We start from the raw sequence: 72,089 nt of genomic DNA on the forward strand, positions 1-72,089 counted from the left end.
AGGCTTTGTTGATCAGTCCTCACCACAAAGGATTGCCCCAAAAGGAAAGGCCTCCATTTCTGGATGGCTATGACTAGGGCAAACAATTCCTTTTCGTAGGTGGACGCCTTTCCCTTAAGGGCCTTACTTAGGAAAGCTATCTGTCTTTTATCCTGCATAAGCACAGCTCCTATGCCACTCCCACTAGCATCAAATTCAATAGGGAAGGGCTGGTAGAAATTCGGTAATGCTAAAACCGGAGCCTAGGTGACTGCAGCCTTGAGGGCTTGGAAGGCCGCTTGGGCTGGCACATCCCAACTGTTAGTGTTTGTATTGGCTGCATTCTATTGTCAAAATCACTATCATGTAATGTTGTTGTTTTCACAGGGATGCCGTATATTTCAGAGTCTTCAGATATTTAGAGTTTTTTTCTTTAAAGATGGAAAGAGCCTTATTATGACAAGTTTAGTGTCACAAGCATGAAGAAGGCTTTTTCAGAAGTTCCAGGAAGATTCTGTACAGATTCCAACTCAGAGAAGTCGGATCCCAAGCATCCGTCCGAAAGTCCCTATAAATTGTCCAGACACTCATCAGTCAACAACATCCGTCCGGACGACGAGAACTTTCCATCCAGACCCCATTAGTGTCTAGAAGCTTCGTACTGTTCAAGGTTGCATCTGTCCAGACGTAATGGCAAATCGTCCGGCCGCTCTTTAGAGTTCGAGAAGAATCCAGCATTCAAGTAAGATTGTCCGGACGCCGTTCAGTGTTCGATTAGCTATAGGATTTCTTTCCAAAAACACAGATATGGGAAGACAGCTGCAACTGTCCAGCGCACTCATTCATAAGGCAAGTCGTGCATTCAAAATCCAGACGTCCGGACGTTAGTCTTCATGGTTCAGATGCTCAAGCTTTATATATGGAAATTGGGTGCAACAGATCAACCGTCTTGATGACAGATGTTATGGCTTAGACGGGCCAAGCCTTTATATGAAAATTGCATGCAGCTAAAGTGCGACCGTCCGGACGCTAGGGCAACACCATCCGGACGTGGCTCAATTCAGTAAAGAATTTCAGCGAAATTTGGAAAGTCGATCGCACAATTGTCCTTCCGGATGCCTTATGTCTACCATCTGGACGACGCCTAGGTATTTCTAGTCAAACGCTCATTTGAACCTGTAGCCTATAAATAGAGGTCCCTAGGCTTAAGAATTGTAAGAATTCGATAGTGAATTCCTTGTAGCTTAGAGATGGTGTTTAGGGAGATATTGAAGATCTGCTAGCTCTCTAACTGTTGCTGATGTGTGGTGATTTGTTCGTGTGAAGTCTATCTTAGGGGTTGGCCCTAAGGTAAAGGATTCCATTGAAGACGCCTTCAAGTAGGTGACTTGGTTAGGAGGTGTTCGGGTTGGGTTACATGTCAGAGTTCAAGGTACGACCACTGCATTAGGTTATGTGAGTGCTACTGCTTTGTAACTAGCTTTGTCTTCTGAATAGTGGATATCTTGGGTTTGGCTGCCCCGGAACGGTTTTTCTCTTAATTGAGTTTCCACTTCATCAACAAAATATTTGTCTCTATATTTTCCGCACTGTGATATTTTGTTGCACACTATTGCACACACTTGATAAATTAGAAGTCTCTTTATTTTTCACCAACATAAATAATTCTTCTTTAGGAGGGCTGTCAGAGGTGTGGCTATAGACCCAGACCCCCTGATAAATTTGAGGTCAATCCTGTCAAGCCCAAAAAACCTCTTAAGGCCTTAATGTTTTTAGGGGAAGGCCAATTTACCATGGCTTGAATTTTCCCAGGGTCAACACACACCCCATGGGCAGTCACAATGTGGCCTAAATACTCCACTTCGCCACACCTGAACTTACACTTAGACCATTTGGCAAACAGTTGATGTTGCCTTAAAACGTCAAGTGTCATTTTCAAGTGAGTTATATGGGTCTCCATGTCCCTATTGTACACCAAAATGTCATCAAAAAACACAAGAATAGACTTTCGTAAGTAGGGGTTGAAAATATGGTTTATAGACCCTTGGAAAGTTGAAGGAGCGTTAGTTAACCCGAAGAGCATAACTAAAATCACATAGTGGCCCTCGTGAGTACGAAAGGCCATTTTCAATATATCCGACTCCACTACGCTGATTTGGTGATAACCAAAACGTAAATCCAGTTTTGAAAATAACTTAGCCCCCCACAATTCATCAAGAAGCTCATCCACAACTGGGATATGAAATTTATCTTTAACCGTTACCTTGTTTAGGGCTCGATAATCCATGTGCATTTGCCATGTGCCATCAGCCTTGCGAACTAATAATACAGGGAAGGAAAATGGGCTGTGACTGGGCTTGATCACTCTGGTGTCCAGTAGCTCACGGACTATCTACTCAATCTCCTGTTTTTGATAAAAAAAGGGTAGTGGTAAGGCCTGACGGATACAGGCTGCACCCCAAGCAGGAGCTAGATTGAGTGGTCATGTGATCGAGTAGGAGGTAAGCCTTTAGTCTCCTGGAAGATGTCTTCACAACAATTCAGCAGGTTTGCCACTAAGTCTAGTAAATTTTGCAATCCCACTAAGGTAGTTTCTAGCCGTTGAATGGCTCGGCAATCCACTGAGTTGCTCCTCAAATGGAGTAGTACTCCCTTCTGTTCCTGCTTAGAGAGTTTAAAAGAATCACCCCCTTCTAAGCTTACACTAGGACCTGGCTGGAGTCCCTGTAAAGTACAGCTTCGATCACCATATTGAAATTCCATTTTAAGGGTAGTGAAATCTCACATAATAAACCCAAGGGTTTGGAGCCATTGTATCCCCAAGACCACATCGCAACCTGCCAAAGGTAAGATAAACAAGTCAGTGCGAAAAAGCATGACCTTGTATCTTGACCTCTACCTCCCGACTTCAGCCTGGACTGGCTATTTCTTGGCCATTCGCAATCTGCACCTTAATTCCATCTTGCCCCATAGGTTGAATTTCGAGAGTACCCGCCAATTTAATGTCAATAAAATTGTGCGTGCTACCAGAGTCAATTAGTATAATCACTTGACTAAATTGCAAGAACCCAACAATCCGCATAGTCTTAGGGCTCGGTGTCCCAGTGATAGCGTTCAAAGAGATCTCAGGAAATTCTTCTTCCTTCTCAGTCATCTCAATGAGGAAAAGCTTCGGCACTGGACAGACATGGCCTTTTTGCCATTTTGCATTGCAGGAATAACATAACCCCCTTCCTCCGTTGTTCCTCCATCTGGGCTTGGGTAATCTTTTGGACAGGCACCAAGGCCTGACTTGGATTGTAGGCCCCTTCCCAAGCTTGCCCCATTCTTGCTGAAGGCAAAGCATTCTGCCTAAAGTGTCCATATTGCACACTCTGGTTAGGAGAAAAACTATTGCCCTTAATAGCTCCAACCATATTTAGGAGGAATGTGTAATTAAACTATTGACCGAGAAAATTGGGTATCACCTGACCGGATGGATACTCTAAGTAGTATTAATTACACATTCCTCCTAAATATGTGCAAGGGAATAAGCTTCACCAAGCTCGTAGGATTGAGCATTCTGACTGGAAGTCAGATCTAGTCTTTCAACATGCCTAGGAAGCAGCTCAGCTTGTGAGCTTAAGGTAGCCCTTGCACCTTGAGAGCCAGTGTGTCAAACTAGTTCTTATAGTCTTCCAACGTCCCATCCTGCTTCAACTTCAACAGAGTCTCCATAGGATAGTCATATGGTCCCCTGCCAAATTGGATCTGAATAGCCTTCGTGAGCTCCTCCCAAGACTTTACACTTTTAAGGGCCTTCAGCTCCTATAACCATACTAACGCTTTACCATCCATGTGAAATGAGGAAATGGATAAGCTTTGAGCGTCCAGAGTGCCGTAGTAGTCAAAAAATTGCTCGGCATGGCAGCACCAAGTCCCCAGGTCTTCTCCATCAAAACGCAGGAATTCCCACCTCACTATTTTGGGTTTAAGTCTTTCACCAGAACTAGAGCCTTCGTGATAGGAAGTGCCTCCCTCACTCAAGCTATGTGTAGCATTTTCAACCTGAGCCCACTGTACCGGTCAACTTCCAGAGGGTCCAGACTGCCCAGCAAGTGCTACCTAAAGCATCTGCTGGAATTGCTCATGGTTCTTTTGCAAAGCATCGAGCAAATCTGTGCGGGTCACCATTTGTTGAAGCTTTTCCTAATTCTTCTGCAGTGCATCATGCAAATCAGCACAAGTCACCATTTGGGCTTGTAACTGTGTCACCTGTCCGTGTAAATGTGTCACTTGAGTCTGCTGCTGAGCTTCTTCTGCCATAGAGGTAGATTGGGTTTTCTTAAGCTAAGATTCGTGGCTCTGATACCAATTATAAGAGGTGAATTGCTGTTTTTTGGATTTTTAGAGAAATTAAGATGAAAATGGAAGGAAAATTCAATGGAAATTCAATGGGTAAATTGATAAGTCTAGAAATCGCAAGAGAAACAGCACATTCGAGGATGCCAACCTCCAAGAAACAATTCAACAATCCAAAGATTCCCTTTAACGACCTCCTAATGGCCTTGTTCAGGAGGCTTAGGACATTTTGCATTATGCTTAGCAACCCTTCATAGACATGGTTGCTGAGAGGCTCTTGCAGCTTTTTCTTGAAGTGCCTTGATTTGTTGTTTTTGAGCTTGCCACTATCACTCTATCTATAGGCAGGAACAAATCTTGACTGTTTTCGCTGATGCCGTGAAGCTTGATGCACCTTCGGAGGTGGAGTGCTTGATGTAACTTTCTTTGGCAGCTCCTTCTTGACCTTCGACTTCAGAGCTTGCAACTCTGGACACTTGGGTCGGATGTGACCGCTTACGCCACAATGATGGCATCTGGGGACAAACTTTTGAGTGGGTTGTCTCTTATGTGGAGGGACATATTTTGACTTGGAATCCCTTTCAACATTTTTATCCTTCTTAGGAGCATTCTTCTTATTCCAAGTCCTTGGGGAATTTAACTGACCACAATTTGGTCTGATGTGCCCCATCATCCCACAATAATGACATGTAGGTAAGTTTCTTGTTGTGGAATGCTTAGGTCTTGCAGGTGTAATGTTAGCATTCTCACAAGAAATCACAATCGCCTTACCCCTGTTAGCATTCTAAGACTCTGGAACTGAGGGTTTCACAAACACAGATTTTGAAGCAGAGGCAATGTTGGAGGCATCAGTAGCAGCTATATACCTGAGACCAGTCTTATCAGATGAGCACTTCTGTCTTGTCAGCATCTGGGCCATCTTATTGTCTGGGAACTTCTTTAACTGGAACTGTGCATCCATCAGTTTATCTTCCAAGTTCGTGATCTTCTGAAGTAACGTGCTTTATTCTGTCTTCATAGTGTTCAACTTCAGCACATTCTTCTGATTTGTCTCTCTCAACTCCTTGAACTTGATACATAAGATTCTATATGCCTCATTCAGTTCTTCTTCATCACCACTCTGGGATTCTTCAGAGTCAACATTTGGAGCAATAAGAGCCAAAATCCTTTGATACTTATTTGAATCATTACTGAGAGTAGCATGGAGAGCCTTTCCGTTTGCCTGCTTGAGGTTTCCACAATTAGCTTGAATGTGTCCAATACCTAAACATTCAACACACTTAGGATCATAATGATCCTTTTTGTTAGTTTCAACTTCTTCTTGTTTAGTACCTTCGGGATCCCCTTTGGAATTCAATAAATCTCCGAGATTCCTAGCAAACATAGCTATACCATCCTCATCATCAGATTCTTCTTCAGAAGAATTTTTACTTTTACCTTTTAAGGCCTTGAGAGCAATGGATTTAGCTTTCTTGACAGGGGGCAAAGACAACTATGAGGTTAGAAGATACCCAAGGAGTTCTTCAATCTTCATGTTGTTCAGATCCTTGCTTTCTTCAATTGTGGTAACCTTGATTCTAAATCTTTCAGGTAAAGATCTAAGAATCTTCTTAATGAGTTTTGTATCTGATACCTTCTTTCCAAGATTAATCATAGAATTACGAAGATCACTTATTCTATCATAAAACTCATTAAACGTCTCATCTTCTAACATTATAATCCTTTCAAATTCGGAAACTAACATTTGAAGTTTAGTAGATTTGACCAATTTGGTTCCTTCATATGTAGTTTCAAGGAGATACCATGCTTCTTTAGCAGTTTCACGTTTAGAAATTCTTGAGCATTTTGATGGTGAAAGTGTTGAGCATATGGCATTCATAGCTTTGTCATTCGTAACACGAGTTGTTTTTGAAGAGCAGTCCATCAGCTATTGTTGTATCTGGTGTAATCCATCCAGATTCAACAATATGCCAAACGTCTATTGCTTTTAGAAAAAAATCTCATGCATAATTTCCAATAGCCATAATTATATCCATTAAAATAAGGAATATAATTAAATAAGACAGACATAATAAAAGGAGTCTTGGATCACACTCAGGAATTTAATCCAAACATGAGCGTACCCGCTCCGATACCAATTGAAAAATAAAGACTCCTAATTTAACATGTGTGTGATCAATTGTGCAACAAAATATTTAAATGCAGAATTTAAAAGAGACAAATATTTTGTTGACGAAGTGGAAACTCTTATCAAGAAAAAAAATCACTTCGGGGCAGCCAAATCCAAGAAATCTACTATTCAGAAGACAAAACTAGTTACAAAGCACTCGTACTCACATACCTCTGATGCATAGTCATACCTCTAACTCTAACATGTACCTATACGTGAACGCCTCCCAACCAAGTCTCCTACCTAAAGGGGTCTTCAATGGATTCCTTTAACTTAGGGCTCCTCCCTAAACTAGACTTCAATCGAGTTGATCAAATCACACAATAAAAACCCTAACAGAGCTAGCAAATATCTTTGTTTCTGCCTAAACACCCTCTCTTAGTACACAGGAATTTAGTACTGAATTCACTTAAGAATACATGCCTAGAGACCTCTATATATAGGCTTTAGAAGACCTAATACAACTCTGATTCAGGGTTCTCTGGGCAGTGTCAAGACAAAGACAGTGGGTGTCCGGACAGCAAGCAGCAACCAGCTTCTTTTCACGCGGTCTCACGCGTTTCTTCATTAATCTTCAGTCATCGAGTCTGAACGGCTTCGCCCTAGCGTCTAGACGGTTGCATGCGGTCTTCACTCTTCACAACCTTTAGATTGCTGTTCGGACACCTGTGTGAACAGGTGCTCTTGGGAGTTAGTGTCTGCTGGGCTGTTTGGACATATATGCGAACATGAGTTCCTTGTGGTTGGTGTTTGCTGAGGTGTTCAGACACTTCTTCAAACACTGGTGGGCATCAGGATGCTTCCTCTGGGCTGTCCAGACGGTAACAAGGGAACCACCTTTGCCAAGCTGTAAGTGCGTAAGAATCTTCCTTGACTTCCGAAAATTGACTTTCTTGATATTTGTGACACTGAATTGTCATATTAAGGCTTTCTTGTTGAGGAAATAATCTCTGAATATTCTGAAGTCTCTAAATAATTACGACATCCCTATTATAGCAGGAAACTTACAATATATTGATTTTGTCAACATAATGCAGCCAATAAACTAACACAAGGAAAAGCGCTAGCTATATCTGTGCTATCACCCCAAAATGACTAGTTAATTTGAAGTTTTCTTAGAATTCCTTATAAAGCCCAATTTCACCTAATAATTAGGCAATGTGGGACTTAAAATTCATGACTATCTTTATAAACCACCCACTCTATGTGGGCTACTCATCTTCCCAATATGGGAGCTAGGTGTTACAAACTCCCCCTCTTAAACTCTTGATGTCCTCGTCAGGGCCACGTCATGCAGCGCTCCAGTACCACATGGCCTGGCGTTACTAGGTGGTTCTAATACCATTTGTAATGATCCAATGAAAAACGTTAGTCACATCTGAGCTATCACCCTAAAAAGACTAGTCAATTTGGAGTTTCCTTAGAATTCCTTATATAGCCCAATTTCACCTAATAACTAAGCAATGTAATACTTAACACTCATGACTACTTTATAAACCACCCACTCGATGTGAGCTACTTATCTCCCTAATATAGGACCGGGGTGTTATAGAGTGTTCAATCTACGATGAGTGAGGTTGACTAGAAGCCTCAGTTTTTTAGAAGACCGACTTACTTTAAGTCAGATGTAGAAATACTAGTAGTTTTTTACGTTTGTATTTTAGTATGCCACTTATGGCAACTTGTGATATACAATGTGATGCTAATAACCATGTAAGTTATGTAACATGCCACATGTGACAGTTTTAGCTGTTGATATATATATAATGTGAAGTTTAAATTAGATGCTCTGGTACATTTATAATTTGAGGAAAACTCTGATCATAGAAAATATATATATATATATATATTCCCACAGTGAAAGCTACTTTATGTGGTAGTGTCACGTGTGAATTTAGATAATTCCACTTACAGCTTGTTTTGAAAGCTGGGGCACTACAGAGAAAGAGAAACGCGGTGGTGGCTATTTTTGACGTCGTGGGTGGTAGACCCGCAACCTAGTTCCGATCTAGCTCCGGTGAGTGTTTTATCGGTTAAACCTCTGAGCTTCCCTTGTTCCTAAGCAAAGGGAGATACTTTTTGGGTTGGTAATCTTTCCCTTTGGTTTCAATTCTAGGGTTTTGTGGTTTATATAGGCTTGAAATTGTAAATTTAAGAGTTTTTTAGTTTTATTTTGTGGATAAAATCTATGGGTGGTCGATTGAGTTGTGGGTTTTGTTGTGCATTGATTCCTAAATTAAGAGCTCGTTTAATTTGCAGAATAGATCCCAGGAATGGAATGATCTAACCACCCTCGATTCTCATCGAGGGTGGCCTGGCCACCTCGATTCTCATCAGGGGTGACTGCGGCAACCCCGGGTGACCACTCCGGGGGTGGCCACGGCCACCCCCTGTATATTTCGTGGGTGGCCGACCACCAATTGTGGTGGTCGGCCACCATATAGTTTTCAATTTTTTTTTTTTAATTTTATAATTTAAGTTTTTATTTTTATAATTTATGTAATGTGGGGATTTTTTAGTAATTTTGATTGTATTCCAATTAATGTATATTAGTTGTTACCAAACTAAAGATTAAGAATAACTATTCCATTCCATCAGCTTCTATTCCTTTTCTTAATGGAATAGTCATTCCGCAAACCAAACGAGGCCTAAGAGTTTGATTTGGTGATTTTGGGTGTCGATTTTCTTGAGGGTTTGCCCACTTGGCCAAATAGGTTGAGAAAACTTAGAAAAGCTTGGGCTCCAAGTTTGATAAATTGGCCTTAATGGGCTTTTTTTTAAAGGCATTTAAAGCACATTTTTAGTCCAAAAAATACTCATGACTCTCAAAAAGGTCCAACTTTTTTGGTAGGCTTAAAATAGGTTTTAAGGATTCATTTGGTCAAAAAAATTCGTTCAAAACACTTCTGGCCTGGGAGAAAATCAATTGGGCCCAAAACTAGCTCATTAGGTCCATAAACTATGGGAAATTTTGTTTTTAAAAGTTTTCGGTTCCAAGGGTCTAAAAAATTTATATAGGCCCAAAAATACTCTCATACCTCAGGAAAAAATTTCATAATTTTCGGAGCTCGATCATTTTCTCTATTTTGTTCATTTAATTTGGCTTTATGTGAAAATCCCTTATTATTAGCCAAAAAATCCATTTTAATGAAATTTCATTATATTTTGAGCTTTATAGCATTATTTCATCCAAAATTAATATTATTAATTTTTTGGACTCAAAAGTATAATTTTTAATATTTTCTAAACAATTACTAGTCATTTTTCATAATTTCCATAAATAGCCGAAAATTCAACAATTTTTTTTTCAAAATTTTAAATTTAAAAAATAAAATCATTGCTTGAATAAATAGTCCAAGCTTAAAATTTTAAATTTATCTTTTATGGCTGAATATTAAAATATATCTAATAATTCCTGCATTTATTCTAAAATTCCTAAAATTTCTAATTTAAACTCCGGAGAGCTCCTAAAAATAATCTAAAGTTTCTTCGAGTTTAACGTGATTGACAAGAAAGAAATTTAATACAAACAATAAAGGAAGTGAAAGAAGAGTGTTTTAAAAGGAAAAGAAAGAAAGAAAAAAAAGGGACCAAAAGTATTAAAGAAAAATGAAAAGAAAGAAAGTAATGACGAGTTTTATGAGAAAATAAATTAGAGTAATACGCTCCATGAAACCTATAAATTAGAGTAAAATAAAAGAAAATGTATTGTAGTCTGTATTTTTAGCATGTTTTGATTTAATTGTCGTTTCTCATTACTATCTGATAGCAACTGAATTTAAAGGTAGTGTTATTCTTGAAAGATAACAAGAATGAAATAAAAATAAATTGCAAAAATAATAAAATAGAGGCAAGAGATTTTACGTGGTTCGGTCTATGCCTACGTTCACAGGATAAAGCCCAAATGAATACATTTTACTCTTATTTTTCTTGATATTTTCACAATACATAAAACTCCTATTTATAGGAAAATTTGGATAAATAAGAATGAAATAAAAATAAAGTGCGAAAATAATAAAATAGAGGCAAGAGATTTTACGTAGTTTGGCCTATGACTTACGTCCACAGGATAAAGCCCAAATATTTACGTTTTACCATCAAATCTGCTTACAATCAGATTTGATTACCATCAAATCAAATTTATAGGAGATAACAATAATTACAATAAATCTCTAAAATAAAATCCCCTAATACATTCTAAACAATATTTTATATAAATCTGGAAAGGAAAGTGCTAAGAAAAATTTTGATCCTTGAGATGATAAAAGAAAAAGGACTTCTCTCTCATTTTTAGACCTGAAGGAATAAATTTTTAGAAATGATCCCTACACTCATTTCTCACAACAGCCCCACAACAAGCTGACGTGGCTGGTAATATTTTATTATTTTTTTACAAAAAGAAAAGAAAACAAAACAAAAAAAATAATAAAATATTACCAGCCACGTCAGATTGTTGTGGGGCTGTTGTGAAAAATGAGTGTAGGGATCATTTCTCATAAATTTTTACATTGACATTTCCACCAAGGTCGTTTTGTCATGACACTTTTCTAAAATAATGCATTTACTTTAAAAGAAAAGTTAACCTTTGATTTTGAGAACTAGCATTTATTCTTAAATGACTTTGATAAACAAAAAAAGAGAAAAAAAAAAAAAAAAAAAAAATACGGGTTCATTTCACACACAATTTTGGTTGGGAGAAATAGCTTACTGGGAAATGGACTCGCAATTCCCACATGTTTACAGAGATTGAGATTGCAACACCACTAGCAAAGAAGATATTTTAGAATGCATGATTGGCATGAGATTAAAACTGATGTGATGTGTACTTAATGATATGGTGAATGATTATTTGTGCAAATTAATCTACTGTGGCGATTATAGAGAAGTTATACAGAAGTGTTCTATGCATATTTGTTCAAAACTTTATACAAATAAATTCATCATCTTCTTCCATATGTTATACATAGTTATAGAAACCACATGGATCTTTATACGCCTAAACCAATGTCAGTCCCTATAATTACCAAGTCTTGATATTATTTTGCCTCACAAAGACCAGTGTCGTCGTCACAGAAACCATCCCTATTGAGCAGTTTCTGTGGTGGAGCACTTAACAATGGAGAAGATGGAGTACCATAGGCATTGCGTCGACTGTTTCCACAACCTAAGCTTACTCTGGTGCTAACCCCTGTAACAGGATTGGTGCCACTTGCATACTTGCAAAGAGCCTACATGAAGAAAAAAAAAAAAAAACCCAAAGATTCATTACAAATGCTAAATGAAGTGAGTAATCATTGCATGTATTATAAAGTCAATCACATAAGGAAACAACTATATGTTAATCCACGGGAAATATTAACCGAAGGGGCCAGATGTACGATACTTTGGATATTTAGTAAATGCAAACAAAAATTTTGTGAGGTTAATCAAGTTCCTCAAATTCTGTACGAAAAGTCACATAGCAACAGAATCGTCCAGAAAAGAATGTCTCACTGTTTAACCTTGTATGAATAATCCAACACAGCATGCTGATATTTCTGAGATTATCTAGTCTTTTACTTTTCTTGGCCTTTTTACTAAGATGATCAAGTGCTTCCATATCCAGGTTTCAAAAGTCAAATCTTTTGCATTCTGTGAACCGCTGCTATATATAACTATAGCAGTCCAAAATCCATGAGCTGTTTAATGATTATTGCTTGTTTAATTGAAAGACTCCTACATAACATCCTTTGGGGTCATGCACCCACAGATACTTTGGATTCATTCTTTCAGCCATCATCATACAAAAACTCGAATCAGTTTCAGGGTCCTTTACAAAGATTCAATCCAGGATATATATTCACGATGGCTTCTTATAGGAATACTTTCATACCCGCCAAATCTCTGACTATATCTAATTATTGAAGTAACTTTCAGTATTGCAAATTCTTTTGGGGGCCTAATAAGAAGTGTTGTTACAACGAAAATGATGATCATATTTAGTTAGAGATGCTACAATTTGGTTATATGCTTTGCTAGCTTTTTCGGTAAAGAAGGTACCCTCAATGAGCTACTGAAACTGCTAATCATGCAAGTGAATCAAAACGGAAGGCGCAGCTACCAAAAATCAAGCCGAAGCTCTTGTTTGGAAGCATATGTGGGTAGCCAAACATTAGTTATATACCAGGTTAGATTGTGCTATCTATATAAGTAACGCTAGGGAGTTCAAATTATAATTTCGACTAATCCTTTGAGGTATAGCATAAATGTGGCTAGCGTTTTCATAAGTCGTAACAAATGTTAGAGCACTCCCAGCAGCTTCTCTTAGATTCTCATTAAATTTAGGAAACTAAGCTACTTTTTGCTTCTTTATTCAAATACACTCTAAAATAGCTTCCCTTATCCTTTTTCTACACCATTTAAATATTCTTTCAAATCAATGCTAGGGGAAGAAAAAGGAAAGAGAGAAAAGAGAAAGCATTTTTGAATAAAATAAGGATAAGGGAAGTTAAAGTGCTCCCCTAAATCTTGGGCAGCATTGTCGCTTTCCCTTGTTTAGGGAAGGGAAAGGGAATCTGCTCCAGGTGAGTTTTTGGAGATTTTTCCTACATTTATGGAAAGAGATTTAGGGCGTTTGCTGATAATGTTCTTATCAAATAGTGGAAGTCCCATATTGGTTATATATTTTAGGTCTTAGAAATTTGTCTTATTCGATGATCAAAACTTGGGTTGTAAAATGTTTTCAGCACCCAAGTCTTTTGGTATAAAAAGTTAAGTCGTTAAGTTTTTTTTTTTTTTTTTTTTGTCATTCTGTCACCTGCCCGTCACTAGACCGTGCTTACGGATGTTGTGATAAAAACCTTGAAGATCAACTAGAAGTTTTGTCGCCTAGACATGCTAACTTTTGGACTGCCAGATAATTTAGTTACCAGCACCGTCACCTTGACATGCTGACGTTTGCTAGCACAGAGAGTTCTGTCACTTGGGACCGTCACCTTGTCGTGCTGACAATTGCTAGAATAGAAAGTTTTCTCACCTGGCCCGTCACTTGGTCGTGCTGACGCAGTTGGGTTTGTCAGAAAAATTAGCAATGAAACCCTAGTTACCGGGCCAACGGATTTGGACTGTCCTTAAGCCATGGGGAAAAATGCTTGTAAAATTCCAATTTTTCTACACGTTGCTGGTGCCTTTTCCCCTTCCCTATAAATAGAATAGTCTCTCCATCGTGATGCGTGAAGCATAGACTATTCTTGAGTCTTAGAACCTCATGTGAGGATTTGCTTAGCTTCACCATTGGTGTGCCAAGAGGGTACTGTGTAAAGCGTTTGTACCTTTCTCTCTCTTGGAGTAGAGTTTGTTCAAACCAAACCATACAATTCCTTCAACTGTTTTGAGGTCTATCGGTGGATCGGTAAGGATTTCACGTAGAAGAAGATTCGCCAACAAGGAGTTGGAACAGAGGCAAGTGAGGAGCTTGTTTGTACAGAGTCTTAGCGTTACAAAGGGTTGTAAGTGTCTACGTCTATACTTTGGACTTTTCTCGTGAAGTATTCCATTAGGTTTAGCTGTCCCAGAGTAGTTTTACCTTTGAGGTGTCAAAGGATTTCCATTTCCTAACCAAAAGTCCTTGTTGATTTGTGGTTGTGTGTTTATTATGGTTTATGTTTAAACAGTATTTTTTATTTCTTTATTCACTGTTTTATTGTGCTTGATGCCATTGAGGAGTTGTATCTGGTCCTTTCAATTGATATCAGAGCAGGTTCACTCATTGTTGGACTCGCGTCCTGAGCGTGTTTTATGACCCTCTATCGTCATGGAACAAGCTCTTTCCTTGAATGTTCCTCCCTTCTTTGATGGGAGAAACTACACCTATTGGAAAGTTTGTATGAGAGCTTTCCTTGAGTCACTAAACGAGAATGTTTGGTTGACTATCGAGACGGGTTGGAAACACCCCGAAGAAGCGTATGAAGATTGGCCGAAGGAGGACAATGTCGCTTGTAATTGGAATAACAAGGGGCTTAACGCCATCTTAATGGTTGTTTCATGTAAAGAGTTCCAACGCATCTCTAACTGTGAGGTGGCAAAGGATCCATGGGATATCTCCGTGTTACCCATGAAGGTACTAAGGTAAGGGGGTTCAAGTCTTCCAAACTTCAGATGCTAGCATCTAGGTTTGAGGAGATTAAAATGAAAGAGGACAAAAAGTTTGATGAGTTTTATGCTCAAATAAACGATATCATCAACTAAAGTTTTAGTCTCGATGAAAGGATTTTTGACAACAAGATTCTTAGAAAAATCTTGCGGTGCCTACCTGAGAGGTTCATACCCAAAGTCACCGTTATTGGGGAAAGCAAGGATGTTGATGCGATGAAGGTTGAAGAGATTGTTGATTCTCTCCAAACATATGAGATGTCATTCCCTTAGCCAAAGATGAAGAATTTGGCTGAGGTCCTCTAGAAAAGAGAAGGCTATTGTTGTTAAGTCCTCTGGTGATGATTCTTCTAATTCTGAGTCCTTGTTGACACGGAAATTTCATAAGTTCCTCAAAACTTCTAAGGAGTCAAGTAGGACCTCTTTTGCTGATTCTTCAAAGGGTGATTTCCCAGGAGACGCCCATAGCAAGAGTTTTAGGCCCAGGAAAGACAAGAATACTGAGGGCGTTCAATGTTTTAAGTGCTCGGGTTTTGGGCATATTAGGACTTAGTGTCCTAATATAAATAATTTAAAGGGGCAAGCCATGAATGCCTCTTTGAGTGACAAGTCTAAGTTTGATGACTCCAAGGACTCTAAAGAAAAGAATGTTAGTTCCATGACCTTTCCAACCACTTTGGAAAGTATTGATGGCACCTCGGATGGTGATCCTTCGGTGCTTGCTGATTCTTGTGATGAGGATTCACAAGATGACTCTGATTGTGGTCTCAATCTTCTAGAGGCCTATAAAAAACTTTTTAAGGAATGTGAGAAACAGAAAAAATTGAACAAAAAACTCCTTAAAAATTTGGAAAGCTGAGGTTAAGAAAGAATCCTTGTGTAGTCAATTGTTTGATGTTAATGCTGCTTTGGATTCTTTGAAAGTTGAGAACAATGATTTAGAGGATGTCAAGGAAGCCTCTAAGTTTGATTATCCTATGGACTCTCTCAATGCTAAAATTGACATATTTTGAGTTCAAAAGCCCTATGGTGACAAGTGTGGACTTGGTTTTGACCTAAACACTTCATCTTCAAAAACCACACTTGTCATTGAGGGAAAAATAAATTTGTTCCCCCCACTTGTATAGATGGTGTTGTTCCAAAAGTTGCTCTGGAAGTAGTTGATAAGAGGAAGGGATTATTGTTTGTGGACAATAGGTCCAAGGTTAAGGGTTTTAACCCTCACAGTAGACAACCTTCTCCAATGCATGTCCCTACTTGCCACCTCTATGGAAAAGTTGGTCACATACGACTCCAGTGTCTTCTTCTTAGGTCTAGGACCCCTATGAAAATGACCACCCCTCCTAGGAAAGCAACCATCCCTCCTAGGAATGATATTGAGAATCTCGTCTTTAAGATGAAGAACATTGTCATTCGATTGGACAAGCTTGAGGATGGTAAGGGACCTACTTAGTGTAGGTAGATGGTAGCATGGTTAGGATTGTGGTGCATGCATTTCTTCATACATCCTAGGACATGCATTTTTTGTGCACTTCATTTGTTTTGTTGTTGCTTTTTCCCTTTTGCTTAGTTGTTCGCACTGTATTATATATATGTGTGTGTGCGCGTGCGCAAAAAAAAAATTTGTTGAGAGGAGACCTTACTCTTACGCACTTTTCTTAAGTATCTTAATTTCCACATGTCTCTCATTAATTGGTTCACTCTTCGTGTCATGATGTGTACCATTTTTGCCTGGGAATTGATTTATATGATGAATAGTGATTTTTATATGTTTGCACTTGTTAATTGGTTTGATTAAGCCATGTTGAAATTTTTCATGCACACTTTGTTCACAAGCTTGAGGTTTGGCTACATGTGTGAGGTTTGGTTGGCAACCTTGTGTGTAGAACTGGTAATTCCTAAGACCAAATTGACCACTCGCAGTCAAACCTGAGACGAAATACCTATTATATCACCTCTTTCAATAACAAAGAAAAATGTGATCAAAGATTAGGTGTTTACAAAAATAAAATAAAAAATGTCAAAAGCAAAAGCAAACACAACATTTAAAAAATATTTGTCTCTGAAGTGCTCATAGAAAGAGCTTCTTTCATTGCGGAAAAATTTGAAATGCCAAATGGACTTAAGTGCTTATTATTGTCTGAATTAAAGAGGATTAATGGGTGTGTGTAGTTGTTTATTAGCCCTGGTAGCTATAAGGTTCGACTTTTGGTCCCAACAATAACCTAGTTCTCATGTGAGCAAGCTTGACCCCTTCATATATGTATGGTCTTAACCTCTTGCTTGTGAGCTTTGTTACTCAGGGCTAAGACAACTAATGCATAATATCAAGTATGCTTCCCTGATATGAAGCATGCTTAATATTCCGGCAGGACATGCCTTAACGAGCCTTCTTTTTCGTCCTGGTGGTTAATAGCAAGTGTTGCTATAACTAAGGTTAGAGGCTCGGATTGAAGAGAGAAAGAGGTAGGACATGGCTTAGTTGTTTTGCAATTACATGACAAATTATTATTATTATTTTTTTTTTTTAACATAACTCTCGAAATTTATTAATCAACATCAACAAAGATCGTTTTGCTCCCTTATTATAACATCAGAAAGATAGTTCGGTATTTATTCTAGCCAAACTTGATCTACGATATGGTTGACTGCTACTTTGACTAAACCATGAAATGCAAAATTGGCCTCCCGCTTTATCTCAACTTATTCAAAGCAACTCTAATCCCATCCACAATATGGCCATATTAACTCCAATTTTTACGACTTGCCTTTACAGTATTCACAATGTGTACAACATCTTCCTCTAATATAATCTCCTGAAAACCCATTTCCCTAATAAACTCTGCTGCATGTAACGCTGCCAAGGATTCTGCTTCTACCGACTCTACTAATATATTTTTTGTTGTGCTCTGTGTGGCTAATACAAAACCTTCAGAGTCCCACGCTATATTTCCAAAGCCTATAGACCCCTTAATTTTATCCATTGCTACATCCCAATTAGCTTTAATCATACCTGTAGGAGAATTCTTCCATTTTAATTGCACAACTTCTTGTTTGTCTTCCGCTCCTTCATCTTCTTTTGAATTTACTTCCATAAACTCATCAAGAGAGTCCAGAGCTTCTCGGAAAACTTGGTTTGGATGGATAAAGTCTCCCCTATGTACCACTGCATTCCTTCTAAACCATATTTTCCTTGCTACCACTGCCAAATAATTCAACTTCCTCAATGCCGCATTTTTCTAGCATCTCCTCTACCACATAAAAAAATTAGGGTCCTCACAATAGCTTTTTTGCTCCTCTTTGTACCCAATCCCCCAAACATCCCAAGCAGAAGAGCAACTCCACAATATATGTTTAGTTGTCTCCACTTCCATTCCACAAATAGGGCATTGCAAGTCTGATACTATACCTATCCGAAATAGATTCTCTTTTGTTGGGAGGAGATTGTTACATGCTCTCTACAAAAACATTTTCACTGTGTTTGGTATTTTAAATTCAAAATCACCTTCCATACCCAATCTCCCTCCGCGCCTAACGGATTGAATTTCCATCTCCAAATGAATGATATGCACACTCCTTACAGAAATTCTCCACTTGATTGAAGTGCCTCTCCATATCAATAAATCTTGTTGCTGGCTTGGGCTTAAGGATATCTGACAAATGACCCTTGCTTCCTCTTCTTGAAATACCTCTTTAACCACTCTAATATAAGCTCTTATTACGATCTATGGTGTGATGGGCTTCGCGATTTCGCAAAGCACATGGAGGAGGTTTGTACCTTGAAACTTAGATGCTTTCCTAATTTAAAAATAAATAAATAAATGACACCCCGGTAGCCTTAGTAATGCTTGAATTTGTAATATAAGCAATTCCTATAAATAAATCAATAATTAAGAAAAAGAAAAGGCACAAGGTTGCAATTATGAAATCTATGGGGCTTACTGTTGTGTTTCACATGGTTGCTCTTCACTTAGCTAAAAAATGTTCCAAATGAAGAGCCCTTAAGGCGGCACTTGCAGAAGGTTGCGTACCATGAATTTGAAATCAAGAGCAATACTCCATACTAATAAATCACAAGATTAAATTTTGATAATGATTTTCGAAAGTATTTTTTTGGTATGAGGTTTTGAAAATAGAAAGGCGTTTTCAAAACCATTACCAAAGGAGGCCATCACTGGAAATATGACATCATAGAACAACTATCAATACGTAATATTGTATAGAATTATATACCTGCTTCTGTGGAAGATCCAGAACAGCATCACTGAAGTCAGCACCTTCAATGACGGCACCCCCGAGGTCACTACGGGTGAGAACCGTTCTAACGAGCACGGCATTTGTGAGATTGGCTTCATTCAAGACCTAAATCATATAATCCTTTATAATTTTTAATCAACAATACTCATTTTTAGTTCAATTTGCAGAAAAAGTAATTTGATATGCTTTACCATGCGGTCCATCAACGTGTCGCTCAAATCAGCACCTGAGCCAAATGAAAGAAGAAAATTAAAAATTACTCCAGAAACCAATTGATTACTCAAAAAAACATTAAAAATGTTGGACCGTCCAGGCCCATAGACATCCATCCCTAATTTACTTCTAAAAATAAATATATCCTTGGGATCCTAAATCCTAATTCCAGATCAACTCAGACCCTAGAAGAATAGAAAGCATACAAAAATAGATATAATTTCTGGTCTAACCAGAAAAGCAGAATCCTAACCGACTAGGTGTCTAGGTCAGTTCGATTTTTTCTTTTTATGTAATTATGAATTGAAAAACGGTGGCTTATTTTGCTGATACTACTCTTTACTCAATTGTAACTTTTTGGCTTTGGCCTTGCGGATTTTCTTTTGCAATGCTAGAAATTATGCCTTTGAGACTTTGTTCTCACGTTCTTTTATCCTCTGATTGTCTATGGGAATTTGAATTGGAAAAGGCCATTAATATATTCAGTGTTGGAATCTTGAATATTCAGAGAATGGTTCTGCAAATCAGTGGTAGTTTTCCTAAAGTGAGTTTAAAAAGACCGATGAGAAGACAGGCGATGTGCTTCTCTTGTTCCCAACAAGTATAAGCGGCACAGATTACGGTTTGCCATGATTTTCCTAAGGGCTGTTGATGGTTTGCCCCTAAAGTGCATGGTGTAGACCGACCCCAAAGACAGGGTTAGCAACAGTGGAACCTATGCGAGTTGGGTTGCCAAAGGCAAAGGCCCTTATTACTTTAGAGCATTAAACTACTAAATTGTAAAAAGAAAGATGAGGCAAAGACCCCTGCGTCAATTGTAAACATATGCGGCCACCTCGGAGAAGAAACTTCGGCAACTCAAAGCTTCCCTCCATTTTGTGGAACAAAAGCTCCACATATTTAGTGTGGTCTATTTCACAGCAATCATCAATCTTAATTGTATGTTCAGAGCTCCTTTAAGACAAACATCTCCTCCATGATTAACTAGTAGAGCTACCCCATTCTGCCCAGAAATTTGCCTGTGAGACTGAATGTGTTCCAAGAGTTCATAACAAGTTAACAACCTTCTACTAAGAAAATAACAAGGACCACCAGGATCAGAAATTGGAGGCAGAAGCAGGAAGCACTCAGTAAATCCCATCTTCCAACCTCACCTTCAAATAGTTCAATCAAAAGGAGCTCATAGATTCTACTCAGAAAAGATGCACCAACTGGAATTCATTGAAACCCATCCAAGACTTGAGTAATGGTATCAGAGCTCCTTTAAGACAAACGTCTCCTCTATGACTTCCACCAATCCTTCTTCCTCTGCCACTCAATCTCACAATTCGAATCTCCACCACTGCTGCCTTCCCTACCCCCTTATCAATCTCAATCACTTAATCACCATTAAGTTGTCACGGGAAAATTATTTGTTATGGAGAGCTCAGTTGGTTCCCTACTGAAAAATATAATATGTGACTCCTATGTATGTGTTGACGAAGTGAAAACCCTTTACCAACAAAGAGAAAAATCACTCTGAGGTAGCCAAACTCAGGAAATCCACTATTCAGAAGACAAAGCTAACTAACAAAGCAATAATACTCACATAATCCGATACAGTAATTGTACATCTAACTCTGACACGTACCTATACGTGACCGCTTCCCAACCAGACCTCCTATCTTAACTTTGGGCTCCTCCCTAAACTAGAGGAGCCCAAAGTCGAGAATGTTATTATCCAAGTCGACAATTTCTGTTTTCCCATGGACTTCATTGTTCTTGATACTGAACCTGTGGCTAATCCCACAAAGATGATCCCTGTAATCCTCGGTCGCCCTTTCTTAGCTACAGCTAATGCAAACATAAATTGTAGGACTGGAATTATGAAGATCAGATTTGGGAATCTGAAGGTAAAATTGAACATATTCCATACCTTTCAGCAACCACCGGATAAAGCTGAGTGCTTCTTTCTAGACTCCATAGAGAACTTGGTTGCAGAGCCCCCTCCTTGCATTCTTACTAAAGATCCCTTCGAGGCTGGTATGATGCACATCAAGGTGGATAATTGTGATACAGGGCAATCCATAGGCCAAGCAAATTGCTGGCTTCCCACTACTGTCAAACTCGACGTTCCTCCATTGGCCATATCCAGAACGTCTCGATTACTGCTTCCAGGTAACATTCTTTCCCGGTGGTCCAAAAAGGTAAATGATAAAGTTACCAAGGGCAATGATTGCAGCCCTACATAAAGGGCATTAAACAAAATGGAGATGTTGCTTCCATCTATTTGACGGATCCCAGGAGTTTTTCTTATCCTTCCTCGTTTTTGATTTCTTTGTGGATCTGATTTATCTGGCTGAAGACGTTAAACTTAGCGCTAATGGGAGGCAACCCTCTTTACTAACACTTCTCCTGTTAATTTTCTTGATGCTTATTATAAAACTGGTGTAGTGCTTTGTTTTTTGAAGGACAAGCATTCTTGCGTTGAAGTTTGGGGGAGTACAACCAGCCCCATTTTTTTTTCCTTCCAACCAGTATTGTATCTCTATCTATACATTGAGGACAATGTATCGTTTAAGTTTGGGAGTGGGAAAAACATTTTGTTGTCCTGTTATAGATATTATGACTGCCTGATCATGCTATTTTTAAGTATTTGGTTGAACTTTAATTTTGATTTGTATTTCATTGGTGAGCTTAACATGATGAACACATGATCACTTGACTAGGGAATTAAGAAGTTTTGTTATTTTCTTTGGCAGCATGAGATATTACTTGTTTCAATTTGATTCTCACAAGCACACTAGCACGTAGTCTGTGGGGTATGAAATTTGAAATCAGTTATGCCTGTTATCAATATCTTGGATGCAGTTGGGTAATTTATTGGAGGAATAACCTTGGCATTTAAAAAATAAAGAAAGAAAAATAAAATAATATTGATCACTTTGAACTTTTCACTGAGTAACCGGATCTCTTGCCTCATTAAGCATTGAGTGTTCACGTCAAAAAGTGAAAGTTTTCTTTGATTGATAAAATGGCTAAGTTTAGCTTCGTAACCTTTTTGACTCGAGTTAGTAAGTCTTTAGGATGTTTTACACCTAATGCCCTAAAACCATCTGGTTTGGGAGTCATTGACCTAACACTCGTTACATGGGTCAATTAAAAAGCTTAAGGGAGCTAAGCATTGCACAGCCTGCATATATATAATAATAATAATAATAATAATAATAATAAATATATATGCCTTGGTTGTTTTATATAATAGGGAGTCCGACGAATTTTGAGTGTTGAACCATTCATGATTGAGATTAGTTTTTGAAACCCCATGACTATGTATTAAGTTCACTTTATACTAATTGAATCTTGTGACATCTCATAATGCCATGTTAGTAGCTTAATTTTTAATTCCCTGAAATTGTAAATATGGAGTTTATTTTGTTAAGCTCGCTAATGAATGAGAATCATTGTTTTTGTGACACTTCAATCTTATATATAACATGATCTTCCATAATGTTTGTGGGTATCAATTCTGGCAAACCCTCACGAGACTTCACTCGTCCACTAGGGAGTCCTAAGGGTTTAAAAGGCTTGTTGCATACGCTAAATGCAATCGTACATCCCACGAAAGAAGGATTTATTTTGTTGTTTTTCAGTTTTATCTCTTGTTTTGTATTGCCAAGGGACTAGCAATATGTAAGTTTAGGGGTGTGATAAGCGTTGAATGTTGCACATTCAAGCCCCTTAACTTGCATATGTTAATTCCTTGGCATTGTTATTTGTTTGATTTTGTGTTGTTTTATTGTTTTCAGGTTTTAAATAAAGATCCAATTAATTCTATTGATTTTGGGCTTAAAGACTGCTTATTTAGAACCAAAAGGAATTTTCTCCAAATTTTGCATATCTGAGACTTTTGCTGCCAATGTTTAGCATCTGTCTCTCCGTCGTTCTCTCTTGCCTTTTCTTGGAGTTTCCTGGGTGGTGGGTTTAATTTTTTCGTTCTGTTGGAAGGGATGCTTTGCCTGTAGGGGTGTCGGTTTCGGCCTGATGGAGAGCCGGTTCTTTGTGGAGGCGAAGTCCTTCCGATTCTCGGTGGAAACAAGGTCTACCGAGCTTCGGGTGGAGGAAAAGAGGAAAGGGTTTTCAAGCTCTACTGTTTTCGGGTTGAGCTGCACTGCGTGGATGCTGTCGAGGGTGGAAGAAGTTTTGGGTAATCCTGGGATCGAGGATTTCGTTAAATCCTTTAGGGAGGGGTCTAAGGCGACCATCACTCGGAGAGGTGAAAACAGGTCTGGGCGGTTCTTGGAGGTAGCTATTTTCCACGGAGGCCGAAGAGGACGTATTCTCTTTCCTGAAGGTCGGGACGGGAGAGGGTGGAGCCGTGTTTCCGGGGAGCTGAGCAAAATTCTGGATTTTCTAGGAACCACGGTTGGGTCTCCGACTTCTGGCAGTCTACCTTCCTCTGGTGGTTTTCCGTCAGGCGTTAAGCTGGGGAAAGGAACAGGGCGTCCATCGTTTGCGGAGGTGGTGAGTTCAGCAGCAACCGTCTCAGGAAATAGGGTTGCAGCAAAGATTGTTAGAGATTGGCCTTTGCCGGTCAGGTGCAACTTGGAGAAGACGCAGCTGCGGGGAATGAAGATGGGGGCGGTCCGTCAGGTGAGAGATTGCTCCGTTCTGGAGGAGCAAGCGGTTGGCCCCTCGGGTATGGACCATCGTGTAGATGATCATTTCAGGTCTCGAGGTTGTGTCTGTAGACCGGCTGGCGTGTCCAAGGATTCAGCTGTTGAGGGTGACGTTTCTCTGCAAGGGGATGGCGTGTTTGGAGTGTTCGAGAAGGTTTTTGAAATTCTGGGCCGCTTCTCCAAGGCGCTGGTTTGGGCCTGTGGCTTTTCGAAAAAGTTGGGCTCTAAGTCTTTGTTTGGGTTTAAACGTAGGGTGGGTTTTGTGGCGGGCCGGGTGCTTAAGAGGGTTAAGTCTGTTTTTAAAGGGTTTCAGGCTAGGGATAAAGTGATTAAGCCCAATGCCAAGTTGGACGCTGTTTCGGGCCATAAGCTGTCTTCGGTTTCTGGTGCGATTTCGGGGCGAGGATCGGGTCCGGGGTGTCTTCAGCGTTCGGCGGAAGTCCATGGGAGCGCTCTTTGGCCGAACATGACGTCGGCAGCAGATCCTGGGGTGGATCTGGGTGTGTCACATTCCGGGGTTGGTTCTAGGGATCGGCAGCTCGTTCCAGTGGTCGAGTCCGTCAATCAGGCTACCGTTCTTCCCCCCCTTTGGACGCCGGTGTTGCGTCCTCCGGTGCTTTTGAGTGATCTTCCTTCTGGGGTACGGTCTTCTATGGTTTCAAGTTTTTCCGGTTCAGGGCTCATCCATCGGCAGGCAGTGGTTCTTCCGTCGACTGGCTCCGTCTTGGTGAGGTCGGGCGTTGAGGAATTTCAGTTTGGTGAGCCTGGTGCCTCGTCAGGCGGTGCTGGGCTTGCTTCCGTCGGCGTTGCTTCTGGGTGCTCCTACAGGATCTCTCCTTCGGCAGGCAGTGGTGCATTCGGATGCCCCTGCCTTGGTGAGGAGTTTTGGTGGGGTTCCTCTTTTTGTGAAGTTCAGAGGTCCTCAGTGGGTCTTGTTTCCTCAGTGGCCAAGGCCGTTCTCCTCTGTGTTTGGGTGCCCCCAGTTACTTGGTTTGTCATCTGGGGTCTTTGATGTGGGGGAATCTTCAAAGGGGATTGATCCGAAGGAAAGTGTTGTTGTTTACCCTAGGGTAGTGAAAGATAGTAGGTCGTGTTTTCACACGATGGGGGTTTCGTTTGTGGGATCTGATCAGAAGGGATTTCTGGATTTTTTGACTTTGATTGAGGATGAGCGCTATGACTCTGATTCCCCTTCTAAGAAGATTAAGGAGATAAAAAGGAAAAAGGAGAAAAGAGAGGTCAAGAATCTAGAATGTTCTGTTACTTTCGATGCTAGGGGAGTGGGTTCTAGCCCGGTTAGGGGCAAGAAGTTGGGGGTTTGATGTAGAATTCTTCTTTTGGGTGTTTCGGGTGTTCTTCCTTTTTTTTCTTTTTTTTTCTTTTTTTGTGGTGTCCTTTTTGTACACTTCTTGTATGCTTAGGGGCGTCTTTTACGCTTTTTAATGCTATTTTGTTTATTACCTATAAAAAAAAAAAAAAAAAAAAAAAAAAGACTTACAAGATATGTTTAAGCTTAACCAATCATAATAGAAGACCTATATGATGTGGTTAAATTTAATCAAATCAAGTGAAGGATTAAATCAGAATTTCTACACTAAGAGTCAAAATCGGATTGGATTCAAATTTGGATTCTGCACATGTTTCAGTGTTTTGATCATAACTTTTGGCTCAAATATTGGATTGCAATGAAATTGGTGGCGTTGGAAAGCTAATAAAAAATGCAACAAATATGTTAGAAATAGCTTTACCCTAATTTGGAAGTTTACTATGCCAAAATCGTCTCGCAATAAAAGACCGCAATTCTGGACGAATTTGGAATCATTTTCCTACTTGGATTGAAATTTCAATCTCCTACTTGGACAAGAAGACTCAAGAGATGATTTTTATGGAATTCCAAGAGCTTCTAGGCCTCTCCTAATATCTATAAATAGGCCTCTAAACATTGAAGAAAGACACACTGCTACCTAGAGCAAATTCAGAGAAAAATTTCTTGAAGGCTTGAAGAGTTGAAGAGAAGTAATCATGGCAGGAGGCCATCGCAGCAGCATCATGAACGGCTAAAAACCTTTGTAAGGTATTGATATAACCTTATCCAAGCACAATGGTTTGATTCTATTTTAATTTAGAGAATTTTAGTTTATGCATGTTGGTTGTATAATTATGAAAATTGCTATAATGTGATATTATTCTTCATCTTTTAATGCAATTGTTCTTCAATTCATAATCAATATTGGTAGAATTCTTCTCTTGTCTTAAAAAGCTTTTTACCTTTATTGAACTCAAATCATTATTATTTTCTGTGATTATGAGAATGATGATTATACAACGGGTTTAATTGACATGTGATTAAGAGGATTAGATAGGCCATGCCTAGGGAAGACGAATCGTACTGCACCCTAGTTTAGTGTAAGTTAGGTAGACGATTCGTACCAATTGAAGATGGGTTATACTTTTCCATTGATTGTATGTATCCTATTAAAGACGTAGCTAATCCATACCTAGGGAAGACGGGTCGTACCGCATCTTAATGATTAGGTGGACAGTCCGTGCCAACCGAAGATGGATTATACTTATTCTTTAATATGGTAACTTCTTGTTTATTTATAGCATGCATAGAATGAATTTCTCTAATTAAATATGATTAACCATTGATGTGCGGATGGTGGTAAAGTCAATACTCTACTCTTTCTCTCTCTTATATTTCAATTCTCTTTTATCTTTATTTTATGCACTTTAGTTAATTTCAAATTCAACAATCTTTTCCTTAGTTATTTTTAATCTTCACAAACTTGATACCAATACCCCTCCAGTCCTTGAGGTTCGACACCCTCAATATAGCCCTATCCTACAAGGATTCGTCCTATTGCGAGTGGTAATTATTATTTTTGATATATTTTGGTAAACAATAGACCACATCACTAGTTCACCTTCTCTACCATCTAGCATTCACATAACTAGCAGTCATAGCACTTCTCAATTGTCCCCACAAGTGTCTTTGGTTCCTGCCTCGCTTGTGCCACCATCTATTCAATCTCAAACTTCCCTTACTAAGTCCCCACCTACCTCTGCTCAACCACTCGAAGAGCCTGGTCTAGTGCCTCCTCCACGCACGCACCACATGATCACACAGTCTCAACATAACATTAATTAACCTAAAACCTTCACAGATGGAGCCATACGGTATCCCTTGCCTTAAGCCTTAACTACTACACTTGATTCTGATGAAGTCGAGCCCATGTCCTTCTACTCAGCTATCAAACATGTAACCTGGAGCACAACAATGGTAGAAGAATTCAATGCACTCTTAAAAAATGGAACTTGGACATTAGTCCCTCACAAACCTTCTATGAATGTTGTTGGATCGAAATGGGTGTTTCGAATTAAGCACAAAGCCGATGGAAGTGTGGAATGCTACAAGGCATGCCTAGTTGCCAAAGGTTTCCACCAACAACCGGGGGTTGATTATGGTGGGACTTATAGCCCTGTGATCAAGCCTATAACAATTCTAACAATACTTTCTATTGTTGTATCTCCAGGTTGGCAGATTCGATAAGTTGATGTAAGCAATGCCTTTCTCTATGTCCATTTGAATGAGATTGTTTATATGGCACAACCTCCTGGCTTTGTGCATCCTCAACACCCACATGCTGTGTGTCTAAGGTACTTTACCACTTGATTACCTTGCACTCTAGTGACTTCCCCATTAAAGATCTTGGTCCCTTAAGCTTACTTTTAAGGATTGAAGTCACTAGACTTTCTGATGGGCTTCTACTGTCACAACAGAGGTATATTACAGATATCCTTCGTCACACAAATATGTCTCATGCTAAGCCTATCAACCCTCCCATATCAGCTTCGGGTCCATTAAGCAAATTCTTGGGCACTTCCTTCTCGAATAGTATTGTAGGTGCATTGTAGTACCTTTTTATTACCAGGCTCAATATTACTTTTGCTGTGAATAAGGGTGCTCAATTCATGCATGATCCACATGATGTTCACTGGTAAGTTGTTAAAAGGATCTTATGCTACTTAAAGTAGACAATTGCTCATGCCTTGCTCATAAAAAATGCTCTTCCATGAAGCATTTTGCCTACTCCAATTTTGATTAGGTTGGCTACCTTTATTACAGGAAGTCTATGTCTGGCTACTGCATCTACCTGACTCGCAACCTGATATCATGGAGTTCCAAGAAACACTCAACCATCTCTCGATCAAGCACGGAATCGGAATACAAAGCCATGGCCACTGCCTCAGTTGAACTTAGTTGGAATCAATTTCTCCTTCGTGAGCTTGGTGTCTCTCTTCAAGTAGCTCCTACTCTCTACTGTGACAATATTGGAACTACTTGCCCTTCCTCTAATCCTGTTTTTCGTGCCCGTACCAAGCACATAGAGATTGATTATCACTTTGTGCGAGACCGAGTTGCAGCCAAAACACTGGTTGTTCATTTTTCCCTAGTAAGGATCAAATAGCCAATATTTTAACTAAACCTCTGGTTTCTACTAAATTTAGTTGTTTGCAGGCCAATCTCAACATACATCTCCTCCATTACGATTGAGGTGGCATAATGAAGCACAATCTCCCAATCCTCATTGCCAAACCGATAAGAATAAAGATGGATAAATCAAAACAGTTTGAGATAATGTGATTATCTGATGTCTAATAGCTCTATAGTTTCGATTGTATCTAAACTCTTCAGTAATTGTGTTGGATAACTCTAGATGAAAAGTGATTAGCATAATCTTGTACATTAATCAATATAAATACAAACTGGCATCCACACATTCGGTGGGATCTTTTTCAGAGCAATCATCAATCTTAATTGTACCTTCTGATAAGAAGCAGTGAAAAGAAAGATTGTTTATCACTTTCGAGTCTAATCTGCGTCAACCTGAGCTGAAGGCCCAAGATTCCGAACGTTCAAATGTGAGTTACATGAAGGACAAACTTTAAGTGAGGAAGTATGGATAAACTGCAAGAGAATGTGATGCAGCACCAGGGAAAAACACGTAATAAGAAGCAAAAGGAACAAGGTTTGTCACACCAAAAAAATATCTCACTCAAAACACAGGCAAATAGTTTAGAAAATATAGCTTTTCATTAATTTTGTTTTTGGGTATAGAGCATTATATAGGCTACCTACTTATTCTAGTGGTATTAGGATAAAAGAACTACTGACTGACCAATTAAGGATAAGAAAAATCAATACAAGTCTAAAACTACTTGAGACTAGTATACAAAAACGTCATTTGGCTTGATAAGGAATCTTCAGGAAGACAACTCTGGTACACGGAGTTGAAGTGCGAAACAATCATTCGTGCAAATTGAACTCCCTTTGCAGATAGACTTTTCGTGTAACTCGGGTTCTACACTTGCATGACCGACACTGCTTGAAAATTAGAAGACATTAACATGGCTGTTGGTAAATGGACTCTGTACTCTGTCAGAATGTTCCTGCTAGTTCGGAACTTCCAGAACACAGGATGGTAGTGCAGGCTTTGATGGCTGCATCAAAATTTCTGTGGAGGGCTAGGGAAAAGAGGAATGAACCTTCAAATCTTAAGCACTTTCGGGTTTAATCTACATCCCTCCAAGCTGAAGTCCCAAGATTCTGAATGTTGGAAGGTGATTTACATGAGGGATAAACTTTTAGAGTATGGTAGTATGAAGAATAAGGTGCAAGAAATGATTCCTGCTGGTTCGGAACTTCTGGTGCACAATATTGTAGTGCAGGCTTTGATGACTGTACCAAAATGTTACGTGGAGGAAAGAAACTTCAAATCTAGTAGACTAGACGTAACTAATATAATTTGCGGAGAGATGGGTGGAGTACTTGGAATTTTTCATGTGTTAAGTATTTACGATTTTCTTCTTAGAGAAGAAGTTATTTTTATGATTTTGAAACTTGAAAGCTCTCAATTTCTATTTTTGCATGGCTCTGTTACTTAATGTATTTATTGTGTCTATCGTTCAGCGATTCAAGAGTCTTTTCTTTCCCTATCGATAACACAAATTGTTAAAATGACAACGAGATTACCTGAAAAATTTGCCTTGTATGCAACTGCTTTCTCGAGGTATGCACCATTGAATGTTGAACCACTAAAATCAGATTCCCTCATATCCGCGGCCGTGAAATTGGCTCTTCTGGAACAGTCATTCAAATTGATTACAAACCCATGTTTGCAGCATGAAATTGACTATGTGTTGAGTTGATTTTTGCAACATTTTTTCATTGCTGAGTAATAAATCAACAATAAGAAAAGAAAACATGGAATAGAGGTAGAGATGTAAAATCACCTGAAATTTTCATTCATATGTACTGCTTTCCTGCATAACAAGAAACAGAGAGTTTTTTAACTGCTTTCAGAACCCCAGAAGTTTAAAGGAGGAGGAAACGTACCTGAGGTCTGCAGAACCAAATTGGGCTGCTGAACCTCTCCCGAACTCCCCTGGAGTAGCTGCCTCAAACTTGTTGAGATCAGCAAGAGCGGACATGTTGTTGGAGCTGAAAGTAATAATGGCAGCTGCCATCGCAGTGGAAACCAGTTTCCTCCATTTCTTAGATTCTGAGTCGGCAACCGAGTGCCTAGAATAATCTTCCTTTTCAAGCAAAATTCAGTGAGCTATGAACTACATGTTGATTGCTGTGAATTATTATTACTATGGTAGAGCCTAGAATAGATAGATGCACTCACCGCGAAAGGAATTTTGCTGACAGACTATGGCAAAGGGCTTTGAAACCTTGGAATTTGATGAAGAAATGTTGAGGGATTTTATGGATAATGGGGAGATGGAGGAGAGTGCCATTGCCGGTTTTCTTCTATTTTTGCACAAGATGCAAAACAAATGGATTGGTTGAGAATTGAGACGACAACACAAGATATGTTTCTTTTGGGTTTTCTTGCCGTCCTCCCACGTGTCAAGGAGCCAAAGAACAATTACAGTAGATCTGCATACACGTTTATTCTAACTTTGGATTTTCTCATTTTATCTCGCTGAAATTTAGAAATTTATTTAACAAAAAAAAAAAACTGTTTTCAAAATTGCAAAAGTCGAAACTTTCCTTCAGCTGTAGACTGTAGTCATATATAGATTAACTTCTCAGATAGGTTGGTTTAGTGTGTACTACGGTCAAAAATCAAAATAGGCTTTTAGCGCCGTGTCATAAAAAATAATAATAATAATAAATATATATATAAAAAAAAAAAAAAAAAAAAAAAAAAAAAAAGAGATATATTATCTGTACAATAATTATACAACAATACTGATATGTCTAACTTTTTGTTTTTAATTGTGTTCGAGTTATACAAATAACTAAAGAGAAATGCTAGCAGCACTACTACTCTTCACTCTCATCTTCTTACTCCCTTACGTGGCTAATGCTATGTCAGATTTTAACTACTGTTTTACAACCTGCCAATGAAAACTGTTAGAAAATTATTTCATAAAAATTTAAGTTTCTCTCCAATTTCAAAATTTCAACTTTCTCTCTATTTTCTCAATTATTCTTTGTTCTACGTTGAAAAGCTATAAGTTTTTGTATGCTTTATAAGCATTTATCTTGCTCTTATATATACTAAATTGGATTTTGAGTGCACACATACTAGCCATTGCACGCACGCACACGTGTCGCTTAATGTAATGCCTTGTATTTTAAAATATTGAATAAAATATCTTAAAATATGATTTAAGGCCTAATAAACTAAATATAAATATTTATTCATAAACATTCATCAATTTAGGTTTAAAGGAATCAAATACTTAGTGACAATATATTTGGAGTTTAAAATAGATTAAAAGTCTTGTCGAGTGTAATCGATCGAGCGATTATATATTAACTTAGAATCAACCAATTGATAGAACTAGAAATCGATCAAGCGATTTAGTTATATAAGTGCTGAAATGGATGGAAATTTGACTAAGTATAATCGATCGATCGATTATTCTTCAATGTAAAAATGCGATCAATCGACTTTCTATAGAACTGCAGAATCTCGTCCGAATCAGCTGTCCCTTGATTTTTATCAAATTCTCATCATTTCTTTTGATGAGTCATGGTACAACTCAACACCTTATGGCCATTGATCAGTTTTTGATCAATCTTAACCATCCAAACCCTATCATCTTGCTTAGTTAAGATAGGATTGAAGATAAGATAAAAAGATATTATGAAATGTAATGATTGTTTGATAAATCATCAAACTTGCCCTTCAAGTAGGTCTTCTAGCCATTAGATCAGATCCAAATGGAGAGATCTAGGCCATTCAAATCAGTATAAATAGAGGACAACCTCCTTCACAACTCTCTTTAAGAATTCTTGAAACTCTCTCAAAACTCTCTTGGTTCTCTCATTCTTTCTTAGTGTTCTTTTGTTTTTGCAACAGAAAATAGAACATAGAAGCTTTGATCTTCCCTCAAATTAGTAGCTTTCTTCCTTTCTTTGTTGTGCATGATTAGAATATAAAATAAGGAAATCAAAGAAGAAGAATTGCATCTTCTTCTCCCTTGGACAGTAGCCTTTAGTGTTACATGTGTAGTTGTAGTCTTTGTTAGGCATTAGGTCTGTTAGAATTATCTGTTAGTATTTTATTATTATTAGTATTATTTCATTTATTGCTTTAGTTATAAACGAGTCTTTAGTATTTGTATTTGGTTAGGGGTCTCATGTTTATCTCTTTTATCTTTATTTTTTAGGAGTCTTGTTGACAGTAGTTAAGTTGTTGAGTTAAGAGTCAAATAGAAGTTCTATTTCATGTGGAACTCTATTTTCTATTGTATTCCATTCTTTTAAATACTACTTTGTTATTGAATAAGAAAGGAATCAAGTAAATTATCAAACCTTATGTTTGTGAGTTCTGAGCACCTCTAATTGCTCAACCAAGGAGGTCTAGGATTCTTCGAAAATTCTAACATATCTTTCTTTTTTGTTGATCCTCATCCTACGTTACGTAAGCACGTAACATTTGGTAAGTTCTCTCTTCTCTTCTCTTGATTTCTCTAGTTCTTTCATGCCTCTCTGCATCACTTTCTCCATGGATGCAGTAGCATGAAGAGCTTTTGCTCTTTCTCTTTTAGCTTTGGTTCAAAAGAAGAAGAACTATCTTTTCTTATTCATGAACATATCTAGATATCTCTAACTCTCTCTCTACCTCTCAGATTGGCACAAGAAGGAAATCAAGAAACCGAATCCTCTCCATCACTCTCTCTTGACCGAATCTAAGGTGTGGGAGTATTGTGTATCTCACAATGAAAAATTAAATGGACTTCTAATTTTAACAAGTGTGTGTGAACAGTGTGCAACAAAATATTAAATGTGGAAATTAAAGGAGACAAATATTTTGTTAACGAAGTGAAAACTCAATTAAGAGAAAAACCATTTTGGGGCAGCCAAACCCAGGATATCCACTATTCAGAAGACAAAACTAGATACAAAGTAGTAACATTCACATACCCCTGATGCAGTGGTCGTACCTTGCTCTCTAACGTGTAACCCAACACGAACGCCTCCCAACCAGGTCTCCTACCTGAAGGGGTCTTCAATGGAATCCTTTACCTTAAGGCCAACCCCTAAGATAGATTTCACAGCTAATCAAATCACACACTAGCAAAGCTAGAGAGCTAGCAGATCTTCAATATCTCCTTAAACACCTTTTCTAAGCTATAAGGAATTCACCACCGAATTCTGTGTTGAATGCATGCCTAGAACCCCTTATTTATAGGCTTTAGAAGCCCTAATTTGAGTCAAAAACGGAGTTTGTGGCATGCGCGTCCGGACGGGAGCCTTGGCCGTCCGGACGGGCAACTTTTTCCTTGTCCGAAAAGTAATTCTGGAATTTTCAAAGGGCCGTCCGGACGCTTCTATTGGCCGTCCGAATGCTCAATTTACATCATTTTTTGTTAGCTTTCCAAAGACGCCAATTTCATCCCAATATGATATTTGAGTAAAAAGTTATGATAAAAATACCCGAGGGTGTCCGGACGGCTTGACCGAGCGTCTGGACGGTCAACTGCAACCGTCTTTCCAAAATAGCACTGAAAGCTTCCATAATAAGGCCGCGTTCGGACGTATTGCCCTAGCGTCCAAACGGTTGCACTTCAACTGCACATAATTACCATAATAAGGCTTGGAGAGTCCAAACCCTTGAAGGCTGATGTCCGGACGGTTGAACTGGTGCACGCAATTTCCATATATGAAGCTTGATCGTTCGGACCATGAAGACTGACGTCCGGACGGTTGAACTTTGTATGCACGTTGTCACGCCCCTGTTTTGGGATATAAGGGGAACGCGAACTTGAGCTATAAAACATCTCTATAATTTAAAACATGTACACAATTTCCCAGGAATAGCGCATAGCTATATTTCATTATAAGAACATATACATATTAGTAGTTCTTTAGTATTACATCATATTTTCAGAAATTCAAAATAAATATGCACAATACAAAAGTTAGGCCGGTCTTTATTGATCTATTGCTCTTAGGGGTGGGGTCTATGCCATCCATAACGAAAAGACTCCGGTCTACAGTGTCATCTGAAAAGATTTGGGGAAAGAAGGGGGTGAGTTCGACAACTCAGTAAGGAAAACACAACAATAATAGTGTAATTTTCTTTTCAGGAATTCTAAATAGAATTCAAATAATTTAGCAAGTAAAGAAACAATTAATTGACAAACAATTATATCAAATGTAAAATGGTGCATGAATTATTTATGCTACGTGTAAGTTTTAACCACCCTTGGTCCAATATCCGCTAATTAACCATGAGCGGCGCACGTTTGGCTCTTCTCGAAAGACGACTATGAGCCCATCCTGTCGTCACAGGGGAGAGCCGTATCGGGTTGGGAACTTCCCTAGGTGAAGGCCTCCCCGGCCGGTAGCCCACACTTTAGTCCTTCGGTGTGATTGCCATGCTACCCACATAACACATAGCACATAACACGTAACACATATATGATCCGGATCGTCTATGACATGGTACCGCGGGGGTAAAACTGTGTGCATATAAAACATGTACTATGAAATCATTAACCTTTGCTCATATGGTGCACATATAACACATATACTATGATATCATCAACCTTTGCTCATATGGTGCACATGTAACACATACTATGATATAATCATCTTTACTCATATGGTGTACATGTATCAAATATAAACTAAGTATGATCACATGAGATTTCAATCACATCATATAACAAGAGCATATTTATAATGGTAATATAAAAAGACAAGTAATATTAAAAGAGTTGAAAGAGTTTAGAAAATTCCCGACTTTTTCTTTTGAAAGAGTTTTATTAAAACTTTGCCGGGGTTTTGAGATAGTGTTTCCCTTACCTGATATCTTCAGAGCAATATTTTCGCTACCTTCTACCTAAATAAGTTGCAAAAAAAGAAGTTTAGAGAAATATTCTGAGATTTGAAACCTAATACTTAAACTAAGGTATCCTCTCCTTATTATTAATTTTCTTTCATCGATTAATTAAACACACATATATTATTTTTATAACAGATAAACATAATAGCTTTCCAAATATAAATAATGAGTTTTATGTATCAAAGCAAATTAATAAAATAATAACTTTATTTTATTCTTATAAAATTCGGACAGAATAACGACATTAGTATCAATAATATCTAAAATACTTTAAAATATTAGGGCGACGTAATAGCGCTTTTGTAAAAATATTTATTTTTACTCGGACATCACAACAGCGTGATTTATTATTTAAATACGCCACTTAAAATTCTCTATTTAAAAACAACATAAAACACAAAAACAATAGAGTACTTTTAAACTCATAAAACCATAAACATTTAAAATACTAATAACTTTTAAAATCATGAAATAGATAAACAAAGCTAAATAATAAACTTGCCAAAAGTATATTTTGTAAAAGGTAGAAAAGGCTTCTTTTTTTTTTTTCTTTTTTTCTTTTTTTCTTTTATTATATGTTGACCGAGAGAGTCATTCCTTTCTCTCCATGTTTCTTTTTGTTTTATTATATATCTCTTTCTTTTCTTTAGTGTCTTCTTTCCCTTTTTTGTTTTCTTTGCTCTTGTTTCTTTTTATCACTTTTTGACCTTGTTGACCAAAAGAGGAAGGGGAGAACTTCCAGAGAATTCTCCTCCCTTCTACCCTTTTCCAATCTTGTCTTTTTACTTTCTTTTCTTTATTCACACAGCCGGTTCCATACATAAACACATAGAAAAGAAGACAAAGAAGCAAGAGAGAGCTTACAAGAAGAAGAAAATCCTGGAGATATCTTCCTCTCTTCTTTTCTGTGTGTGCCGTGAGAGATTAGAGGAAGGAGCTATTGCTTTTGCTTTTAGAGGCTGCTGTCCGAACAAGAAGGGAAGAAGATCCTTTATTTTCTGTTGGACTGAAATAAAGAAAGGGAGTCTAAAGAAGAGAAGAAAACTAAAGAAGCGAAGAAGAGGAGGGCTGCTCTCTCTTTCTTTTTCTTTTATTTCAGCGACAGAGGGAGAGCTTGCAGAAAAGAGAAAAACTGAGGAAGAAGAGAAGAGAAGAGAATGCAGAGGGAAAAGGAGGAGTGCTGTCCGTTAATGGGCTGCTCTACTTTTATGCACAAACGGATGGCTTGGATTATTTTGGGTAGAATTGATCAAGGGTTGGGAGTGGATCAGCGTGGGCAGCAAGAAGAATCAAAGGGTGGAATTTATACTTGGGCAGCACGTTTAGATCCATGGCCGAGAATCACCCTTGAGCAGCAAGTTTGGTTAAACACAGAGCTTGGGCAACACGTTTGAGCTTCAAGAAGATAAGATATTTGTAAAAAAAAAATCAATTGAAGGGAAACCATATGCTGAAACGTGAGAGAGGACTAAATTAATGTGGGCTGGGCTGAGCTTCACGTGTAGACTGGGCTGGGCTCTTAAGGAATAGAAATGGGCCCACTAATATATCAATTTTCGTCCAAAACAGATGGTAGTTATTTGCACGGGTGTTTTCATACCCTTAATGAAGTCGAAAAATTATAAAATTTTGAGGGTAGCTAGAGGACTTTGAGATGAGCGTTTTGACTTTTGAATCGACCAAAACAGAGTTTGTTTGACCCTATTTTCGTTATTCCAAAGTTTAAGATCCGTTTAAATTTTTATTGGACTAAAACTATAAAAGCTCTTTAATAAATAAATATTTATATCCATATTTTAAATACGGGGTATTACATACGTCTTGCCTTATAGAGGACATCGTCCAGATGGGATAACACATCGTCTGGATGGTAGCAGCCGTCTTTCCATAACTATGTCTTGAGGCAGAAACCCTAATGCTTGTCAAACACTGAATGACGTCCGGACGGTATAGCCACGTCGTCCGAACGGATTTACTGGAACACTGGGATCTTCTTGAACTCTGAAGAGCGTCCGGACGATTTGCCATTACGTCCGGACGGATGCAAACTTGAACAATTTGAAGCTTCTAGGCACTGATGGGCAGGTCCGAACGGGAAGTTCTCGTCGTCCGGACGGATGATGCTTTAGACTGATGTGTGTCCGGACAGTATGACACGTCATCCGGACAGCTGGTGCTTTGGACAGATGGGCGTCCGGACGGAATACCATGTCTTCCGAACGGATGTTGCTGACTGATGAGCGTCCAGATGGTATTACTATATCGTCCGAACGGCTAATAGGGAACTGAAATAAACTTCCTTGAAAACTTCACAGAATCTTCTTGAAAAACATAGCTGAAGAGTAGACTCTGGATAAAGCAGCATCCCTGTGAAAGCAGCAACATTACATAGAAGTGATTTTGTCCAACAGAATGCAGCCAACACAAAAACTAACACACAAGATATCCTAAGGGTATTTGGAGGTAAGTTTCTAAAGCCTTAAGTTAGTTTTTGTGTTTTAAAGGATAAGTGGATAGAAGAAAAAATTAAGAGAAAAAAGAATATTGTTTTTAGTAAGTTTTACAAAATATCTCAAAAGATATTTTGAGATATTTTGTAAACTATCCCATAAGATATTTTGGGAAATATCCTAAAGATATTTTGGATAAGATTCTTATCCTTTGATATTATAAATTATGTTTTAAAATAAGGGTTTTCAAAGCAGAGTGTTTGAAGTATAAATCATGCCGTTGTGATGCCCGAATAAAAATAATCATTTTCAGTAAAAAGGGTATTTTGGTAATTTAATAAATACTGTTATAATGTCCGCATAAAATATGTGACATTATAATTAAAGGATTTTATATGTTGTCACTATGTTGAAATTAAGTTAGAATTAAGAAATTAGAAATGGTTATAGGAGTAATTGTACTGATTCACTATTTGCTTGTATTAAATTATATTGCAGTGAATGCTTGTTCGTAAATACTTTTTGAAGGAAGAACTATGAGTATTTCTTACTCGTTGAGGGTGATGCTGAATTTCCATAATGTTGTGGTTTCTGCTTTATTTAATCGTTTGCACGTGTGAATTTTGCATATTTTGTTACTTTATTAATGAATTTAATTATAAAGAAGTTGGGAGTGACGTCTGACAACTGATCAAGGAGTGACGTTTGCCTGAGTCAAAGATCTTAATAAATAAAAGAGTAAGGAGTTACGTCTGCCTACGGAATAGGGAGTGACGTCTGCCTGTGCCAAAGATATAACAAATTATTAGAGGAGTGATGTCTCCTTAGACAAATTGTTAGAGGAGTGATGTCTCCTTAGAACTCGCTAAACGGGAGTTACGTCTCCTATCATTCGCTAAACGGGAGTTACGTCTCCTATAACACATTAAACAGGAGTTACGTCTCCTAGTGTCCATTGAGTGGGGTTATGTCTCCTAAATTCTATTAAATATAATTACGTTTCCTTGAATCTATTTGTTAGAGTTACATCTCTATAAGATTGAATGCAAGAAGATCATGCTTACTTTAATAGTAAGATTGTGCATATAAAACTGTCATTACTTGATGTTATTTCATTGTGTTGCATTTACTTAAATAAATCAGTAATCATATCATTATTGAAAACAGTGGACTTACCTAGGTATTTTTGTATTATTGTTTCTCTCTAAATTATATATTAATACGGGTTATGAGGAGGAGGAATATCAAGATTATCCAGACTCTTAGATGATCTTGATGGCAGTGTCTGAGGTTAGGTCGCCTCTCATTTTGTGGACTACTGTGTTTAGTCCATTATCATAATATTCGGAGAACAATATTTATATTTTTGTTAGTATACAATAATAATACTATGAGTGTTTTGGTTGTAAATTATTCGTGCTATATGTGGCACAAATACTATTTTATAGTGTAATTATTAATGGTGCGTTTGGTTCGTAATATTATTCAATATTCGAACTGGGTTTTTATTTAAAAACCCATACCCAGATCCAAGTTGAATAAAACCCATGGGTCACTTGAATAAAGTTTAAATAGTTTGAATAAACCCATCATATATTTATTATTATTATTCTTTACCATACCAATCATTATACACAACTTTTCATACAATTCAATTATTTCCAATCATTTTATACTATTATAAAACACTTTTTTAAAACCCATCATATATTTTTTATTATTATTTTTTACTATACCAATCATTATACACAACTTTTCATACAATCCAATCATTTCCAATTACTTTATACTATTATAAAACACTTTTTTCCAATCTTTCAAATTCAACACCCAAACACATATTCAAAAGAATCTAAAATTATATTCAACATCCAAACACATTTTCATTGCCTTGAAATCCGTAATCAGATTCAGAATATTATTCATATTCGAAATATGTTACACTATTTTATCTAATTTGAAGTATTTTTGTTAGAAGCTTTAATATGTTATTGTTAAGAAAATTATATTCTACTGCTAATTTATACTCTGATGACGTCATTGATGATTTCATAACGATACGTGGAAATCGAAATTTTCACTTACGCCTCTTTGTAAAAGGCGCGACGTTACACTTAGTCAGTAACGTCCCACCTAGAACTCAAGGACAAACTGGAAATTTTTTCTCAATTATCCATAAGACGCTACTTCTAAATCCTTAAACAATTGATGCAGCGGAAAAGGTCAACAATTTTTGTCTTTGAATTGACATAATAAACATTTCAATAAAGTAACCGGAGCTTCTATATCATTATATCTCAAATTGCTAATACAATATATAAATCACTACAAAATGAGGAGTGATTGACTTAGGCAAAGTCCGTGCCTCCATAAGCACTACGAAGGAATCTCTTTCGATAACCTCTAGGCTCGCACATGATCTACCGCACGTAACACCTAAACCTGCAACACAAACAACATTTACACGGTCTTGGTGTTAGCCATGTTTGCATAGGTGAAAGTGTGAGTCCACCAACTCAGTAGCATAAAACTCACTAAGTTTTCGTAATGAGCTGATACTTTTTTATTTCTACCATAAGTTTACGATAACAGCTACCATTAGTATAATACTTCATTTTAAAACGTTTCGTAGCTGATAAGATAAACATTGACATTTTATAAACAAGTACAATCATACTACGTAGCTGTGAATATATATATATATATATATATATATATATATATATATATATATATATATATATATATATATATATATATATATATATATATATATATATGTATGTTTGTATATGTTCCAATCTACCACTTGGAAGTACATATATATAAGTCCATCTACAATAAACTATGAACAAGTAAAAGTCATGCTACGTAGCTATGAATGTATATATAAATATGAGTTTCAATCTACTGCTTGGAAGTACATATATATAAGCCCATCTACAACATTTTGTATATGCATAAATGTCATGTGACTCAGCCCTACTTGTATACAAGCTTTCCAAACATTTGAGAAATACAAGCATATCGGTACATCTAAGCAAAAAATGAGTAGCACCATACCCATCTATACAGAGATACGAGCATTTCCAAACCTCGAGAAATACGAGTATCTAAGCACAATTAAGCATAGTACTTTATGTAATATGGTATGCATTCTAGTCGTAACCATGTACATATGTTCTGTCCCATTTAGACTCATAGGCATATCGATATGTCTAACAAGAAATTCTATATAAAACATTCTATGCAATCCAACTGTAACTGTATACATACGTTATGTTACATTCAAACTTGTAGGAATACTGATACATCTAGTTATGAAAACATTCTAAAACATAAATCATATCACACATTGATAAGCATTGAATGTTGCACATTCAAACTTCTTAACTTGCATATCATAATTCCTTAGCATTGTTATTTGTTTGATTTTGTGTTGTTTTATTGTTTTCAGGTTTTAAATAAACATGTAATTAATTCCATTGATTTTGGGCTTAAAGCAGACTTTGAGAAGACCTAGAAGATATGGTTAAGCTTAGCCAATCATAATAAAGGACCTATATGATGTGTTTAAGTTTAATCAAATCAAGGAAATGATTAAATCGAAATTTTTCCAATAAGAGTCAAAATCGATTTGGATTCAAATTTGGATTCTGCACACGTCTCAGTATTTTGCTCATAACTTTATGCTCAAGTCTCGGATTGTAATGCAATTGGTGGCGTTGGAAAGCTAATAAAACATGCAACAAATATGTATAAAATAGGTTATTCCGAATTCAGACATTTACTATACCAAAATCTCCCCACAATAAATGATTGCAAATCTAGACGAATCCTATTTCGATTTGTACTAGGATTGCTTCCTAATTTGACTAGGAGACTCAAGTACTATTTTTTTTGGAATTCCTAAGGCTTCTAGGGCTTGTTTGCTTCCTATAAATAGACCCCTAAACTTCAAGAGAATATGTGCTTAGCTTTAGACAAAAAATTCTTCTTAGAGGCTTGACAAGTTGAAGAGGAGAAGGACATGGCAGGAGGCCATCCCAGCACTACGATGAGCAGGTAAATTCATAATAGGATGTTGATGTAGACCTTTCCAAGTAACAATGGTTTAATTGTATTTTAATTTGGGATTTTCTATATGCATGATAGTTGTATAACTGTGAAAATTGATCTTAATGTTTATATTCAATCATTATGAATTTATTTTATTGTCTTAGAAAGTCTTTTATATTAATTGAACTCAATCCTTTATATTTTATGTGATTATGTGAATGATTGTTATACAATGGTTTTAATTGACATATGATCAAGAGAGTTAGATAGGCCATGCCTAGGGAAGACAGATTGCACTATACTCTAGTTTAGTGTAATTTAGGTAGATAGTTCGCACCAGCCAAAGTTGAGTTATACTAGTCCAATGATTTTATGTATCTTATTAAAGATGTAACTAATCCATACCTAGGAAAGACGAGTTGTACCGCATCTTAGTGGTTAGGTGGACAGTCTGTGCCAACCGAAGATGAGTTATACTTAATTCTTTAATGATGCTATTTTCTTAATTACTCGAGTGAGACGAGCCCCATATCATTCATAATATGAATTTCCCTTGTTAATTTATGATTGACTATTGTTATGCGATGAGTGGTGAAATCAATCCCCTATTCTTTCTCTCATTACTAAAATCTTTATTTTTATATCTTTAGTTTTATGCATTTAACTTAGTTATAAAAAACAATGAAATCAAACTTCTTTTAATTAAGTTATATTTAATCTTGAAAAACTTGATAGTAATTCCTACGCAGTCCTTGAGGTTCGACACCCTCAATATAACTCTATCCTATAAGGATTCGTCCTATTGCGAGTGGTTATTTTTATTATTGATATATTTTTGTAAACAAAAGACCACATCACACATCATCATGCTATGCATGCTCTTGTTCTATTTTCTTGTTTTTGAAGTTATGAGCATCAACTCCCTAGTGCAGGACCATCAACTATGGATTTATTGTTTATGTGGCTAGGAGCATCAAATATAGTCTTACACTTGTTCCACCCGTAAGGCATCAACCCACAGGGTTCGTTTCTTACACCAAGAGCATCAACTCTATGGTCTCACGCTGACTCTACCCCATAAGGCATCAACCCGCGGGGTTTAGTTCTTACACCAAGAGCATCAACTCTGATCTTATACTTGTTCTACCCGTAAGGCATCAACCCACAGAGCTTGTTCAACGTTCATGATTTCGTTCCATGCTCATGCTCAACATACACCTATGCATCATTTTAACATCGCATCACTTCAACTCATTATAAAGCTCGTAGGACATATTTCATTTCTCAAACACATAAACATTCCATGAAACATCATCATCTCATATCCTATTTCTTATCTCATAGACATACTTGAAAGCTCATCAAAACATAATTCAATCTACATTTTCATACTCGTATCTTAAAACACATAACATCATCAAACCATATCTTAACATATTTGAAAGTAATGTAAGGATGCTCAAAACACATTATTATAAAATAACATCGGCTCGGATTAAAACAAGTGTATCATTTAGTGATAACATAAACTCACATAAACATAGTATCTTTTCTTAGCGACTAGAATACTCACCTACAGTGGACCGCATATGTAACGCCCCGCCTTTTATAAAAAGGCATAAATAAAAATTTTCGATTTTCACGTGATGTTATGACATCATCAAAGTTGAGATTTGGTAGCAAAATATATTTTTTTCTTAAAAACTTGGGAATATAACACATCAAAGCTAACTGAAATACCTCAATATATAAATAATATAATTTGGCGTTCTCACATAATAAATACACACAAAGCATTAACATATGTGCCATATGCAGCACTAATAATACGTAATCATTGTTTTAACCTAATACAAACCATCATATAGAATATTATATATTAACAGAAATACATAAAAGCCTTATTCATAAATATCAGGATTGGCATAATGACCCTGACAGTCTTGACCTTCCTCTTGTCCTACATAAGCATTTATGTGATTGTAGTTATTACTACAATCTCATACTGTAATTAAGTGAGTCAACTGCCTTCAATAATATAACGAAATACTATTTTATTTAACAATACACAATGCAATGATGTAATAACAGATTTATATGCACAATGCAATAATATGATGTAATGACAGATTTATATGCACAATGCAATAATATGATGTAATGACAGGTTTATATGCAAGGTATTATTTACTTTCTTCTTGCATTCATTCTTACTAAAGCCTTGTGCTTGGTTAGCAGATTATCTTGGAGCCTTGTGCTCATTAACTATAGTGCTTATTGGTTCTTGAGGCCTTATGCCCTGATTGTGGGCCTTGTGCTCGCTAGTTTATTATTACTAACAGGGGCCTTGTGCTCGCCAGTTTTGTTACTGTTATATCTTTTCCAAGGCCTTGTGCTCCCATTGTGAGCCTTGTGCCTGTCATCTTTTTTATTATTAATTTTTTAGAAATTGTCATCTTTGTTATTAACCCTGCATAATCACAACGGTATGCAATATACTATTCCTGTGTATAAAATTAAATAAAGCAAAATCACAATATTATGGAAACCAGTATCACTCTCAGTAAGTATTTTAGACATACTTACTTGCATACATTTAAACAAATATGCATATAATTAAATAAAGCATAAATCACCATATTATGGAACCCAATATCACTCTCAATAAGTATTTAGCATACTTACAGTTCTATCCTGCTTTAGACAATATTCACACACATGCTCACAAAAATATCACAAGTGCTCACTACAACACAATTTTGTACATGTGATAATGTATTAGTACAAAATTGCTAAGAACCTATTTTAACACTTTTACATTTCTGGCTTCTAAGTCACTTAACATAATTTCCTATTATTGCTTAGATATTATGACGGCATATAAAATACGTCAATTATATCACCACATATTTCATGTGGACATTATTACGATATTTATCATTAATGTCCAAAATACCCTTTAAGCTAAAACGACATTATAAAAGCTTATCTATTTTTGTACAAAGTCGAAATAATGACTTTCTTAATGAAAAATATTGAGTTTTACATTTTAAAAATAATTGGATAACACAACGATATAAATATAAATAGTCCTAATTTTTTTCTTTATAAAATTGGGCAAAATAACTGCATTAGTGTAACTAATGCTTAAAAATACTTTAAGAATTTTGGGCAGCGTAACGACGCTTTTATAAAATACTTTATTTTATTCGGCCATTATAACATCGTATTTTGTTTAGTTAAAAATACTACTTGAAAATACCTGTCTAAACACAACATTAAAACATTAAATAATCTAATAACTTTAACCTTATAAGATCAAAACTGAGTTTAATAAGGAACTTACCCAAAATATCTTTGAGATATTTTTAAAGTACTCCAAGGCTAAGAACAATGACCAACCATGAGAGAAAAGGAAACAGGGAAGAAAGAGTGGATTTTCTTGCTTCTTTTCTTTTTCTTGTTTTGCCAAGACAGAGGGTTGTGAGAGACAGATTTTACTTATTTTCTTTCTTTTTCTGATGCACCCGAGAGAGTGAGAGGTGTTGCACCTCAATGTTTGCTGGTTGTGACGACCTTTTCTTTTTTTGAAAACATAAACATAAATGAGACATCATAGTGGCACGGCTACTTGTCGCTCAAACAACATGTGGTACACATCCCATAACATGTATCTAATATTCAGAGTTACATTTATGCAACGGAACATTCAATTATACATAATTTGAATAGTGGAAAAACACTAATATAACATAACTGTTAATTACAAAAGAGCCATACATAAGTCTATTTATTGAAGGCTTAAACTAAACATTAATTACACTACAAAAGAATGGCTTATACAAAGAATACGTGACACACACGTCACATGCCATATACAAAATATACAAAAAGAATGGACACCCATGGTTCGACACATCACAACTGCCCCGTCAGGCTTCAGTTGCAATATCCCAAATACAGTGCTACGGGGTCATCTTCTACTTCCTCTAAACTTGCAGCTAAAGCATTAGTATCTGCACGGTTCTAGGGATAACTACATCCGTACAGGTGAAAGTATGAGTTCACCACCTCAACAACAAATTACTGAGGTCTCAACAGTATAATACTCACTGGTTTTGATAGTGAGCCAACCTTTACATTTTACCATATGGTTACAATAACGGCTAACTGTGAAATGGTAGATTTATAAAAGGTTTCTTAGCTGATAAAGTAAACCATGGCAATTGGTTTACAAACAATATACATAAATAAATGGGTGACTCAAACATTCCCATATGCAATCTTTCCATAATTTTGGGGGATTGCAAGCATACACGAGTATCTAAGCAATGGGTGACACTACGTTTCGACCGTATGCGCATATGAGTCATCAATACTTTTGGGGACTCCTGATATACGCGCACTCCTAAACATGGTATCACATAGAGATGTTTGACATAACATTCCGGCTATGTATACATGCATTTCTTCTGTACCTTAGGGGAATGCGTGTATATATACATTCCAAAACCTTACACCAATATGATTCAAACAATACAACCAATGCATTCAATGTCATACAAACTAGCCGAATATCACTATACATATATTCCCTGTCCCATACCAAGAAACATAGGCATACCAGTACGTCTAGCACAATCAATCATACATCACAATGCTATGCATGCTCGTTGTTTCGTTTCTGTTTCTTTTCCTGCAGGCTACAATACCAGGACTCATTTGTAATGCCGAGAGCTACCACCCTCTAGACTTACATTTAATCCAACCAATGAGGCTCCAACCCCAAGGGCTTGTTCCGTACCCAGGAGCTACAACTTGCTGGTGTCAGGAGCTACAACTCTCTGACTTGTTTTCGAGGCTCCAACCTCCTAGTCTCCACCCATGAGGCTCCAAACCCAAGGGATTGCTCCTTATTCATGAGGCTACAACCCTAGGACTTGTTTATGAGGCTTCAACCTCCTAATCTCCATCCATGAGGCTCCAACCCCAAGGGATCGTTCCTTATCCATGAGGTTACAACCCTAGGACTTGTTTCTGATACCAGGAGCTACAACCCACTAGACTCACACCTGTTCCACCCAATAAGGCTCCAACCCTAAGGCTCGTGTATATGATTTCGTTATGCAAGTGCTCCAACACTATCTGTGCTCTGTGTCCATGCTATGTCACATGCAAATCATCATAACCCATGTTCTTTTCACAATTCAATATCAATCATACTTTATGTTTACACATTCCACACCATATGTTCTTATACTTAGATTAACAACTAATTATCTTGGCTCAACCTACCATATACTCAATTACCATTGCATAGTTTATATCACAACAACAACATGCAATACAACACTTCAAATCTATTTCAATTTGAAAAATATGATAGACTTCTAATTTATCATGTGTGTGTGATCAATTGTGTAGTAAAATATCTAAACGCAGAATTGAAAGAAGACAAATATTTTGTTAACGAAGTGGAAACTCAATTAAGAGAAAAACCACTCCGGGGTAGCCAAACCCAAGATTTCCACTATTCAGAAGACAAGACTAGTAACAAAGCACTCGCACTCACATACTCGTTATGCAGTGGTCATACAGTGCACTCTGGCATGTACCTATACATGAATGCATTCCAACCAGGTCTCCTACCTAAAGGGGTCTTCAATGGAATCCTTTAGTTTAGGGCTCCTTCCTAAGCTAGACTTCAAGGTTGATCAAATCACAAAAGAATCACCCTAAGAGAGCTACCAAATATCTCTGCTTCAGCCTAAACACTCTCTCTTAGTACAAAGGAATTTAGTTTTGAATTCTTGAATAATAAATGCATAGACACCTCTATTTATAGGCTATAGACCTAATACAAGTCTGATTCAGAGTTTTCTGGGCGGCATTTGGACTTAAACAATGAGCGTCCGGATGGCAAGCAGCAACCGACTTCAAATTACACGATCTCACGCGTTTCTTTATTAATCTTTAGTCATCGAGTCTGGATGGTATAGCCTTAGCGTTCGGACGGTTACTTGCAATGTTCACTGTTCGCAGCCTTCAGTTTACCGTTCAAACACCTGTGCAAACAGGTGCTCTCGAGAGTTGCTGTTTGCTGGGCTGTTTGGACATATGTGCGAACATGAGTTCCCTATGGTTGGTGTCTGCTGCGGTGTTCGGACACTTCTTCGAACACTAATGGGCGTTCGGACGCTTCCTCTGGGCTGTTCAAACGGTAACAAGGGAACTGACTTTGTTGAACTGTACACTATGCAAAATCTTCCTATCAACTAGAATTTGCCTTTCTTGAGCTGCTGACACTGATTATACTTGTTATATCAAGACTTTCCATGTTAAAGAAATTAACTCTTGAATATTCTGAAGACTGAAAAATACGGTATCCCTGTTAAGGTAGCAGACTTACATAATAGTGATTTTGTCAACATAATGCAGCCAATTAAAAACTAACAAACTCCCCCTTTGGCCATTCTGGGACAAATTTTACTTGACCGGTTAAAAAATACAATCTCAGTACAAAAATAAAAATACTCCCCCCTTTCTGTCTCAAAATGACAAAGGATAAACAGAGTATAGAAAAACCACAATTATACAGTTCTAAAGTCCAAACATAGGAAAATAGAAAACTGTAAAAAGCCCAAAAGAACAACTTGTTGAAAAGACAGAGGAAGAAAACAAGGTTACTCTGTCATAAGTAAAGTAGCACACGCATATATCTAAAACTGAGAAAACAATCAGATAGCAAATAAAAATTATGCAAACATATAATTGAGAGTCAAGTATTTAATGAGCATAAATTTTCGTGTAGATAGAAACTTGAAACAATGTACTCAACTCATGTTATGCGTGTATGTGTGAAAGCTTTCTCAATAAAGTATGATGTTTGCTGATATGATTTAAAACAATTGAATTTTCCAAACAAGAGAGAAAGTCAATGTTAGATTAGTCAAAAGTCAAACCTTATCTTACTAGGGCCTAGCCACCCTCATCTGATACATTCTTCCTAAGATGCAACACTTTTCTTTTACTCAGTCTGTTAGTGACTATCTATTTTCGCAATGATTTGGTCACTGACTCTTTCTATAGGGACAAGTGCAAGAACAGATTTAACAACACAATAAGTAGCGGATCTTTTTATTTATCCATATTTATTGAAATTTAAATGTTTTTTTATCACTTGGTGCTGCAACCTAGAAGGAATGTCAGAATTCATGGGTTCTAGGTTCAACTAGCGAGTTGGTCAATTTGACTATCTTTGCAAAAAAAAACAAAAAAAAACTCTCATTAGAATTTCCAAAAGCTAAAAATCAGATAGTAAAAAAACTGTACTTTAGGGGAGCTTTGGATAGTGCACAATTTCATTGCATGAGAAAAGTAGACTATCTAGCATTAAGATGCAGCAAGGAAACTTAGCAGATATCAATCATAAACTTTCAAACATATATAAGCATATTTAATCAATGTATAATGAATTGAGATATCAGGCAAAAATACATGTGATATTTGAAGAGCTCTCAAAAGAAAAAAGATAAAACTCTGCATATTCTCCCCTAATTATTATTATTATTATTTAGCATTGAAAAAAAATAAGACAGAAAAACAACAAAGACATGCTATAAAGAAAATAAATAATATCTAGTCCTAGCATGTGAGGTAAGATCAAACTTGTCCTCAGGGAGAGAGGTTTAGAACTACCAAGATATTAAAGCAGCCGCTCGACGTGCTTTTTCTATCATCCCCATAAAATACCTGCAGAAATTTTCTTAAGACAACAAAAGAAAATTTTGGGGATAAATCAAATATGGTTCCTAGAATGTAAGGCATATGTAAAAATATGACAGGGAGAAACTAATGCAATGCAAGCAAACCTGATATGCTCTAGGATTAGGAACCAAAATCCTAGGCATGTGTAACCTTACCAACTAGGTGAGTCCACTCCCTCTCAAGGGGTGAATGACCTCATCCTTTGTGACGACCCCTTTTTTTTTTTTTTTTTTTTTTTGAAAACATACAAACGGATCTTCATATTGGTATGACTACATGTCGCTCAGCCAACATATGGCACACGCCCCATAACATACACCAGATAATCTGAGTTATATCTATGCTGCGAAAAACATAATACAATCATTAACTTAGCGGAAAAGTATATCTAAAAATAAAACTGATGTTTACACAAAAGAGCCATACATAAGTCTATCTGTTTAAGGCTTAACAACATTACAATTATTACAAAAGAATGGGTTTACAAAAGAATACGTGACACATACATCACAAGCCATATGCAAAATATACCAAAAAGGAGGACACTATTGTCCAACCCATTAAGACTGTCGTTGTAGGCTTCAATCGTAATATCCCAAATACAACGCTACAGGATCATCATCCTCTTCAAGTGTACCTGCAGCCAAAGGAACTTCATCTATACTGTTAGTTTTTGATTGGCTGCATTCTGTTGACAAAAATCACTATCATGTATTGTTACTACTCTCACAAGGATACCGTATTTTCCAGAGTCTTAAGTTTATCAGATTTTATTTCTCTAAAGATGGAAAGAGCCTTATTATGACAAGTTCAGTGTCACAAGCATTAATAAGGCTATTTTAGAAGTTCCAAGAAGATTCTATGTAGATTCCAACTCAGAGAAATCAAATCCCAATATTTTGTCCGAACGGGCCTATCTAGAGTGCAAACGTTCTTCAGTTAGCAACATCCGTCCGGACGACGTGGCAATATTGTCCGGACTCCCATCAGCGTCGAGAAGCTTTGAACAGTTCAAGGTTGCATCCGTTAGGATGTTATGACAACACGTCTGGATACTCTTTAGAGTTCTAGAAGAATCCATCATCAAGTGCATCCGTCTGGACGACATGAAAATACCGTCCGAACGCTAGTCAGTGTTCGACAAGTAAAAAGATTTCCTTCGCAGACACAGATATGGGAAGACAGTTGCAACCGCCCGAATGACAGGTCTACATCGTCCGGACGCCATCCTTGATAAGGCAAGACGTGGAGAAGAATTTCAACCGTCCAGACATCAGGGCAACACCGTCCGAATGCCAGCCCTTATTATGGAAATTGCGTGTAGCTGAAGTGTAACCATCCAGATGCTAGACAATACCATCTAGACATGGCCTTATTCAAGAGAGAAAATCAACGCTTTATGGAAAGTCGGTTGCACAGTTCATCGTCCGGACGACCTTAGCTTGCGTCCGAACGCTGCCAAGAGAAATTCGTTCCAGACTCGATTTAGGTCTACTGAGCCTTAAATAGAGGTCTCGAGGCATGTAATAATCATGAACTCAGTATTGAATTCTTCTGTACTTAGAGAAGGTGTTTAGGGTAGATATTGTAAAGATTTACTAGCTCTCTAAGGGTTGCTGTTGTGCAGTTGCTGTGCTCATCATTGAAGTCTGTCTTAGGGAGGAGCCCTAAGGTAAAGGAATTTATAGAAGACCCCTTCAAGTAGGAGACTTGGTTGGGAGGCGTTCAAGTTGGGTTACGTGTCAGAGTGCTAGATACGATCGCTGCATATGGATATGTGAGTGTTACTATCTATGTACTAGATTTGTCTTCTAATAGTAAATTTCTTGGGTTAGGCTGCCCCAGAGTGGTTTTTCTCTTCGTTAACAAAATATTTGTGTAATTTAAATTCCGCATTTTACAATATTTTGTTACAAATTGTGTACACACACATGGTAAATTAAAAGTTATTTATTTTTCAATTGGTATTAGAGCTTGGTACACCTTGTTAGATTAAATTCTTGAGTGTGATCCATATTTTTGTTGACTTCTTTTATCATGAATTTTTATGTGTTATCTGAAGAGAATTTTGATAATGAGCTCTTTGAGAATTTTCATAAACTGAGTAAAATTTCTAAAAATTCCAATAAATAGCTCAAAAAGGTTAAGCAAGAAAAAAAGTCATTGATCATTAAATTGTTTGAATCACATGCTTTGAATGACTCTTTGTAATCTGAAAATACCATGATGTTTAACACTATTGATACACTTGAGAATAAATTAAAAGAATCTGAAGATATCTTAAAAAAATTATGTAGTGATAATTTAAAAAGCATGCTTTGTGTTCATTCAGATATTTCTAACAAGCCTGACTTAATTGTTGATGATTTGAGTGCTTCTACTTCACATGCGTCTGATTTTAAATTGGATTCTATTGTTATTGAGCATGTGGTAGTAGATATAGCTTGTTTAGATAATATTGAAAATTCTTGTTTGAATAACTGTGTGAAGCCTAAGTCCAAGGAATTAGAAACACAAAGTAAGTTTGTTCCTATTTGTCATAATTGTGGGAAGATTGGTCATATTAGATCAAATTGTTATTTGTTGAAATCCCACAGACCTTGGAAAAAGCAGGTAGCTTCTAAAAATTGCAAGATTGAGCATACCTCTTCTGATAAATATGTCCCGCCCCATAGGAGACATTCATCTCAAGAAGGTAAGAACTTTGTTTTGTGTAAAAATGCTAACCTTCAAATTGCAGAGCCTATCAAGAAGCATTTCAGCAAACAAAAAAAGCCTACTTATCATCATTGTGGTGTCACAGGACACATCGGGCCACACTGTCATCAGATCCGACATCAGAAGCCTCGGATTAAGAAGCAATAGCCAAAGACAAGTAAGTCTAGCTCTAAACCTTCCAATGCACATCATACTTCTCGGCAAAAGTGGCAATACCCTCAAAGAGGTTCTTCCTCATGCCATCACAATGGCAAGAATGGCCACACCAAGGCCCAACACTTTAGAGAGAAACCTTACAAGCGCAAGGAAATTTAGACCAATGAAGGACTTATCAATATGATGAAGAGTGTCCTAGTTAGACTTACCAATTTGGACAAGGCTCACAACCATGTTTCACAGGTATAAAAGGTATGGGTACGGAAGGATGAGACCATTCACTCCTTAAGGGGGAGTGGACTCACCTAGTTGGTGAGGTGTCTCCATGTCTAGGATTTTGGTTCCTAAATCTTAGTGCATGTCAGGTCTGTTTGCATTGCATTGTTTATCATGTCATATCTTATTCATGCCTTACATTTTGTTTTAGGAACCATTTAGTTTATCCCCTATATTTTCTCTTGTTATCTTGAGAAATTTTTGCAGGTACTATTTGGGGATGACAGAAAAAGCACATTAGGCTACTATTTTTCTGTCTTGGTAAATTCTAAACCTTTCATGTGAACAAGTTTGATTTTATCACACATGCTAGGAAGCGTTTGTGTATTTATTTTCATCTAGCATGTTTTTGTTGTTTTTCTGTCTATTGTTTTCAACATTAAAAAAAAAAAAAAAAAAATTGAGGGAGAAGATGCAGAAGCGTAAGTGAAAATTTTCGAATTTCCACGAGACATTACTAACTTATCAGAAGTAATTATTGGCAACGGAATAAATGTAATATAAATTGGGAATAGGTTGACACCTCAGAGCTACTACTGAAATACCTCAAAATATATATATAATGAGCCAGTCAGCATAATTATACAAACAGTAATACCAGTCATGCCTCACAGGGCTAGATAATCATACAAGCCAAATATCTATATATAATCGGAGAATTATAAGTATTGTCTTAAGTTAGGCTAATGGACTATAACAGGGTAGTTCCAAAATATAGGCTATCCAGCCTTACAAAAACTGAACCAGGAACCATCTATGTGTCGGGATAGTCCTGATAATCATCTTCTTCTTCATAGCCTGAACCATTACAAATACCATACAAAGAGAAGAAAATAACATAAACACTAAAGTGAGTCCGCTGTTTCCAATAATAATATGAGTGCTGATTTATTTAATTAATGCAACACAATGCAATGGCCATATAATCACATGTATATACAAAATATAATCCATGATCGCGAGTCATAGACATAAAATGAACATAAACGTAATCATAAAGCAATGACAGTTTTAAGGGTATAGTTTTAGGTATTTCCCTTTTTCCACTCCTCTGTTGGCCTAGGCACGGTTAGCGTGTTATTTGAAGCCTGGGCTTCCTCCCTTTAACTTTTAATTATTTTCTTTGGGAGCCTAGGCTCCTGGAAACCTCGGAATCCCTGGTGACCTAGGTACACCAGTTTTTGTATTTATTATTCTCTTTTCAGGTACCTTCTCATTCACTGAGAACCTAGGAACTCATGTGAAGCCTCGCGTACCCACTGTTGATCTAGATCTAGCAGCTTGTTATTAGACAGATTATTAAAAATAATAAAACATGCAAAGCCACATGCGCAAACAAGTAAATAAAGCAGTAAGCATAATATTATAGGAAAAGTCAACCAGCTTCGTCCTCAGTAAGTATAGAGATACTTACTAGTTTCTGCTCCAAATATTTTCCTTTACAACTGCATAACAACCATCATATGATGATAACGAATTAATAAAGCATTCTCATGAAATCATTATCATTACCATATCTCTTCCTAGAAATTGCAACGGCTACAGATTTAAACATGATCTCTTATTTATCTATTTTAATGCTTACTCACCAACTGTTGTATTAGCACTACTAGAATTATCCATCACATAACACACTTTAAAAATAAGGATACATTGTCATATAATTAAGCACACATATGATTTTACTCTTCTTTAAGTCACACATCCTTATAACACACACCTAGATATTGCTCACCTCTTTTCTTTTAATATATATATATATATCAAAACCTCAACATATATATACTCTCACACTTACATTTCTTGATCCATTTTTAAAACACAATTTACCCATTCTAAATTACTAATCTCATGTAGTAAATACTCATCCACATGCTTACACATATACTCACATGTAAGTTAGCCAACTTTTCATACAACATGCATAATTAAAAGTAAGAGCAAGTCATGATTTCAAATAACAATAGAACTACTTGATCTTATGAGAAGTTTAAGGGAGAAAATACTCACCCAAAGTTCCCCAATAACTTAAAGAGTGAAGGAGAGTTGCTGTCCAAGAGAGTTCCACTTGCAAAGCTTGGTTTCTTGGTCTCAAAACAAAGGAGGTTTCCACTCACACTCTACCACTGATTTTGTGGGAGAATGAGGGTGGTTTTGGAGCTTAATTGGGCTTGCTAGGTGCTGGAAAGTGAGGTGAAAATGGAGGATTTTCGTGCTACTTCTACAACACTAGAGTGAGAGAGAGTTTTGGCTAGAGTTTTGTTTCTTCTTCATGAAAATCAACTCCCCATGCAACCTATATATAGCACTCTTGAAGGGCTGAGATTTAACCAACAAATCATCATCTCAATGGCCGGATTTGAGCTAGCTAACACCTCAAATCCATAGCTCAAATCTCATAGGTGACTATTCCATATCTTAGTCCATGATTACATGATATCTAAGGAAATCTAGTTGGGCTTCAACCAAAATGGGCTAACTAGGCTAACTAAATATGGGCATGATCGTTTGGCATCAAGTACCACGTGTGGGTCCCAAATCATTAGGTGGAAAAATCAATTTTCGCAATTAGCGAAAACTGCACTGCACTGGGCGAAGTCGCTTGATCGAAAATAAAGTCGCTCGATCGACATCGACCTATAATCGCTCGATCGACCAGAAAGTCGCTCGTTCGACTTCACTTTATTGATCCAACTCTCTACATGCATAACTATATAACTCAATTAGACTAAGAGCAATTCTTAAGTCTTATATTTATGCACATATTTTGATAACTTAAGTGAGTTGTCTTTCCCGGGTATAACAGTTTTTGCCTGATATCTCAGTTTATTGTGCATTGATTGAATATGCTTATATATAATTGACAGTTTATGATTGATATCTGCTAAGTTTTCTTGTGCATCTTAATACTAGATAGTTGCTTTTCTCATGTGATGAAAAATTGTGCACTATCCAAAGCTCCCCTAAGGTACATTTTTTTTACTCTCTGATTTTTGGCTTTTGAAAATTCTGATAAGAGAGATTTTTTGTGCTAAGATTGTCAAATTGACCAACTCCCTGGTTGAACCTAGAACCCATAAATTGTGGCATTCTTTCTAGATTGCAGCACAAAGTGATAAAAAAATATTTAAAATTTAGAAAATATGGATAAATAAAAAGATCCACTGCTTTTGTGTTATAAATCTATTATTAAACTTGTCCCTATAGAAACAATCAGTGACCAAATCATTACAGAAATAGATGGTCACTAAAGGACTAAGTAAAAGAAAAGTGTTGTAGCTTAGGGGAGGTGTATCAGATGAGGGTGGCTAGGCCCTAGTAAAATAAGGTTTGACTTTTTACTAATCCAACATTGAATTTCTCTCTTATTTAGAAAATTCAGTTGCTTTAAATCATACCAGCGAACATCATACCTTATTGAGAAAGCTTTCATACACACACACACACGCATTGCATGAGTTGAGTAATCTATTTAAAATTTATATCTACAGGGAAATTTGTGCTTATTAAATTCTTAACTCTCAATTATATATTTGTATATTTTTGATTTGCTATTTGACTATCTTATCAGTTATTTATACATGTGTGTTCTGAAGCTAACTTTAGGAAAAATTATTATGTTTGCAAATTTTCCTCTGTTTTCAGCTTTTAAGTGTGAAGCATCCAGACAGACTTGTCTTAGAGTCCGGACGCATGTGGTCCTATCAATTGCTAGTCTGACAAGTGGACTGTCCGGACGCATTGGTATCACGTCCATACACGATCCTTACAGGTTTTTATTCGTCTCTTTGCTTTCTTTGCCATCCGCACACCACTGCATTTTAATTGATTTATCATGTCATGTTGTGTGTTTGTCTCACAAATTTCTCCTGAGATTTTGACATCCTCTATTCTTTTAAGTTCTTGTGCTTTTTAGAATATTGAAATATTTTATTGATTGGATTATTTTCTTGTGATATTGTGCATGAAAATCCTTTTCTGTCTATGTGTTGGGTGGATATTGATATATCCATGCTATTTGGATTGCTATATTTGCTTTTGTAATTCTTGCGCATCCAAATTGCAAGCTGTCATAATACCATATTCTTTTTGGAACTAATAGGAACTAATATTTCTTTGTGGTGTTATTTTTGGATAGATTTCTGTTAATTTTTTTTTTTTCAGAAATATGTTGTCTAGCAGCTCCCAGCACAATATCCGATAGATGGATCCTTTGGAAAACAAGACTATTGTTGAAGTTATATGTTTAATTTCCAATGGTCTCAGGATTTAGATGAGACTTTCTCCCCAGCTCATGTAAAGCCTTCTGTAGCATCTTTCTTCGGATCTGCACCAGTTAGAGGTTTAGTGGTGAATCTTCTCTTTTATCTTGTAGACTAGTTGACTAGAGAATTTCAATCTGCAGATAATCAGGTTCAGGCTTTGCAAACTCAAGTGACTGAAGTTTTTCAGTCTATGGTACCCGGCTGCAAGAGCTAGAAGCTAAAGTAGCACAAATCCGGCTTATTGTACAGGTCTCTCTTCGTCACTTGCTTTTAGTGGATCAGCAAGATTTGGAACATTGATGATTTTTTTCCTCTCTTTATCAGTTGTTTTACAAACTTCTAATTATTTGAGCTACTTTCTGACAGTTTACTTTTATTCCTACTTTGATGAATATTGGTACTCTTAACTGTGGATTTTATATACTCTGTTTACCATTGTCTTGTTGAGACATCAAGGGGAAGTATTTTTTGTAGTTTTTCGATACTTTATTTACTCTTTGTCATTTTGAGACAAAAAGGGGGAGTATTTTTAGTTTTGGACCGGGAATGTATTTTTAACCGGCCAAGTGATTTTGATACCTGAATGGCCAAATGGGGAGTTTGTTAGTTTTTGATTGGCTGCATTCTGTTAACAAAAATCACTATCATATATTGTTGCTACTCTCACACGGATACCATATTTTCCAAAGTCTTTAGTTTATCCTAGTTTATTTCTCTAAAAATGGAAAGAGCCTTATTATGACAAGTTTAGTGTCACAAGCACGAAGAAGGCTATTTCAGAAGTTCCGGAAAGATTCTGTGTAGATTCCAACTCAGAGAAATCGGATCCCAAGATTCTGTCCGGACGGCCCTATCTAGAGTCTGTAACATCCATCCGGACGATGTGGCAATATCGTCCGGACTTCCATCAGTGTCCAGAAGCTTCGAACAGTTCAAGGTTGCATCTGTCTAGACGTCATGGATGCTCTTCAAAGTTCCAGAAGAATCCAGCGTTCAAGTGCATCCGTCCGGACGACGTGGCAATACCGTCTGGATGCCAATCGGTGTTCGAAAAGTGAAAGGATTTCCTTCGTAGACACAGATATGGGAAGAGAAGTGATGTGGTCTTTTGTTTACCAAAATATATCAATAATAAATAACTACTCGCAATAGGACGAATCTTTGTAGGATAAGGCCATAGAGAGGGTGTCGAACCTCAAGGACTGTAGGGGTATTGCTATCAAGTTTGTGAAGATTAAAAATAAGTAAAGAAAAGATTGTTGAATTTGTAATTAACTAAAGTGCATAAAATAAACGTAAAAGAGAATTGAAATATAAGAGAGAGAAAGAGTAAAGTATTGACTTTACCGTTATCCGCACATCAATGGTTAATCATATTTAATTAGAGAAATTCATTTTATGCATGCTATAAATAAACAAGAAGTTACCATATTAAAGAATAAGTATAATCCATCTTTGGTTGGCACGAACCGTTCACCTAACCACTAAGATGCGGTACGACTCGTCTTTCCTAGGCATGGATTATTTACATCTTTAATAGTATAACTCATCTTCGGTTGGTACGAATCGTCTACCTAAATTACACTAAACTAGGGTGTAGTACGATTCTTCTTCCCTAGGCATGGCCTATCTAATTCTCTTGATCATATGTCAATTAAACCTGTATTCTCATAATCACAGAAAATAAGAATGATTTGAGTTCAATAAAGGTAAAAAGCTTTCTAAGATAAGAGAAGAATTCTACCAATATTGATTATGAATTGAAGAACAATTGTATTAAAAGATGAAGAACAATATCAAATTGGTGCAATTCTCATAATTATACAGCCAACATGCATAAACTAAAATTCTCTAAATTAAATTAGAATCAAACCATTGTGCTTGGATAGGGCTATATCAATACCCTATAAAGGTTTTTAGCCGTTCATGACATTGCTGCAATGGCCTCCTGCCATGATTACTTCTCTTCAACTCTTCAAGCCTTTAAGAAGTTTTTCTCTGAATTTGCTCTAAGTAGCAGTGTCTTTCTTCAATGTTTAGAGGCCTATTTATAGAGATTAGGAGAGGCCTAGAAGCTCTTGGAATTCCATAAAAATCGTCTCTTGAGTCTTCTTAGTTCAAGTAAGAAATTGAAACTTCCATCCAAGTAGGAAAAGGATTCCAAATTCGTTCAAAATTGCGGTCTTTTATTGTGGGACGATTTTGGCATAGTAAACGTCAGAATTAGAGAAAATCTATTTTTGACATATTTGTTTCAGAATTAGAGAAAACATCACACTCATAAAGATAATGTTATGCATGTTTGTTGTTATTTTCTGTTGGTATTCCTATGGGGCTTCGATCCCCCAATAACTAATTTATGCGTATGTTCCTATGGGGCTTAGGTCCCACAATAACTAGTTTTGCCTCCCTGACAAATACCATGGAGCTTAGGTCCCCCAATAGTTCGTTTATGCTCAATGCTCATGCTCAAATACTATACAATTTATTTCATGTTCATGCTTTTGACAAACAATATTCTCTAAAATCCATAAACAATTATTAAGTCAATTTGTAAAGCATAACTTGTATAATAAAAATCCCAATTGCAGCAGGCATCAAACCATAGTCTAAATCTCAACCACAACAGGCAGTCAAACATTTAAATCACAATTCAAATCACACTTCACACACATTTCAATTCACAATAATATCATTGGCATAATTTTCAACATACTCGAAACTACTTAAATCATCCAAAACATATATTTTAACATATCGTCAGTTCGGTATGAAAATCACATTATTTCATTTCTATAAAATATGTAAAAAGTATCTTTTCCTTAGTGAGTAGAATACTCACCTTAGGTCGCTTGTACACAACTCTCCCAACGACTCTAAGTCCAACTTGCAATGTCTCTAAAAACATAGCACATTGCACCTGTTAGTTTTTTTTTTTTTTATTGGCTACATTCTGGTTAAAAGAAAAACACTTTATGTAATGGTTACAGGACAGTCGATTTTTACAATCTTCAAATATTTGACAGTCGATTTTCAAAATGGAATCTTCATACATAGAGACATCTACTGCTCACAAGCTTCTAGAAGATACCCATGAAGTGTCCATTGCAAAAACCAAGACAAATCAGCCGGTTCCTGTGCAACCGTCTGGACGGGCCTTTGAAAGCGTCCGAACGCCCCGTAGTGTCTTACAGATAAACATTGAAGACGTCTGGATGTCAGACCAACACCGTCCAGACACTCGGTTAATCAGTATTCCACAAGGAGCCTGTTCTCAGAAGTCGACACTGTTTGGAAAGTTTCTAAAATTCGTCCGGACGATGTCCAGTCTCTGCAATCCGTCCGGACGATATCCTGTAATTCAGATAACTCCAGAATACCGTTCAAACGCGAAAAGGATTTCAGTGAAGACCGTCCAGACGCTCGGTCAAGCCGTCCGAACTTAAACCTGATAAAGATTGAGTTATGCGGTTTCTAAAAGAATATCGCAGAAAACCGTCCAGACGAGGCTAACTTCCGTCCGGATGCTCGACAGACAGAGTCCGATTTTCAGCAGTTTTTAAGTTCTCTTATAGCCTATAAATAGGGGGCTCTAGGTCTGTGTTTTGTACAGAATTCGATGGTGAATTCCATAGTGCTTTGAGAGGGTGTTTAGGGAGAATCGAAGATCTGCTAGCTCTCAAGCCAGTGCTAGTGTGTGCTCAAGTGTTCATGTGAAGTCTATCTTAGGGGTCGGCCCTAAGGTAAAGAAATCCATCAAAAACCCCTTCAGGTGGAAGATTTGGTTGGGAAGCGTTCGTGTTGGGCTACACGTCAGAGTTAAAGGTATGACTACTGCATAGGGTTATGTGAGTACGAGTGTCTTGTAACTAGCTTTGTTTTTGGATAGTGGATTTCCTGGGTTTGGCTGCCCTGGAGTGGTTTTTTCTCTTCATAGAGTTTCCACTTCGTAACAAATATCTTGTCTCTTTTAAATTCCGCATTTAAGATATTTGTTTGCACACAAACACACACTTGGTTTAAATTAGAAGTCAATAAATTATTTTCAATTGATATCAGAGCTTGGTACACTCTGTTTTTAGATTTATTTCTTATGTGTATCCTTTTGACTTCTGTTTTTTTTTATTATTATGTCTCAAAATCTTAATTATGTTCCATCCTTTGATGGAACAAACTATGGCTATTGGAAAGCCCGAATGCGCTTCTTTTTAAAATCTATTGACGTCTGGAAAATTGTTGAAACTAGTTGGATTAAACCAGAAGAAACAGACGAAATTACTGTTGTTCAAACAAGTGCAAGGCTGTCCAATGATAAAGCTCTCCATGCACTATGTCAAGCACTTTCACCATCAGCATTCGCAAGAATTTCAAATTGTGAAATTGCTAAAGATGCATGACAAATTCTAGAAACAACATATGAATGCACAAAACTTGTAAAATCTGCCAAACTTCAAATGTTGATTTCTAAATTTGAAGAAATTAAGATGCTAGAAGATGAGACCTTCGGAGAGTTCTACACTAAGATTAGCGACCTAAGAAACTCGATGGTGAGTCTTGGGAAGCGAATCTCGGATGTAAAACTCATCCGAAAGATACTAAGATATTTGCCTGAGCGTTTCAAGATTAAGGTGACAACAATAGAAGAAAGTGAAAATTGAAATTTGACTTCTAAAATAAACAACAAGTGTGTGCACAAAGTGTCAACAAAAATAATAATGCGGAAATTAAATGACACAGAGATTTTTGTTGACGAAGTGGAAACTCAATTAAGAGAAAAACCACTCCGGGGCAGCCAAACCCAGGATATCCACTATTCAGAAGACAAAGCTAGATACAAGATAGTAACACTCACATATACTTGATGCAGTGGTCGTACCTTGCTCTCTAACATGTAACCCAACATGAACGCTTCCCAACCAGGTCTTCTACCTGAAGGGGTTCTTCAATGGAATCCTTTACCTTAGGGCCAACCCCTAAGATAGACTTCAGTTGTAGCGCAGCAACATCACACTTGCAATGGCTTCAGAGGAAACGAAATCAGCTCATGTAACGCCCCGCTTTTGCAAAAAGCGTAAGTGAAAATTTTTGAATTCCCACGTGACATTACTAACTTATCAGAGGTAAATGTTGGCAACGGAATATATGTAAATATAATATGGATAGATTGACACCTCAGAGCTACTACTGAAATACCTCAAAATATATTAAGTCAGTAAGTATAATTATACAAACAGTGATAACAGTTATGCCTCACAGGGCAAGATAGTCATACCAACCAAATATTTACATATAACTGAGGAACTATAAGTAATGTCTTAAGTTAGGTAGGGTGAACTACAGCAGGGTAGTCCCAAAAAGAGAGGCTGTCTAGCCTTACAAAAAGCTGAATCAGGAACCATCTATGGGTCGGGATAGTCCTGATATTCCTCTTCTTCATAGCCTGAATCATTACACAGTACAGAGAGAAGACAACAACATAGAATACTAAAGTGAGTCCGCTGTTTCCAATAATAATAGGAATGCTGATTTATTTAATTAATGCAACATAATGCAATGGCCATATAATCACATGTATATACAAAATATAATCTATGACTGCGAATCATAGACATAAGATGAACATAAACGTAATCATAAAGCAATGACAGTTTTAAGTGTAGAATTTTAGGTATTTCCCTTTTTTCACTACTCTGTTGGCCTTGGCACAGTTAGCGTGTTATTTGAAACCTTGGTTTCCTCAATTAACTTTTAATTATATTCTTTGGGAGCCTTGGCTCCTGGAAACCTTGGTTTCCCTGGTGACGTTGGTACACAAGTTTTTGTATTTATTATTCTTTTCAGGTACCTTCTCATTCACTGAGAACCTTGGAACTCATGTGAAGCCTCGCGTACCCACTGTGGATCTTGATCCAACAGCTTGTTATTAGACAAATTATTAAAAAGTATAGAGATACTTACTAGTTTCTGCTCCAAAAGTCTTTATCTACAACTGCATAATTTCAATCATGTAGTAATACTAAATTAGTGAAAAGGTGCTACGAATATGTTTACTATACTTATCCTTAAAGTATTATTTTAACAATCGTTCTAACACTTCCGCTTTTGGTTTTCTTAATCAAGATATTGAATGACATCTTAGATTATTGAATAATGAAACTAAAACATCCTCTTTTATTAGCCATTAATTCAAACTAGTATATTGATATTTGACTCCCACTCATACCCATATATATATTATGTACACCTTGTAGCCAAAATAATCCTTTCTACACACACACATATTAGCCATATACCCATATACACTCACTCACTAAGTTTATACTTTAATATTCTCATTCATGCAGGGAATTCCAGCATACACCTCACACACAATTCACTTCACACATTCATTTTATTAATCAACACACATACATTTCAGCAACTTATTCACACACAAAATATTAAGGCAAAGTTACTATCTTGCTTATTTAAAACTTCATAGGTGTAATTCTCTCATTAGAAGTGGAGAAACAACCCATGATCCTAGGGAACAAATACTGAATTTCAAAGAGTGAAAAGGAAGATTTACTTACCGAAATTCGTACCCAACAGATTGGATAAAAGGAAGAGATCTGATTCCAAAACAGAGTGCTTAAATGAGTTGGAAGTTGCTGGTTTTTGAGCTAGAATCAGAGAGGGATTTTAGATGTTGGTTTCTGGTATTTTGTTGGGAAACAAGAGGAGATTTAAGGCTTCATTTCTGGCTCACAAGTGCTGGTTTTCATAGGAGAGTGAGAGAGTTTTTCCCATGGAAGATTCAGCACTAAAATAGTGAAGGGAAAGGAAGCTTACGTGAGTGCTATGGGGAGAGCTTTGGCTAATTTTTGATGTCACATACATGCTATATATAATAACTTTGGATGACTGAGATCAAGCCAACACAATTTCTTCCAATGGTCAGATCTTTGACAGCAAGAGAGAGAGATATCCATGCAAGATCATCCAATATCCAATATTAGATTTTTTTCCATATCTAGTGTCATAATTAGATTGTACTACCATATCTAGTTCAATTTCAACCAAACTAAGCTAACTTAGGCTAAATGAATGGGTTTCAATCATTTGGAGCCATCCACAAGTAATGGGTTCAAAATCAAAGGTAGAAAATCACTCTCTGCTGTTTACCCGTAAGCTGCGTCGCACTGGATAAAATTGCTCGATCTAAAATTAGTCGATCGATCGACATCGAACCATAATCGCTCGATCGATCAGAATCGCTCGATCGACTTTAACTTTACTGATCCATTTCTCTACATGCATAAATATATAATTAGACTAATGGTGATTCTTAAGCCTTATACTTATGCAGGAACATATTTAATAACCTAAGTATGGTGTCTTTCCCGGGCATTACAGCTCAACAATCTTCAAAAAAACTTTTCTGAGCACTTGTGGAATTCAATACCGAATTCTTGCAGTTCTCAATGCCTAGGGGCCTCTATTTATAGGCTGAGGTGCAAAATGGGCGACTGCTGTAATATGTACGGACGGCGTCCGGACGGTGGACATGGGCCGTCCGGACGGACAACAGTGCGACAGAATTTTCTGAGATTTTCACTGAAAATCTTTCCTGTTTGAGAGCCATGTCCGGACGGTAAGACACAGTCATCCGGATGGTCGCACGTCTGCGGCAAGTAATTTCCTTCTAAAGCTTCGCGCGTTCGGACCATGGGGGATTAGCGTCCGGACGGTTGAACTTCAACACGCAATTTCCATATCTGCTATGCGCGCGTCCGGACCATGATAGGCTGTCGTCCGAATGGTTGAAGTCGAATCGGCAATTTCATTAACTGATGATCGCGCGTCCGGACCAAGGCTGATTGTCGTCCGGACGGTGATATTTAAATTGTGATTCTTGCCTTATGTATGAGTGCGTCCGGACGGGAATCCACATCGTCCAGACGGTTGAAGCAATCTTCCTTTAAATTGAACTTGGAAAGAATCTAAAGCTGATCGATCATTGAGAGGTGTCTGGACGGGCTGCTGAGACGTCTGGACGGATGGAAGCTGGAACATAAGCTTCTCAATATAGTGGTGCGTCCGGACGGATAGTCACGTTGTCCGGACGAATGATGCTTGGTCTGTCGGGCGTCCGGACTGTAAGGCATGTCATCCGGACAGATGGAACAGTGGACAGATAGGCGTTCAGACGGGATGGCACGATCGTCCGGACAGCTGACAGGGAACCGGAGATTTTCTGACTTGCAGGCAAAATCTTTTGAAACTCTTATGAATAGCGAAATCCCTTGTAAAACAACATCTTTTACATATAAGTGATTTTGTCTAAACAGAATGAGGCCAATAATACTAACAGAAAGCAAAGATCTGGAGGAGATGAAGATTGAAGAGCTGGTAGGATCTCTTCAGACATACGAATACTCCTTACCTCTAGTCAGAAAGGCAAAGACAATTGCCCTCAAAGCATCTAAGGCTTCTAAGAAGAAATTCGTAGTCTCATCTGACAAAGACTCGGATATTGATGAAGATGCAGTGGCAATGTTAGCCAAGAACTTCGAGCGCTTTATGAAGAATAATAAGTTCAAGAAGAAGTTCTATGACAGATTAAGAAAGGCTCCTCACACAACTGACACAGAAGAAGCAGAAAAGAAAGATCCGAGGGGTCCCCAGTGCTTCGAATGTTCAGGTTTTGGGCACATCAGGACTGAATGTGCAAATCTGAAGAAACAAAGAGGGAAAGCCTTTAATACAATTCTCAGCGATGAGTCTGAGAAAGAAGAAGAAGCTCCTGAGGAAGAAAAATTCCTGGCATTCGTTGCCCCATATGAAGATAAGGAGGATTCTCAGTCCTACTACTCTGAGAATAGTGAAGAAGAAGATATGCAGTCAGCCTATCAACTTCAATATGTAGAGTTTCTCAAGGTGAGGGAGAAATACAAGCAGCAAGTACTAGAGCTGAACAGCCTTACAACTGAAAAGACCTCTATGCTCATAAAGATCAATGAGTTAGAAGAAAGGCTATTAAAGGCACAGCTACAACTAGAGAGAGTCTCAGACCAGAAGCTCACTCACATGCTCTCCATTCAGAAGTGCACAACTGACAAGACCAAACTCGGGTATGTTCCTACTTCTGATACTCCTTCTACCTCCAAGACCATTTTTGTGAAGCCAGTTATTCCCGACTCTCCACCCCCAAGAGTGGATAAGGGAAAAGCTATAATGGAAACGGGAGTTTGTTCCATCCCTCAGCCTCCTGCCAAGCTTCCTTATGCCAAGCTTCCTATAAGAAGAAAGCTTCTCACATGCCTTCATGTGATGAGCCAGGGCACATCAGACCTAACTGCCCACATCGGCAAGATCAAAGGAAGAAAAAATGGCAGGCTCCTAAAACTCCCATGTGTCACCAATGTGGAGTTAGCAGTCATGTTAGACCAATGTGTCCTCCACTAAAGCCTTCCAAGCATCCTAAATCACCGCCCATAAATCAAGTCCCAAAGCATCAGCAGCTGCAGAAGCATACTCAAGCGAAAAAGACTTGGGTCCCCAAGAAGACTGTAAAAAGGGAATCCGGTGAAGGAACACCTTCTGCCAGTTCCTTCATGCAAGATCTGGTCAGATTTCTGGCACTACAGCTGAAAAACGAAGGACAGGACAAGGACGAGGACACCCACTACCCGAGAGGGAGCAGACCTACCTAATAGGTAAAGGTCACACATGCCTAGGATTTTGGTTCTTAAATCCTAGAGCATGACAGGTACTCTTGCAGAGTTTTCTTTATTTTTTCATATTTTAAAATACTTTGCATGTTCTTTTGGAACCATCTTGTCTATCCCTATATTCCCTCTTGAGTTGTCTTGAGGAAATTCTACAGGTATTAAATAGGGATGATAGTAAAAGCATGTCAAGTGGCTGTTTTTCTTTCTTGTTTCTTTCAAACCTCTCTCCCTGAGGTCAGGTTTGTTTACCATACATGCTAGGTCAACTCTATTTTTTTTTTAAAGCATGTTTTTTTTTTTTCATAAAAAAAAGGGGGGGTTAAAAGGATGCATAGTTTGTCTTGTTTTATAACTTCTAGATATCGTATGTATGTTTAATTGATGTCTAAATTTCTGATGCATTTTTTAAATTGCCTTTATATAACTGAGAGTTTTTTTTTTTTTTTTTTTTATCTACGAAGTTTTCCAGTAGCATCCATTCTAGATAGTTGCTTTTCTCTTGCGATGAAAAATATGCACTATCCAAGGCTCCCCTAAGGTAATTGTGTCTCTCCTCTGACTTGTAGCTTCTGGATTTTTTATTGGGATAGATTTTTTTTGCCAAGATAGTCAGATTGACCAACTCGCTAGTTGAACCTAGATCCCATAAACTCTGGCATTCTTTCTACGTTGCAGCACCAAGTAATAAAAGGCATTCAAAAATGAATAAACATGGATAAATAAAGAGATCCATTGCTTATGCTGAATCTATTCTTGAACTTGTCCCTATAGAAACAGTCAGTGATCATTTCATTGCGAAAATAAACGATCACTAAAGGACGAACTAAAAGAAAAAGTGATGCAGCTTAGGGGGAGTGTATCAGATGAGGGTTACTAGGCCATATCATTATAAGGTTTGACTTTTGACTGATCTAACAAAGATTTTCTCTCTTAGAAAATCCAGGTGTTTTAAGTCATATCAGTGAATTTCATACCTTATCGAGAAAGGCTTCACACAAACACGCATTGCTTGAGTTAAGTTTTCTATTGAAAAATGTTCTTCCGCAGGGAAATTATTGTGGTAATTAAAACATAACACTCAATTATATCTTGAATTTTTTTAATGCTAATTGATCTAAGATATCAGTGTTATATACATGCGTGCTTTGGAAATTATTTTTGAAATATTTTTCTACTCTTTTTAAGATTTTTTTGTGTGAAGCGTTCGGACGGTATGGTTGGGGACGTCCGGACGGTTATCTTGAACGTCCGGATGGATATTCTGGTTGTCCGGACGATACGGTTTCTTCGTCCAAACGTTTATGGTTCTCGTCCGGAAGGCCGTGTTTTCGCAACCGTTTACATGGCACAACGTCCGGACGGTGAACCCTGTAGGGTTAAATCGTTTTCTCCCCGCGCCGTAGCCCACTTTTTCACCTCTTTTGTGTTGTTTTGTCGTCTTGTGCATTTTCTAGTACTTTTCATGCATAATTCTCACGTGCACATGTCATCTTTGGATTTCATCTCCACTCCAGGTAGGTATTTATACTCTTCTACTATTTTTTTTAAGTTTTCATGCTTAAAATAAGTTTGTTTTTGAGTTTTCATTTTTTTTTTGAGTTTAATATATTTTATTGCTCAAAAAGTCATTATTTGAGTTGAGGTTTTGCATATTTGTTCTCTATGTGTTGTTTGGGTTGTATTTCTTGATGTTGTAAATTATGGGATAATCCATTTTATAGCCGTTATAATGCCCAAATTATTTTTGGACTAACTGAAATTAATGTTTTCATGGATTTGTGTCTGTGATTTTTGTTTTTGTCCAGAAATTATGTCTTCCCACAACTCTCCTCCCCGAGTCAAACAAAGAATTGACAAATCAGTTGCTGATCGATTACATCGTATGCAATCACGACAAGTCCTATCTGAGCGGAATCTTCTCTGCGCAGATCTGAGAGACCCTGTTCTGCTACCTATTGCTCAGATGCTCTTGGAGAACAACTGGGAGTACCCTTACAATTGTTCCTGCCAGGCCTTTCCCAGACTGGTGCGGGAATTTTATGGCCATATGATCGTCACTCAGGATGATGATCATGGACTGATCATGCTGACTATGGTCAGAGACCAGACTATTCTGATAGACCCCCAGCTTATCAGTTCTGTGATCGGGGTCCCTGTTCTGCCAGTCTCCATAGCTCCGTTTCCTGATGAAGCTCCCAGCATTGATTTTTTCCATGACTTATTTGGGACGAGACCACAGCGTGAAGACAAGTCCCACTCCCAAATCAACATCGGTGCTTTTGCTCCTATGCACCGCTTTTTAGCAAAAGTTGTGGTGATAGATCTTTGGCCTAAAGCTCGACGGAGTGAGCTGACTCTCAAGAAGGCCACCCTTCTATATGCCATAGTGATGCGGACTCCATTTTGCCTGTGCAAGCACATCTTGCACACTATGCTTGAGGTTCGAGATGAGAAGAACACAAGTCTCTCTTTTGGGTGTTTGATCACTCAAATCTGCCTTCGGGTTGTGCCAGACATTTTAGACTCAGAGCCCAGCTCACGGATTCTAGATCCCCTTGGCATACAGGCTCTCATGAAGTCTAATGCCCAGTTGCAGCACGAGGCTCAAGGTACTGTTCCTCAGCCTCCACCAGATCTCCCCACAGTAGCTGCATCATCATCATCTTAGGCTGTGCCTCCCTCTTTTGACATTGAGGTTGCTTTTGCACAGCTAATGACTTCCATGTCAGCTCTTCAACGGGAAGTCAATATTATCGGGGAGCGTGTCGAGCAGAGCCAGATCGACATAAAAGAGTGCCTGAATTATCATCATCCCAAACTGAATGATGATGATGATTGAGTGTTTTATTTTTTTGTTGTTGTTCTTGTCTTATTTTTCGAACAATTTTAACTTTATGTTGCCACTTTGTGTACTGCTTAAGCACTTATGGTTTTAATTTCATACTCTGTTTACCCTTTGTCATTGTGTGACAAAAAGGGGGAGTATTTTTTTTATTGTATTTGGTGGTTAGACCAGAAATGTATTTCCAAACCGGTCAAGTGTTTTTGTCCCAGAATGGCCAAAGGGGGAGTTTGTTATTTTTTTTTATTGGCTACATTCTGGTTAAAACAAAAACACTTTATGTAATGGTTGGAGGACAGTCGGATTTTACAATCTTCAGATATTTGATAGTCGGTTTTCAAACTGGAATCTTCATACATAGAGACATCTACTGCTCACAAGCTTCTAGAAGATACCCATGAAGTGTCCATTACAAAAACCAAGACAAATCAGCCGATTCCTGTGCAACCGTTCGGACGGGCCTTTGAAAGCGTCTGGACGCCCCGAAGTGTCTTACAGATAAACATTGAAGACGTCCAGACGTCAGAGCAACACCGTTCGGACACTCGGTCAATCAGTATTCCACAAGGAGTCTGTTCTCAGAAGTCGACACTGTTTGGGAAGTTTCTGAAATCCATCCGGACAACAAGGCAACACGTCCAAACGATGTCCAGTCTCTGCAATCCGTCCGGAAAATATCCTGTAATTCAGATAACTCCAGATTACTGTTTGAACGTGGAAAGGATTTCAGTGAAGACTGTCCGGACGCTCGGTTAAGCCATCCGGACGTAAACCTGATAAAGATTGAGTTACGCAGTTTCTGAAAGGATATCATAGAAAACCGTCCGGACGAGGCTAACTTCCATCCGGACGCTTGACAGACAAAGTCTGATTTTCAGCAGTTTTTAAGGTCTCTTAAAGCCTATAAAATAGAGGGCTCTAAGTCTGTGTTTTGTACAGAATTCGGTGGTGAATTCCATAGTGCTTTGAGAGGGTGTTTAGGGAGAATCAAAGATCTGCTAGCTCTTAAGCCGGTGCCAGTGTGTGCTCAAGTGTTCGTGTGAAGTCTATCTTAGGGGTCTGCCCTAAGGTAAAGGAATCCATCAAAAACCCCTTCAGGTGAAAGATCTGGTTGTGAAGCGTTCGTGTTGGGCTACACGTCAGAGTTAAAGGTATGACTACTGCATAGGGTTATGTGAGTATGAGTGTCTTGTAACTAGCTTTGTTTTTGGATAGTGGATTTCCTGGGTTTGGTTGCCCCGAAGTGATTTTTTTCTCTTTATAGGGTTTCCACTTCGTAACAAATATCTTGTCTCTTTTAAATTCTACATTTAAGATATTTGTTTGCACACAAACACACACTTGGTTTAAATTAGAAGTCAATAAATTATTTTCAGCACCCATTTAGTATTCTAAATAATAAGTACTCTAAGTAGCACTTGAATCGCTCAAGAGCTATACCGTTGGATTACCCATACAGTTTTAAGAGTTCCAAATATATACCCATAAACACTAATCACTAACCCAACCACAATAATGTTAACCCATAAGGAAGTCTTAGGGTTAAACCCACAAAATACCACTTAAATAAAATACCCATAAATTTAGGGTTTGGGAAAAACTTACCAAAAGCTCACCCAAAACGATACCCAAAGTTTGGGAGACCTCTAGCAACTCCAAGTAGCTCAATACCTAAAGAAAACACTAGATCAAACTCATATTTCTCATGATTTAACCAAAATCTCCAAAATATGAGTTTAACGATTTACCTCAAAACGATCAGTAGAAACATAGATCCTTACACGTAGATCACGTTTCCAAAGTCGGATTTGAGATTGGACCCTTGAATTTTTGTAGATCAAGGATTTACTACAAAAACCCTAAAGAAAAATGTGTAGAAGGAGAAAATCGGAGAAATGAGTCAAAAGGACTCAGTCTCGCATTTATCTCCAGTGCCGTCCGGACAGGCTAAGTGAGCGTCTGGACGGGCGCACTAAAAATCACAGGTGTTCGCTCGGGTGTCTAGACAGGGCTGTGAACAGGTCCTCTCAGACTTTGGTGTTCGCTGAAGCATTTAGACAGCGCTGCGCACATGAACTTTCTGCCAGGGCCGTCCGAACGAGCTAAGTGAGCGTCTGAATGGAACCCAGAAACCCCATTTCCTAGATTTTCTAAGTGTTGTCCCCCCATTTAACAAATTCTAATTACTGAATTATTCCAATCTACACTTTAAACACTTAATTAATATATCAGATATTACAACCTTGGTAGTTATTGTAGTACCCAAGCTATAGCTCCCAAAGCTTTGTCAAGTTCCCGATCTCCGCCAGTATGGCGCCTTCGAGCTCATTGCTAGAGACCACCAAGTATTCAAGAACTGCCATTGTCTGTATTGTGGGTTGAGTGGAGGAGGGGCAAAAGTAGGAGGATGCGGCCTTATAAGGTCACGTATGTTGCATGTGACTTCGTTTCCATCCAAAGAGACGGACAACATGGACGGAATGTACTATTTTCCAAAGTTGGATAGATTGGGGGGGTCTATCGCCGATTTTTGAACATTAGACGCCAAAACGCAAATGTGTGGATACTTTTTTTTTTTTTGGGGGGGGGGGGGGTAAAGTATACTTTCTGTTAGTTTTTGTGTTGGCTGCATTCTGTTGGACAAAATCACTTTTATGTAATGTTGCTGCTTTCACAGGGATGGTGCTTTATCCAGAGTCTACTCTTCAGCTATGTTC

The 72,089-nt window shown here is 37.5% G+C and overlaps 1 protein-coding gene across 3 annotated transcripts; it reads right to left on the reverse strand.

Moving 5' to 3' along the window:
- Positions 1 to 11,294: 11,294 nt before the first annotated feature.
- LOC133854373 (thylakoid lumenal protein TL20.3, chloroplastic) lies at positions 11,295 to 30,658 on the reverse strand. Of its 3 annotated transcripts, none has more exons than XM_062290554.1 (7): positions 30,444 to 30,658; positions 30,149 to 30,344; positions 30,046 to 30,075; positions 29,786 to 29,889; positions 19,069 to 19,103; positions 18,854 to 18,982; positions 11,295 to 11,718 (listed from the first exon to the last, which is right to left on the reverse strand). In XM_062290554.1, exons 1-7 carry the CDS (start codon positions 30,553 to 30,555, stop codon positions 11,527 to 11,529), a joined length of 798 nt encoding a protein of 265 aa, XP_062146538.1. In that variant the 5' UTR covers positions 30,556 to 30,658; the 3' UTR covers positions 11,295 to 11,526. The 3 variants fall into 3 exon arrangements, with proteins under 3 accessions (XP_062146538.1, XP_062146537.1, XP_062146539.1); XM_062290553.1 differs by having other exon boundaries at positions 29,786 to 29,892; positions 30,444 to 30,653; XM_062290555.1 differs by having other exon boundaries at positions 29,786 to 29,892; positions 30,149 to 30,348; positions 30,444 to 30,588.
- Positions 30,659 to 72,089: the final 41,431 nt, after the last annotated feature.

Source organism: Alnus glutinosa, chromosome 13 (genome assembly GCF_958979055.1).
Source record: "Alnus glutinosa chromosome 13, dhAlnGlut1.1, whole genome shotgun sequence".
Taxonomy (NCBI): domain Eukaryota; kingdom Viridiplantae; phylum Streptophyta; class Magnoliopsida; order Fagales; family Betulaceae; genus Alnus; species Alnus glutinosa.

Coding starts and splice junctions, on each gene's coding strand:
- LOC133854373 (XM_062290553.1), bottom strand. CDS start 30,555: ATGGCACTCTCCTCCATCTCCCCATTATCCATAAAATCCCTCAACATT. Junction 30,345..30,443: donor TCAGCAAAATTCCTTTCGCG/GTGAGTGCATCT, acceptor TTGAAAAGGAAG/ATTATTCTAGGCACTCGGTT. Junction 19,104..29,785: donor ATACAAGGCAAATTTTTCAG/GTAATCTCGTTG, acceptor CATTTGGCTCAG/GTGCTGATTTGAGCGACACG.